This window comes from Podarcis pityusensis (assembly GCF_964106645.2).
Source record: "Podarcis pityusensis genome assembly, chromosome: 13".
Classification (NCBI taxonomy): Eukaryota; Metazoa; Chordata; class Lepidosauria; order Squamata; family Lacertidae; genus Podarcis; species Podarcis pityusensis.
In genome coordinates, this window is record NC_138038.1 from 34,308,744 (window position 1) to 34,373,383 (window position 64,640).

Sequence of the window (64,640 nt, forward strand, 5' to 3'; positions counted from 1 at the left end):
TCATCCCTGACCACTGGTCCTGCTTGCTAGGGATGATGGGAGTTGTGGTTCATCCACAGGAGGAGACGCAAATTTGGTAAACACTGTTCTAGTCCACCTGCTTTCCGCTCTACATGATAGGCAAGGCTTGGGACAGTATAATACTTTTTATTTACTCTTGTGTGCCCTCCTTGCTTCTCTCTTCTTCCAGTCAACATCCAGCTAGCCAGTGAGTGCTCCGCTCTTCCCTCGTTTATGCAATTTATGCAAACCCCTCCACACCCAAATATATGCAAATATGTTTGGATTTGCACAAACCATACTCGGCCCAGGCTTCATTGTCTCTTCATGCAGAATTTTTGAGTCCTCCCCTTTTAAAAAACAAGTATATGCAGCTCACAGCAAACTGCTGTTATCTCACAAGCCAGTTTTTACCAGAGAGTGGCTGCCTCGTGGACCTACAAGACTGTCCAGTTTCTCAGGGCGGCTGTGAAGATGTGAGATCTTATTTGAAGATTTTAACAGTGGGTAGCAGGCTCACCAAGTCCTAGACTAGTTGGGTAGTGAAGAGGGGAGTGTTCTGCTGGTATAAACATCATCAGAGTTGTACCGATGGGTCAGAAGGGAGGACTCGAGAACACATAGGGCGGTGGTCAACTAACTCCTTGTATGAGACCCATTGAAGTTAACGAACCCAAGTTAACCATGTCCATTAGCTTAAATGGGTCTGCTTGGAGTAGGACTTGTGTTGAATCCCACCCCTAGTATCAGCCATGTAGGACCTTATTAGGTCGTTTTGACAGTCATCATAAGCACCGAAGCAAAGGCCAGGAATCGTAAGTAACTCTTTTGGGAATGTTCTTATAGTACTTGGATCTCCAAACATCTCACATGTACTCCTAATTTTATACCAGCAGAGGTTGGGCAAGTATTGACGAGGAATAATTTGGGGGTTACTGCAGTGTCTGACAATTTGTTACCTAGATGAAGTGGGGTGGAGGGTGATATCTGGAAAGGGGGCAGTGCCAAGCAGCCTGGTTTCCTCCTGCACTTTGGGTGCCAAGCAGCCAGGGGAAAAAAGTAGTCAGGCACTCTTGACTTCCAGGAGGGTTTTGTTCGTGTGTGTGTGCAAAAGCCACAATTTTAGAGCTGATTTTCAGAATTTTTGGAGTAAAATTAGAACGCCTGGAGTCAAAGCGTGATTTCCCACTTCATGAACACACTTGAACTTGTATCACACACATACACACCCACCCACCCACCCACTAAGCCAGACTGTTAAGCTCACCATTTCATACTTGGCTGCAAGAGATTGCAAGATGGGTGTGGCTGGTGGGTGCAGGTCTGTGCCTCCTCATAGGCAAGCAGAGATTCGCAAATTTGAGCCGGCCTCAAATTTGATTCCAAGGCGCTGAGTGCAAGAAAGTCAAAAGTGCAAGACGGTCTGAGGACTCTGTCCTGTATCTGAGTGGGGATTTCACCAGATTACAAAAAATGGTGTCACCTGTGGAGGTTGTATACTCATAAAAACCCTCTACAATTCCTTCACTCCTTAGCTCAGGTGTAAACCAGCATATCAGCAAGTACTAACCATGGGAGTGAAAATGAGGCTCCACTCAAATTATGAGGGAAAAGATACAGGCTTAGTGAAATCCACAAGTCCTACCCATTGACTGTCCCAAATTTAAGTCAAATCATGCCCACATGCTCCCCATAGCCGTTTAAGAACAGTAGCTAAGGGAGTGTTCACAAAAAGGAAGGGCCACTGGCCCACTCTGCCTCCAGTTTAATACAAGCACTGGCTCTGCTCCTACCACCATCTGCCAGGCCTTTAACAAGACCTAAGTTCCACCTCTTGGTCATTGTTGACAACCCAGTTATGTAGTAATTCTTTGTAGCTTTGTTTTATTTCAACATTTCTTCAGTCCTGGCTACTTGGAGGTTGACAGCCACTAGCAAAGTCTCTGCCATGGCAGAAGGGAGATTTCCTCCCACAAAGTCCTAACACCAAAGAGCAGAAAAGCAGTATCATCCAGTACCATGTTTGTTCCTTGGGATAAGGTTGCCCTTGTTCTTCGTCTAGCTATTTGATTATGATTCTGTTATTCTATGATCTGAGCAGGAGTGAGGAGCTAGCAGCCTGCAGGCCAGATCTGTCCCACCCCCACAAGCCTTTCCTACTAGAAACTCAATATTGGGGCTGGCCCAGTTGGACAGTTTCCTTTTTTTTAAAGAAGTTGGATTTTATTTTCATTTGTATGAATTAATTTGAAGAAATTAAACATCTCACATTTTTGTTTCTCTCACTGGTCCCCCCACCCTTTTCACAAGTTTCATAACGCACTCCCTTAACTCCCTTAAGCAACAAGAGGACCGGCCATTTTAGATCTGGTCCTAACCAATGTTGATGACCTGGTTAGTGGGGTAGAAGTGGAAGGATCATTAGGCGTGAGTGATCATTAGGCGCGAGTGATCATTAGGCGCGAGTGATCATGCTCTTCTGAAGTTTACTATACAGCGGAAAGGAGCAGCCAAGCATACTAGGACTCAATTTCTTGACTTTAAGAAAGCCGACTTCATAAAACTTAGGGAAGTGCTGGGTGAGATCCCATGGACAGTAATACTAAAAGGAAAGGGAGTTCATGATGGCTGTGAGTTTGTTAAGAGGGAGATAGTAAAAGCACAACGTCAGGCAATACCAATGAGACGGAAACATGGAAGGTGCCTAAAGAAGCCAGGGTGGCTATCTAAAGAACTTTTAACTGAGTTAAGATTAAAAAAGGATGTGTACAAAAAATGGAAAAGGGGGGAAACCACCAAAGAGGAATTCAAACAAATAGCCAGCACGTGTAGACACAAAGTCAGAAAAGCTAAAGCACAGAATGAACTCAGGCTTGCTAGAGAGGTTAAAAGCAACAAAAAAGGCTTGTATGGGTATGTTCGTAGCAAAAGGAAGAACAAAGAAACAGTGGGGTCACTCAGAGGAGAAGATGGTGAAATGCAAACAGGGGACACAGAAAGGGCTGAACTCCTCAATGCCTTCTTTGCCTCAGTCTTCTACGATAAAGAAAACAATGCCCGACCTGAAGAATTTGGAGCAAATGATTCAGCAAAGGAAACACAGCCCAGAATAACTAAGGAGATAGTACAAGAATACTTGGCTAGTTTAGATGTATTCAAGTCTCCAGGGCCAGATGAACTGCATCCAAGAGTATTAAAAGAACTGGCAGATGTGATCTCAGAACCACTGGCAGTCATCTTTGAGAATTCCTGGAGAACAGGCGAAGTCCCGGCAGACTGGAGGAGGGCAAATGTTGTCCCTATTTTCAAAAAGGGGAAAAGAGAGGACCCAAATAATTACCGCCCAGTCAGTCTGACATCAATACCAGGGAAGATTCTGGAGCAGATCATTAAGCAAACAGTCTGTGAGCACCTAGAAAGGAATGCTGTGATCACCAATAGCATGGATTTCTGAAAAATAAGTCATGTCAGACTAATCTGATCTCGTTTTTTGACAGAATTACAAGCCTGGTAGATGAAGGGAACGCAGTGGATGTAGCCTACCTTGATTTCAGCAAGGCATTTGACAAGGTGCCCCATGATATTCTTGTAAAGAAGCTGGTAAAATGCGGTCTTGACTATGCTACCACTCAGTGGATTTGTAACTGGCTGACTGACCGAACCCAAAGGGTGCTCATCAATGGTTCCTCTTCATCCTGGAGAAGAGTGACTAGTGGGGTGCCACAGGGTTCTGTCTTGGGCCCGGTCTTATTCAACATCTTTATCAACGACTTGGATGATGGACTCAAGGGCATCCTGATCAAATTTGCAGATGACACCAAACTGGGAGGGGTGGCTAACACCCCGGAGGACAGGATCACACTTCAAAACGACCTTGACAGATTAGAGAACTGGGCCAAAACAAACAAGATGAATTTTAACAGGGAGAAATGTAAAGTATTGCACTTGGGCAAAAAAAATGAGAGGCACAAATACAAGATGGGTGACACCTGGCTTGAGAGCAGTACATGTGAAAAGGATCTAGGAGTCTTGGTTGACCACAAACTTGACATGAGCCAACAGTGTGACGCGGCAGCTAAAAAAGCCAATGCAATTCTAGGCTGCATCAATAGGAGTATAGCATCTAGATCAAGGGAAGTAATAGTGCCACTGTATTCTGCTCTGGTCAGACCTCACCTGGAGTACTGTGTCCAGTTCTGGGCACCACAGTTCAAGAAGGACACTGACAAACTGGAACGTGTCCAGAGGAGGGCAACCAAAATGGTCAAAGGCCTGGAAACGATGCCTTATGAGGAATGGCTAAGGGAGCTGGGCATGTTTAGCCTGGGGAAGAGGAGGTTAAGGGGTGATATGATAGCCATGTTAAAATATATAAAAGGATGTCACATAGAGGAGGGAGAAAGGTTGTTTTCTGCTGCTCCAGAGAAGCGGACACGGAGCAATGGATCCAAACTACATGAAAGAAGATTCCACCTAAACATTAGGAAGAACTTCCTGACAGTAAGAGCTGTTCAACAGTGGAATTTGCTGCCAAGGAGTGTGGTGGAATCTCCTTCTTTGGAGGTCTTTAAGCAGAGGCTTGACAACCATATGTCAGGAGTGCTCTGATGGTGTTTCCTGCTTGGCAGGGGGTTGGACTCGATGGCCCTTGTGGTCTCTTCCAGCTCTATGATTCTATGAACTGCATGCCTCCGCTAACCCAGAAATATTACCTCGGGTTAAGAACTTTGCTTCAGGATGAGAACACAAATCGTGCGGCGGCAGCAGGAGGCCCCATTAGCTAAAGTGGTGCTTCAGGTTAAGAACAATTTCAGATTAAGAACAGACCTCCAGAACGAATTAAGTTCTTAACCCGAGGTACCACTGTACTACAACCTGTCATTTATAGCCCAATCTGCTTATTGCCTCAGTCCCAAGATGCTTGTTCTTCAGGCAGGAACTCTCAAAGTAGCAGCAGACATAAATGCCATGAGGAGACCCCTCACAGAGCTACAATTCCCACAGTTCCTTGGGAAGTGGGATTGCTTGTTAGCGCTCTTGGTATTGTAGCTCTGGGAGGGGGATAGGGGGGTCCCAACAACTCTCAAGGCCCCACTGCCGTTCCCAGGATTATTTGGGGGAAGCCATGGCTGTTGCACGCCTATTTCAAATGTCTGCAGCTGGACTGGCGAAGTTGGAATTGGTTCAGATTCCTGCATTGCAGGGGGTTGGACTAGATGACTCTGAGTGTCCCTCCCAACTCTACAATTCTGTGATTTCCCGGCACCCCAGTTCAGCCTAAATAGACTCCAGGAGAGCAGTGAGAGCTAAAAGCAGGTTTATTGGGGGGAGGGGGGGACGTGGTCGAGGCTGCCACGTCCAGGCGGCACTTCTGCGGAGGGCGCCGGCTGCTTCTCTGGCCTAGCGGTATTAGAGCAGCGCGTTGACGATGAGCACAACCTGGCTGATGATGTCCATTTCCTCCTCCTGGGTGTCTTGGTTCGGCACCTGCGGGAGGGGCGAAGGCGGGGAGCGTTAAAGAGGACGGAGCGGCGCGAAGGGGCGAAGGAGGGACCCACGTCTGGAGCCCCCGCCCGACGGGGAGGGAGACAGACTCACCCTGGAGTTGACGGGGTCCGCCAGCAGGTTCTGGGCGGGCAGCGCGCTCAGGTTGCTGGGGTCGCCCTCGCCTTCCTCCAGGATGCGGCGGTAGACGGACTTGTAGATTATCCTTAACAGCTGCGTCCTAATGGGGACGCGGCTACTGGAGGAGGGGGAGAAGAAGGTCAGCTTGCGGGAAACGAGAGTAAAGAGGAGAAGGGCCGGGCCATGGCCTCGCCACCGGGAGAGGGTTCCTGCCCGACGGGGCGGGCTTACCTGGGCACAGCCTGGGCCCCGATGTCTGCGGAACGGGACGGGATCTCGGCCCAAACGGGCTGCACGTGGCTCTGGTTGACTCCGCTCAGCGCCATCCTTGCACTTCAACTTCTTTGGTGCCGTCGGAGACCGAGGAGCCCTTTTTATGCCGTGCATCGCTGCATTCATGCACGACTTTCACATAAATAGGTTTATGGGAATAAACAGAGAAGAAGACTCCAAACAATCACTTGGAACATCAAAAGAAAGAATAACACTTACCCAATCTGTAGCCTAGTGCAACTGGTATGGTTAAAAATGTGGGAGACCCAGACAGGATTAATAGGAATATATTTATAGGGTACTGAACTGGGAACCAGTTCCAAACTGGACCATTTCCCCTGGAATCCTAATTGAATCACTCACACATAAGCAAATCAACAACATAAATATTCTTCCTTATTTCAGGATTGGTGGGAAATGGTCCAGTTTGGAACTGGCTCCCAGTTCAGGAGCCTTGAAATGTATTTCTGAACATCCAGCTTGGTTTTCCCATAAATTTAACTTCACCAATTAGACTGGGCTGAACTACAGATTGGGTAAGAGTTACGTTCTTTCTTTTGACCTTGCAAGTTGTTTTGAGTCTGTTCCTATGTTTATTCCCATAAACTTATTATGTCTTGCACGAACACTTCAGTTGTTCATACTTTTCAGAGGGCTGAACTAGATTCTCAGCCCCACCCGCAATATGTTACATTTGGGGAGTTTGGCAATGTGGGTAGGAGTCAGATGCTCTTCATTGTTCAATATTTGGTGCTGGGTCCAGCAAGCGGTGGGACAAGATTCTTTGGGTGGATCTCTAGGAAAAGAAACAGCAGCCCAGCACCAACAGGAATCTTCCAAAGAGAAATTGCTCAATTTTCCATGTGACAGCTCTTAGGATATTTGAAGATGCCTATAATTTATAGGAAGTGGGTGGCGCTGTGGGTTAAACCACAGAGACTAGGGAGACTTCCGGGGGCGGCGCGAACGGCAATGGCGGTCCTCTTCTGAACGGGAGAGGAGGCTCCGCAGGCAACGGGTCGTCCGCTACGGCGAAGCGGAGACCCACTTCGGAAAACCCCAGGCGGCAAGAGCCTGGGGTCCTGAGGCTCGGTGGGCGCCTAGAGCGACCCTCCAAGTGCAGAAGGGACCCCGTAAGGGGCTCCGGAGCACGGAGGGGGGTTGCGGCGCTGTGAGCTGTTTCACAGCCTGAGGAGCGAAGCCGCGCTGCTACTGTCGGTGAGCGCTGATCCCTTTTCCTGCTAAATTACGGATCCGGACGAAAAAGCAACTAATTTGTGAGTAAAAGACTGAATCACTTGAAATTTGAGATTTTAAAAGGGAAACTTGAATTGGCTTGAACTTGGCTGTGAGCGGAGAGACGTGGAAGCAGGAAGTCCGTCTTCCGCAGCCATTGAACTTGAAAAAAAGCAATCAGCTGGAGGAGTGGAGGCTGAAAGAAAGAGACTCTAAGTTTTACAGATCTAAGCATCTATTTGAACTTGCATTTTAAAGTAAAGACTTTAAGTTAAAGATTTGGGATTTCTATTTGCACTTGACTTTCCTCCTCTTATTGGATTACAAATTAAAAGGTGAAACCCAGAGTCAGGAGCTGCCGGAGTACTAAGGGAGCTGTCAGTACTGCAGATTTGGATACTGTATATTGGAACTTGAAACAATCTGAGGGTATTGAGACCTTTTAAATTTGAAACATTCTTTTTGGAGATAAATAAGCACTGTCTGCAACAAGGTGACCATTTATAAACTCTGCTAAACATTTGTATTTGAAGGTTCTTGGACATTAAATTAGACTCTGAAAAACAGATTAAGCTCCCTCTAGAGGATTGGATTATAACAGTGATTTTACATACACTTTTTACTTTCGATTCCTTTGCTGTTTGCTTGCTCTGGACCTTTCCATTCCCATGGGAACAACTCAGTGTGACCTTGACTGACAGATAACGTTGGAATGAGTGGCACAAGAAAAAGAGGGAGAGCTAAACAAACAACTCTAACAACTCTAACCTCAGCTTCACAGACACGCAGATCATCTGTGCCTACTTTGCCCTCAGAAGTGGAGGGTGAGGGCGAAGTAGAGCAGCTACAACTGGAAGATATGGCCTCAGGAGCATCTGCTTCTGTACTAGACAAAATCTTTGAAAAATTGGAAGCTTTGGACAAGAAAGCAGATGCGCAATCAGCAAAGATTGATAAAAACACAGAATGTTTAAATAAATTAACCACACAAGTGGCACAGAATGCACAAGCAATTGGACAGCTAACGGAGGCCTCAGCAGAAAATCGGAAATTGACTGAGGATACCAGACAAAGATTTGAAAATTTAGAGCAAGAGGTAAGACCACTCACTAAACAAGTTGGGGAACACCAGATTTATCTCTCGATGATAGAACTGCGAAACCGTGAGAACAACTTAAGGATTAGATCACTACAAGAGGCAGAAGAAGGAAATCTAACTGAGTTTTTGACCAAAGAATTCTCCAAGTTCTGGAACTTGGAAGAAAAGGATTTTAAAATTGTGTCAGCTTTCAGACTTGGAAGATTCATAAAGAAGGAGAGGCCCAGAGACTGTTTGATAACATTGAGATCAAAGGAGGAAAGGGATAAGATTTTGGGACTACACTTTGTAAAATCACTGGAGGTGTTGGATAGAAGAATTGAAATTTATAAAGATATCCCAAGACTACTGCTTGACCTTAGAACCGCCTATTCTGAACTTGTTAAACTACTAAGGAGCAACGCAATTCCATTCAGGTGGGAATTTCCTCAAGGATTATCTTTTACCTTTAGAGGGAGAAAGGTCAAAGTGAGAACACTGGAAGAGAGAGACAAATTCCTGTCTACATACGGAGAGGACCTTCAAAAAAGAATTGAACTACCTCCTGGGCCTGAGGCAACGCCAATACCAACATCAGCATCTGTGGAACCTGAAGACCCTGAGAAGATACCACCCCTTGAAAAATAACCAGATAGTTCAGGATGTCTCTGCAACTGTTGAGCTGGAATATTAATGGTTGTAACATTCCGGAAAAAAGGAAGAAAATATTTCATATATTAAAAAAAGAACAATTGGACATTATTTGTTTACAAGAAACACATGTGACGAGGCTCCACAGAAAAGTGTTAATAAATAAAAGATTGGGCCAGGAATTTGTATCATCGGACAAAGTTAAGAAGAGAGGCGTAGTGATATATGCAAAAGAGAGCCTGTCACCTAAATTCCTATTTAAAGATGATCATGGAAGAATTTTGGCTATTGAGATACAATATCAAGGAGAGAAACTGCTGATATTAGGAATTTATGCACCTAATGAAGGGAAATCGGAATTTTACAAGAAGTTGCAGGAGACAATGCTGGACTATCTAGACTACAACAACATCATAATGATGGGAGATATGAATGGGGTCGTATCAACTAACATGGACAAGTCACAAAGTCAAAATGTTACAAAAGACGGCAGACTACCTAAAACCTTTTTTGAAATGACTGACAATATGGACTTGATTGACATTTGGAGGACAAAGAACCCACTAGGAAGAGAGGGAACATTCTTTTCTGAAGCCCAACTGACCTGGACAAGAATCGACCAAATATGGATTTCTAGAGGCCTGGCACCTAAGGTCAGAAAAGTGGAAATCTGCCCAAAGACCTGCTCCGACCACAATGCAGTAAAGATGGATATGACACTATTACCAACTGGATCCTTTAGATGGAAGATGAATGACAATTTGTTTAGAGATCAGGAAATTACCAAGAAGGCCCAAAAAGTTTTGAAGGACTATTTTGAGATAAACATGAATAATATGGTGGAAAAAAGAATAATCTGGGACGCAAGTAAAGCTGTAATGAGGGGATTCTTGATACAACAGAATGCAGTGAAGAAAAGAACACAAAATGAGAAAAAAGATAAGATCTTGGATAAAATAAAAGAATTAGAGAAGAAACTAAGAGTGAATCCGAAGTCACAGCCAACTCTGAGAGAAATTAAACTCTATCAAACACAATATTCTAAATTGATAAATCAGGAAATTGAATGGAAGGTTAAATTAATGAAACAAAAAACGTTTGAGTCGGCGAATAAATGTGGAAAACTGCTAGCTTGGCAGTTGAAGAGAAGACAAAGATTAAATACTGTTACAAACTTAGAGGTTGATGGAAAAAACATCCAGAATCCAGTGGACATTAGAAAGTGTTTCCAGAGATATTTCAAAAAATTATACACCCAAGGGCCGCAAGATGATGTTGAGATTAAACAATTTTTGGCAAAAAACGGATTATCTAAATTGTCACAAGAAAATAGGACAATCCTGAATTCTAAAATAACACGACAGGAGATCGAACAAGCTATCCAGAACATGCAACTTGGCAAATCTCCAGGACCAGATGGGCTGACCTCCAAGTACTATAAGACACTGAAAGACTACTTGATACAACCTTTGATGGAGGTCAGCAATGAAATTATGGAGGGGAGGAGGGCACCGGAGTCGTGGAAGGAAGCGTTTATCACATTAATACCAAAGTCGGAAGCTGAAAAGACACAACTTAAGAACTACCGTCCCATCTCTCTCTTAAATGTGGATTACAAAATATTTGCAGACATTTTGGCAAATAGATTTAAAAAAGTTTTAAATGAAGTAATTCATAAGGACCAGGCTGGCTTTCTCCCAGGAAGACATCTGTTTGCTAATACAAGGAACATTATTGACATTTTGGAACTTTTGCAAACAGATATAAATACAAAAGCAGTTTTAATTTTTATAGATGCGGAGAAGGCCTTTGACAATATCTCCTGGAAATTTATGATGGGAAATTTAAAAGAGATGGGAGTGGGACGGGGTTTTGAGAATGGGATTGAGGCGATATATTCAGAACAGAAAGCTAAACTGATAGTTAATAATGTGGTTACGGAAGAGTTTAAAATTGAAAAAGGGACACGACAAGGTTGCCCTATTTCCCCGTTGTTATTCATTTCGGTTCTGGAAGTGCTATTGAACATGATTAGAAGGGACCAGTTGGTGGAAGGAATTCAGGTCGGTCAGAAACAATATAAATTAAAAGCTTTTGCAGATGACCTGGTTTTGACCTTGCAGAAGCCAGAGCCCAGTACGAAAAGAGTATTACAACTGATTAATGATTTTGGTCGGGTGGCTGGATTTAAATTAAATAAACAGAAAACTAAGGTTTTGGGGAAAAACTTGACTAATACAGAGTCAGAACGGTTTCAGAATGAGATGGAACTTAATGTGGTGAAAAAAGTAAAATACCTAGGGGTAAACATAACAGCAAAAAATCTAAGTCTATTTAAGGATAATTATGAAAAATGTTGGACAGAAATTAAGAGAGACTTAGATAGTTGGTCAAAATTGAAACTTTCTTTGTTAGGCCGAATTGCTGCTATCAAGATGAATGTATTGCCAAGGATGTTGTTCTTATTTCAAACACTTCAGGTTTTGGACAAAACGGAGTGCTTTCAGAAGTGGCAGAGAGACATTTCCAAGTTTGTCTGGCAGGGCAAAAAGCCCAGAATTAAGTTTAAGATATTAACCGATGCAAAACAAAGAGGGGGCTTTGCCCTGCCAGACTTAAAGTTGTATTACGAAGCCGCAGCGTTTTGCTGGCTAAAAGACTGGCTACTTCTTGAAGACACTGATGTGTTGGATTTGGAAGGGTTTAACAATACCTTTGGATGGCATGCATATTTATGGTATGACAAGGTTAAAGCAAACAAGGCCTTTAAGAACCATATTGTCAGAAAATCATTGTTTAATGTCTGGTCAAAATATAAAGACTTGCTGGAAAATAAAACACCAAGGTGGCTTTCACCTTTGGAAGCCAAGGCCCGAAAAAGACCCAATATGGAGGCTAAATGGCCAAAATATTGGGAAATACTAGAAAAGGATGGAGACAAATGGAAATTGCAGAGTCTAGAGAAAATGAAAGACAAAGTGCGAGATTGGTTACATTACGCTCAGATCAAAGAAGTTTTTAAAAATGATAAGAAATTAGGGTTCCAGGTGGAGAAATCGAAACTAGAAACAGAATTGTTAGAACCAAAGATTAAGGTACTTTCAAGGATGTATAACTTGCTGTTGAAATGGAATACACAAGACGAAACGGTTAAATCGGCTATGATAAGGTGGGCACAGGACATTGGGCATAATATCATGTTTGAGGACTGGGAGAGGTTGTGGAGTAATGGATTGAAATTTACTGCATGTAACGCCCTGAAAGAAAATGTAATGAAAATGATTTATAGATGGTATATGACCCCAGTCAAACTTGCTAAAATTTACCACCTGTCTGATAATAAGTGTTGGAAATGTAAAGAGTGTGAGGGAACGTTCTTCCACCTCTGGTGGACTTGCCCTAAAGTGAAGGCGTTCTGGGAAATGATTTATAATGAACTGAAAAAGGTATTTAAATATACCTTCACTAAGAAACCAGAGGCTTTCCTTTTGGGTATTGTCGGCCAAGGGGTGGCAAAGAAGGACCAGACATTTTTTATGTATGCAACAACAGCAGCAAGGATACTTCTCGCAAAACACTGGAAAACTCAAGATCTACCCACACTGGAAGAATGGCAGATACAACTGATAGACTACATGGAACTGGCTGAAATGACCGGCAGAATCCGTGACCTGGGAGAAGAGAGGATTGAGGAGGATTGGAAGAAATTTAAGAACTATTTACAAAAACATTGTAATTTGAGTGAATGCTAAATAAGATGCTAGACTAAAACAACTGAGCACCACTAAATTTAGAAGTTTTTTAAGAAATTAAGTAAGACTGTGAAAATTTAGCTCCTTTTGAGAATTATATGATTATGAAATATAGAAGGGATATAAGATTTTAAATAAGATGATAAATTGCTGACAAAATGTTTCAACGATGAAAATGGGAGCGGGAGATGTGAGGAAGTCCAAAGAAAATGTGAAAATATGTTAAGATCGATGTTACATTGTTTATTATGTCTATTTTTATTGTAAAATTTAATAAATTGCTTTAAAAAAAAAAAATAAACCACAGAGACTAGGACTTGCCTATCAGAAGGTCAGCGGTTCGAATCCCCGTGATGGGGTGAGCTCCCGTTGCTCGGTCCCTGCTCCTGCCAACCTAGCACTTTGAAAGCAGAAAGTGCAAGTAGATCAATAGGTACCACTCCGGCAGGAAGGTAAACGGCATTTCCGTGTGCTGCTGAGCTGTTTCGCCAGAAGCGGCTTAGTCCTTCTAGCCACATGACCCGGAAGCTGTACGCCGGCTCCCTCGGCCAATAAAGCGAGAAGTGTGCGCCGCAACCCCAGAGTCGGTCACGGCTGGACCTAATGGTCAGTGGCCCCTTTACCCTTTACCTTTATAATTTATAAGAGGGACGCAGGTGGCACTGTGGGTTAAACCACAGAGTCTAGGACTTGCCAATCAGAAGGTCAGCAGTTCGAATCCCCACGACGGAGTGAGCTCACATTACTCGGTCCCTGCTCCTGTCAACCTGGCAGTTCAAAAGCATGTCAACGTGCAAGTAGATAAATAGGTATCGCTCCAGCGGGAAGGTACAGCCGGAAGCTGTACTCCGGCTCCCTCGGCCAATAAAGCAAGAATGAGCGCCGCAACCCCAGAGTCAGTCATGACTGGGCCTAATGGTCAGGGGTCCCTTTAGCTTTATAATTTATAAGCTAAACTTCCCCAAATCCCTTAACCGTTCCTCATCAGGCTTGGTTTACGCGGGACACTTGTTACATTGAATTGCACTTGCTATTTTACTGCCCTTCACTCATTTTGGAGGGGTCCTTTTGGAGATCCCTTTTTCCTTTCTCACCCCCCCCCAACAATGTACTAACATACTCATCTTTGGCCACCTCACTGCTCTTCCCTGACGCTGGACTGTTGATGAACAAGTTAAAAATGAAGAAACCTCCTCTTTTCCCTCCCCGATCCTTGTGACTCCCAGTTCCCCTCACCCCTCACCATTGGCCATGCTGCCTGAGGCTGATGGGAGTTTGAGTCCAAGGAAGTCAGGGGGGTGGGGCCCACAGGTTCTCCGTCCCTGCCCTAGAGCACCCCAGACATGCAGGCCACTTCGCTGTTTGAATAGCTTTTACGTTCCCCCGAAGGCTTAGCCTGCTTCCCTGCGGTTTCCACTCATTTGGCACTGCAGACAAGATGCACCCATTTCTCCGTGTGGTGATTTAATTTCCAGAGCCCAGATGAGGGAGGGTGAATCCTGAAGAACAGCCATGCTAGTAACTCTGCACAAAGAGCATTTCAGTTTGACATCCCTGAAATGCAAAAAGCGAGAGGCGAACTTGAGGCAGTGATTTATTTGTGTCTTGCGACGAACAGGTGCCAACGATAACAGTGACATTTATGGGGACCAGGAAATAGGAACAGTCCCTAATAAAGAGGGACAGTAAGAGTGCTTGCATTTTGCTTTCACGATACCAGAGGCAGGTTGCCAGCATGGCTCTGTAGGTGGCAGACAGCGTGCTGGCAAAGCGTGGCAATGCCCTTCTCTTTTTCTTATCCCAGCAGGTGCCCTGATGGTAAACGGGAGCCAAGAGGCCTCTGCTTGCTGTTCACACTCTGGGGTTACAGAAGGGGTTAAAGAGCCCTTTGCTGGTGAGGATGAGCCGGTGAGATGAGGCTAATTCTGCTAGCCTTTCAATTCTTTCTTAGCATCGCCCTGTTGAAAATGAAGGACTGTGAGAAGGAAGGGCCACAAGAGGGGATAAGGGGAAACTCACAAAACCTCTTGAGTTACTGCCATCTTCAGAGTGCTGCAAAGCCCACCCAGAAAGCCCACAATTCCCATTCACGTCTTCCAAACGTGGGTCTCCAGCTGTTTTTGGACTACAGTTCCCATCACTCCTGACCTCTGGTCCTGCTTGCTAGGGATGATGGGAGTTGTGGTTCATGTGCAGCAGGAGACGCAAATTTGGTAAACACTGTTCTACTCCACCTGCTGTCCACTCTACATGATAGGCAAGGCTTGGAACAGTATAATACTTTTTTTTATTCTCGTGTGCCCTCCTTGCTTCTCTCTTCTTCCAGCCAACATCCAGCTAGCCAGTGATTGCTCCGCTCTTCCCTCATTTATGCAATTTATTCAAACCCCTCCACACCCAAATATATGCAAATATGTTTTAGATTCCCACAAACCATACTCGGCCCAGGCTTCATTGTCTCTTCATGCAGAAATTATAGGCATCTTCAAATATCCTAAGAGCTGTCACATGGAAAACTGAGCAATTTCTCTTTGGAAGCTTCCTCTTGGTGCTGGGCTGCTGTTTCTTTTCCTAGAGATCCACCCAAAGAATCTTGTCACACCGTTTGCTGGACCCAGCACCAAATATTGAACAATGAAGAGCATCTGACTCCTACCCACATTGCCCAACTCCCCAAATGTAACATATTGCGGGTGGGGCTGAGAATCTAGTTCAGCCTTCTGAAAAGTATGAACAACTGAAGTGTTCGTGCAAGACATAATAAGTTTATGGGAATAAACATAGGAACAGACTCAAAACAACTTGCAATGTCAAAAGAAAGAACGTAACTCTTACCCAATCTGTAGTTCAGCCCAGTCTAATTGGTGATGTTAAATTTATGGGAGAACCAAGCTGGATGTTCAGAAATACATTCCAAGGCTCCCAGTTCTGTACCCTATAAATATATTCCTAATAATCCTGTCTGGGTCTCCCACATATTTAACCTTACCAATTACACTAGGCTTTAGATTGTGCAAGTGTTATTCTTTCTTTTGATGTTCCAAGTTATTGTTTGGAGTCTTCTTCTCTGTTTATTCCCATAAACCTATTTATGTGAAAGTCGTGCATGAATGCAGCGATGCACGGCATAAAAAGGGCTCCTCGGTCTCCGACGGCACCGAAGAGGTTGAGCTGGCAGGATGGCGCTGAGCGGAGGCTGCCGGAGCCACGTGCAGCCCCTTTGGGCCGAGATCCCGTCCCTTCCTGACAACATCAGCGCGGAGGCCTGGTAAGCCCGCCCCGTCGGGCAGGGACCCTTTCCCGATGCCGAGGCCATGGCCCGACGCTTCTCTTCTTTACTCTCGTCTCCTGCCGGCTGTTCGCGGCGACCTTCGCCTACAGCTTCGCCCGCGCCCTGGGCACAGGGAACCCGCTCGCGGACCCCTTCAACTCCGGGGTGAGTCTCTCTCCCTCCCCGTCGGGCGGGGGCTCCAGACGTGGTTCCTTCCTTCCCCCCTCCTTCGCTCCGCTCCGTCCTCTCCGTCTAACGCTCCCCGCCTTCACCCCTCTCGCAGCTGCCGAGCCCAGACATCCAGGTGGTAATGGACGTCAACCTCCGGACTCCTAGATAACAGCGCCAGCGTCTCCATCGACAGCCGCCCCGTCATGCTGACCTCCAAGTACCGCTAGGCCAGAGAAGCAGCCGGCGCCCTCCGCAGAAGTGCCGCCTGGACGTGGCAGCCTCGACCACGTCCCTCCCCCCAATAAACCTGCTTTTAGCTCTCACTGCTCTCCCGGAGTCTATTTAGGCTGAACGGGGTGGGGGGAAATAATGGAGTTGGGAAGGACACTCAGAGTCATCTAGTCCAACCTCCTTGCAATGTCTGGGTCTCCCACATATTTAACCTTACCAATTACACTATGTTTTAGATTGGGTAAGTGTTATTCTTTCTTTTTATGTTGTAAGTTATTGTTTGGAGTCTTCTACTCCTCTGTTTATTCCCATAAATCTATTTATGGGAAAGTCGTGCATGAACGCAGCGTCGACGGCAGGAAGAAGCCGAGGGGGACAAGCCCTCCGGGGGTGGGATGGACGGCATAAAAAGGGCTCCTCGGTCTCCGACGGCACCAAAGAGGTTGAAGTGCAAGGATGGCGCTGAGCGGAGTCAGCCAGAGCCACGTGCAGCCCGTTTGGGCGGAGATCCCGTCCCTTTCTGAGAAGATCCGCTGTACGCGGCGACCCTCCACTACACCGTCGCCCGCCTCCACGGCCAAGTGAACCTGCACGCGGACCCCGTCAACTCCAGGGTGAGTCTCGCTCCCTTCCCGTCACGTAGGTCCCTCCTTCGCCCCTTCCCGCCGCTCCGTCCTCTCCGTCTAACGCTCCCCGCCTTCGCCCCTCCCGCAGCTGCCGAGCCCAGACATCCAGGTGGTAATGGACGTCAACGTCCGGGCTCCTAGATAACAGCGCCAGCGTCTCCATCGTAGCAGCCTCGACCCCCCCCCCCCAATAAACCTGCTTTTAGCTTTCACTGCTCTCCCGGAGTCTATTTAGGCTGAAGGGGGTGGGGGCATGGGGGGGTGCGGGGAAATAATGGAGTTGGGAAGGACACTCAGAGTCATTTAGTCCAACCCCCGGAATCAAATCATCCCTGGCAGACGGCCATCCATCCTCTGCTTAAATCCTTCCAAGGAAGGAGATTCCACCACCTCCCGGGAATGCCCCTTCCAAGGGAGAATCTCTCTATAGCAGGGGAGCTTGCAGGCCTGGAGGGGCCCAGGATGGCAGGAAACACCATTTTGCTTCTTGAGAAAGGCTTCCTTTGAGCCAGCAATACCCAGGCTGGAGGCTCATCAGGAGAGGAGACAAGGATTCTCATTGGTCTATTTTAAAATAAATAAATAAATAAATAAATAACCAAATAAATAAATAATTTTTAATTAATTTTTCATTAATAACATCTCAATTAATAACATCTCAAATCTTGCCACGTCATCTCCAAAATAAAAAAATAAAAACAATCCAATTAAACATTTCATATTGATTAATTTAATGGGGCTTCCCATTTTCTGGCTGGTCCAGAGATAGTTCTATATTTGTGTTCCTGCATTTCCTCTATTATTTCCAAATGTCTTCACACCACACACCACCAACTTCACCACACCGGCTCTACACAGTCGTATCTTGGAAGTCGAATGGAATCCATTCCAGAATCCGTTTGACTTCCAAAACGTTTGGAAACAAAAACGCGGCCTCTGATTGGCTTCAGGAAGCCCCGTCTGATGTTCGGCTTCCAAAAATAGTTTGCAAACTGGAACAGTCACTTCCAGATTTGCAACGTTTGGGAGCCAAAACGCTCAAGGACTAAGCTGTTTGAAAACCAAGGTACGACTGTACATTCAAAACACTATTATAACACTTGAACAGTCATGGCCTCTGCCCAGTAATTCTTTAGTAAGTCACCCAGAGTAGCTGGAACAACCCAGTCAGTTGGAAGAGGTACAAAAATTAATTATTATGGAAACAGAAGGCGGCAATGGCAGCCATCTTGCTACCTCATAGAACCACTGCAATGGAGACAACATGGTGGACAAAAGAGGCTGACTAACTGAATAAGAGCATCCAGTCCAACCCCCACAGTGCAGGAATGCGAACATTATTTTGCTCGTGTTGAACATGGGAGAAAGGGGCTGAAATGGAGAGTGGCTTGCCTAAGACTGCCTAGCAAGTTCATGACAAAAGTAAAACCTTTGTGCTGCATAATTCTGAAGGTGTCAGCTTCCCCTGTAAGGATTTGGATGTCTCTTGTATATCAGAGCAATCTAGTACCCTGCCCACCTGCCCCTGCAGAAGGCTCTCACTTCCCACATCTGCCAGGGAGTCCCATGTCCCCTCAGTGTCAGAAGAACCTGCATCAGAAAAGAAACACAGTGTGGTTTGGCCAAAACTGGCTGAAGAGAACAAGGAACGATATCAGAGGTTGTTCAGTCGCCAGAGGTAAAGTGCTGCGACTCTCATTTCGTCCTTGGAATATCAGTCAGTTAGGAGGAGCTGCATATTTCCTTGCAATGATGCGCCCTTTCAAGCAGCGGGCTCATGGCCTGAGGGAAGGGGCCTTGAACCAAGAGCCTCCTGGTCTGGGCTTGGGACCTGCCAAGCTGCCCAGATTGTTTTTTCTACCTCTTCAGCCAAGAGGGTAGTTGCTTACTGAGCCCAACTAGCGCTGCCTACATAGATGTGGGAGAGGCCACAAGGTCTGGGGGGAGGCCCCACACCCCTGTGGTTTGCACAACAACAGGGAAATTAAGAAAAAACCCCAAAGGGGAAGAACTCTCCCAATTGCCCAAGAACTGAGAACCCTCAATGGACACAGTGTGCAGACTGATTGCCATTGCTGGGTATGTTTTGGGGAGCGAGGTCTCTGCTGCTGGTCTCGTGGAGGCCCAGCCTCCTCAAATACTTTATTGGGGACCCCAAATGGACCTCGGTCCCTAGGAATTGGGTTCTGAGGTGGCCATCACCATGATGATATTACCCAGCACCTGCAGGAGAAGCAGAGGTGGGGAGCATTGGGCTGGGAGGATTGAGCGGGTGCAAAGGAGGAAAGGAGGGACGCCCCCTCCAGAGCCCCCCTACAGGGAGAGAGACAGACTCCCTCGGAAGGTCATCTCCTCCTCCAGCAGGGCACTCAGGTTGCTGAGGCCATCCGCAATGCTGTCTTGGGGGGGCCCTGTGAACACTTGGAATAACGTTCTGAGAGCAAGAGCTGTTTGACGGTGGAACAGATTCCCTCTGAAGGTGGTGGACTCGCCGTCCTTGGAGATTTTAAAGCAGAGGTTGGCTGGCCATCTGTCTGGGATACTTCAGCTGAGATTCCTTCATTGCTGGGGGTTGGGCTCGGTGAGCCTCGGGATCCCTTCCAACTCTATGATTCTGTGATGCAAAAAAAGACATATCTTAACTCCACACATATATATTCCTGGGTCTGAACTGGCAGTGGCCAACCTGGATCGAGACCTTAAGATGGTAGTGGAGAGCTGGATGAAAAAGCCAACCCTGTGTTCTGCAGCTGTGAAAAAGGCCCATTCCATGCTGGGTGGGAGTCACTTGAACATGCATTTAAAAACAAGACTGTGGCTACCAGAATGCCATTCTACAAATCTGTGGTGCAAAAACACTTGGAATACTGTAGATTAGCGGTTCCCAATTGGTAGTCTGCAAAACTCACCTAGAGGGTCAGTATGTGGCTGGCACATACCCGTCAACAGTCTGGGACATCCTGTTTTCTTGGGGGGGTGCCATGCAAAATTGTGATGCCCCAAAGTGCTCACGCCTTCTCCTCCTCCTTCCCTCCCCCAGTATGCCCAGCCTGCATAGAGCACCAGCCCCACATTACCCCCACAGCTGCCCTCCCAAGAGACTCTTCTGCAGGTGCATTCTTGCCTGGCTTCCATGCTCAGCCTTTGGTGGACAAGGGGAGAAATGGCTTGCAAGGTCACACACGCTTCTCTTCTTTTAGCTTCTGGGTTAGCTGAACCGGGGAATTCTGCTGCCACTCACACTTCCACCTTCTCATAGATGTGGCCTACACCCACTCTGCCACTCATAAGCGTGCACCAAAAGTGTACATCTGTGTTTGGATAGCAATACATGGGCAGGTCCCTGCATGATGGCCTATATTACCTATAATAACCACTTGGTTTGGTGTGGATAGGAATGTATGTGTAGATGATCCACCCTGGACACCTATAATGACCACCCACTTTGGTGAACACAGGAAATGAACCGTTGGTTGCAGTCTGTGGCGAAGGTGTCAACTTATCATCCCTGGTTGCTGATCCCCTGGAGTTCCTTCCAGGACAGTCTTGAGGGCTCCCTGCTACCTCCAACTTTGTCTCTCAACACATAGTGACTCTGAATCTGCACCCGCTCCTTAAACTTGCTACCTCTTTCAAGTATAAATCTGGAATGATTAGAGGCGCCCTCTTTGTTGGTGTTGGTGGTGTTTGTGTTCCTTGACATCCACTGGAAGAATCTTGTTCCACCACTTGCTGTGTCCAGCACCAAATATTGAACAAAGAGGGGCATCTGATTAATACCCAAGTGTACGTGCAAGGCTTTCCCATAAATAGGTTTATGACAATAAACAGAGGAAGAGGTTTCAAGCAACAACTTGGAACGTAAAAAGAAAGAATAATACTGACCCAATCTATAGGTCAGCCCAGCATAATTGAGCTGTAATTTCTAGGCTACTGAACTGGGGCTCAGTTCCAAACTGGACCATTTCCCCATGAATCCTAATTAACGAATAAGCAATTAAACAAAATTCTTCTTTCTTATTTCAGGGTTGGTAGGAAATGGTCCAGTTTGGAACCGACCTGCAGTTCAGTAACCTAAAATACATTTCTAATAATCCAGTCTGCTTCCCACATATATTTAACCTCACCAATTAGACTGGGCTGAACTATAGATTGGGTAAGTGTTGTTCTTTCTTTTCATGTTCCAAGTTGTTGCTTGAAATCTGCTCCTTTGTTTATTTCCATAAACCTGTTACGCGTTGCATGAACTCTTCAGTCCTGCGTATTTTTAAGTAAACTGAACTAGATTCTCAGCCCCACCCTCAACATGTTCCCCTTTTGGGTGGCTTGGCATGGGGAGAACGGTCTCTGCTTTCCTGCTGCTTCGCCAGTCCTGATCCCCACAAGAACCCGCCCCCTTCTTTCTTGCCAGCCAAGTTTCCTGGGAGAACCCTTGGGGAGAGGACGCCGAGGGCCAAATGCCCCCATTCAGCTGGATGGACTGATCCTTCCTCTCTCCCGCACCTGCAGTCCTTTAGGCGACTGACCTGGCGGGCAAAGGAGCGACCCATTTAGTTCGATTTGGGTCGTAGCTTCCACCCCTACCCCCGCAGGCGAGGACCTGAGAGAGAACCTCCGCGCACGGCTTTCTGGGAGGCGCCATCCCTTCCCTCCCCTCCCCTCGTGCCCCTCTGCCGTGCGCAGCAATGGGGGAAGAAGACTGACTGGCCGACCTCGCGGGGGGGGGGGTGGTGTCTGGACTACCGAGTCATCATCGCCCAGGGAGCGTCCAGCGAAGATGCTCGACGGTGTCCGCCTGGCAGCAGGCAGCGGGAATTGCGAGGAGGATGCTCACTTGCCAGGGCTCGTGCATCCCTTCCCGGATCCTTGCCGAGGCCGTGGGAGGCAAGGACGCGCCGGCAGAGGCCGAGGGAGACGCCACCCGGGGGGCAGGGCGGGCGGTGATAAAAGGGCTGCCCCCGCTCCGACGGCACCAAGAGCTTGAGCTGGCAGGATGGCGCTGAGCGAGTCAACCAGAGCCACGTGCAGCCCGTTTGGGCTGAGATCCCGTCCCGTTCCGCAGACATCGGCGCCCAGGCTGTGCCCAGGTAAGCCCGGGAGGCATCAGGAAAGGCAGGGAAGCTACTCCCTTGCCAGGGCGCGTACGCCCCGTCCCGAATCCCAGCCAAGGCCGTGGGAGGCTGGGACGCGGGAGAGGCAGCAGTGCCGACGGAAGGAAGAGCCCGAGAGAGACGCCACTCGCGGGGGCGGGGAGGCTGGGGTGGACGGCGATAAAAGGGCTGCCCCTGCTCCGACGGCACCGAAGAGGTTGAGCTGGAAGGATGGCGCTGAGCGGAGTCAACCAGAGCCACGTGCAGCCCGTTTGGGCCGAGATCCCGTCCCGTTCCGCAGACATCGGCGCCCAGGCTGTGCCCAGGTAAGCCCGCCCCGTCGGGCAGGGACCCTCTCCCGATGGCGAGGCCATGGCTCGACCCTTCTCCTCTTTACTCTCGTTTCCCGCAAGCTGACCTTCTTCTCCCCCTCCTCCCGTAGCACCGGCCCCTTAAAGGAGTACCTGAAGAATTCCCTCTACCGGTTAGGCTGCCGCCTCAGCATTGATGACGGCAAGGGCGACCGCAGCAACCCGAGCGCCCTGCCCGCCCAGAACCTGCTGGCGGACCCCGTCAACTCCAGGGTGAGTCTCTCTCCCTCCCCGTCGGGCGGGGGCTCCAGACGTGGGTCCCTCCTTCGCCCCTTCGCGCCGCTCCGTCCTCTCTAACGCTCCCCGCCTTCGCCCCTCCCGCAGCTGCCGAGCCCAGACATCCAGGTGATAATGGACGTCAACGTCCGGGCTCCTAGATAACAGCGCCAGCGTCTCCATCGACAGCCGCCCCGTCATGCTGACCTCCAAGTACCGCTAGGCCAGAGAAGCAGCCGGCGCCCTCCGCAGAAGTGCCGCCTGGACGTGGCAGCCTCGACCTCGTCCCCCCCTGCCCCCAATAAACCTGCTTTTAGCTCTGACTGCTCTCCTGGAGTCTATTTAGGCTGAACGGGGTGGGGGGGGTGGGGGGAAATAATGGAGTTGGGAAGGACACTCAGAGTCATCTAGTCCAACCCCCAGAATCAAATCGTCCCTGGCAGGCGGCCATCCATCCTCTGCTTAAAACCTCCCAAGGAAGGAGAGTCCACCACCTCCCGGGAGTGTCCCTTCCACGGGAGAATATCTCTATAGCAGGGGAGCTTGCAGGCCTGGAGGGGCTCAAGATGGCAGGAAACACCGTTTTGCTTCTTGAGAAGGGCTTCCTTTGAGGACCCAGGCTGGAGGCTCATCAGGAGAGGAGACAAGGATTCTCATTGGCTTCTTTTAAAATAAATAAATAAATAAATAATTTTTTTATTTTTTTTTCACTAATAACATCTCAATTAATAACATATCAAATCTTGCCACGTCATATAAAAAAAACCAACCCAAAAAACAATCTAATTAAACATTTCATATTGATTAATTTAATGGGGCTTCCCATTTTCTGGCTGGTGCAGAGATAGTCTTATATTTTTGTTGCTGCATTTTCTCTATTATTTCCAAATGTCTTAAAACCACACACCACCAACTTCACCACACCGGCTCTACTCAGTCGTATCTTGGAAGTGGAATGGAATCCATTCCAGAATCCGTTTGACTTCCAAAACGTTTGGAAACCAAAGCGCAGCTTCCAATTGGCTTCAGGAAGCCCCGTCTGATGTTCGGCTTCCAAAAATAGTTTGCAAACCGGAACAGTCACTTCCAGATTTGCAACGTTCGGTAACCAAAACGTTTGAGGAATAAGCTGTTTGAAAACCAAGGTACAACTGTACATTCAAAACACTATTATAACACTTGAACAGTCATGGCCTCCGCCCAGTAATTCTTTAGTAAGTCACCCAGAGTAGCTGGAACAACCCAGTCAGTTGGAAGAGGTACAAAAATTAATTATTATGGAAATAGGAGGTGGCAATGGCAGCCATCTTGCTACCTCATAGAACCACTGCAATGGAGACAACATGGTGGACAAAAGAGGCTAACTAACTGAATAAGAGCATCCAGTCCAACCCCCACAATGCAGGAATGCGAACATTATTTTGCTCATGTTGAACATGGGGGAAAGGGGCTGAAATGGAGAGTGGCTTGCCTAAGACTGCCTAGCAAGTTCATGACAAAAGTAAAACCTTTGTGCTGCATAATTCTGAAGGTGTCAGCTTCCCCTGTAAGGATTTGGATGTCTCTTGTATATCAGAGCAATCTAGTACCCTGCCCACCTGCCCCTGCAGAAGGCTCTCACTTCCCACATCTGCCAGGGAGTCCCATGTCCCCTCAGTGTCAGAAGAACCTGCATCAGAAAAGAAACACAGTGTGGTTTGGCCAAAACTGGCTGAAGAGAACAAGGAACGATATCAGAGGTTGTTCAGTCGCCAGAGGTAAAGTGCTGCGACTCTCATTTCGTCCTTGGAATATCAGTCAGTTAGGAGGAGCTGCATATTTCCTTGCAATGATGCGCCCTTTCAAGCAGCGGGCTCATGGCCTGAGGGAAGGGGCCTTGAACCAAGAGCCTCCTGGTCTGGGCTTGGGACCTGCCAAGCTGCCCAGATTGTTTTTTCTACCTCTTCAGCCAAGAGGGTAGTTGCTTACTGAGCCAAACTAGTGCTGCCTACACAGATGTGGGAGGGGCCTCAAGGCCTGGGGGGAGGCCCCACACCCCTGTGGTTTGCACAACAACAGGGAAATTAAGGAAAAAACCCCAAAGGGGAAGAACTCTCCCAATTGCCCAAGAACTGAGAACCCTCAATGGACACAGTGTGCAGACTGATTGCCATTGCTGGGTATGTTTTGGGGAGCGAGGTCTCTGCTGCTGGTCTCGTGGAGGCCCAGCCTCCTCAAATACTTTATTGGGGACCCCAAATGGACCTCGGTCCCTAGGAATTGGGTTCTGAGGTGGCCATCACCATGATGATATTACCCAGCACCTGCAGGAGACCTGTGCCCCGGTAAGCCCGTCCCGTCGGGCAGGGACACACTCACGCGGGCGAAGCCGCTGTTCTGACCCTTCTCCTCTTTACTCTCATCTCCTGCAGGCTGTTAGCCGCGCACCCCACCGCCCACACCTGCTTCTCCCTTCCTACTGTAGCACCTCTCCGGCTACATCAGCCTGCAGGGAAAGAAACTACTTTGGTTTATCCGCAAGGACGCCGGACTCCTCGTGGACAACATCGTCGACACCCTCGAGGACCTGAGCGTCCCCGCCCTTCCAGAACCTGCTCCTGGACCCCGTCAACTTCCAAGTGAGTCTGGGGGGAGGGAGCTGCGGGGGCACGTTCCTCCTTACTTTCCTCCACTCTTACTCTTACCAGGGGTCAGGAGACTTTTTCAGCAGGGGGTTGGTCCACTGTCCCTCAGACCTTGTGGGGGGCCTTAGTTTGCCTACCCATGTCTTAGACTCTCGCTCTCCTGGCTCTTAGCCAGCACATGGCTCAACCTTCACATAGGATGGAGCCCACAAGCAGAAAGTCTGAGATGTAGCTCAGACTTCTTTTCACTGTAACCACAAGATAAAGCCTGCCTTCAGATTACTGCTGTGAACTGAATGTGAGTTTAAAAAATAAATCTTACTTTTAAAGAAGACTGTGTTGTGTCGTTATTATATTAAGAGGGAAGTAAAGGGGAAAGTTACCGAGAACCATTCAGACTGGCCAAGCCAGACTGGATTGCTTAATTAAAGGATTCTAATGAAGCATCAACTTACTTCCAGTCAGATGCAAAGGGAATGTGCTCTGCTGTTTATTCACTAGCATGAGTGAGAAGGGATATCAAAACAATATATCCCCTCCTGCCTTCCTTAACATTCCCACACCTCCTTCCCTCCTTTGCTGCTTCTGCTTTGCTGCCTAACTCTCCTTGCTTCCACCACTCTCTCACAGATGCTGAGCCAAAGCATGCAGACGGCCTCATCGCTGTCCGGTGCTGACCTCTAAGTACCTCTAGACCGCAGAAGCAACCAGTGCCCACTGCAGAGGAGCCGTCTTCATGCTGCCCCCTTGAATCCCCAATGCCCCCCCCCAACAATCCTGCTTTTAGCTCTCTCACTGCTCTCCTGGAGTCTCCTTGGGCTGAGCTGATCCGGGGGTGGCAGGGAATCATGGAATTGTAGAGTGGGAAGGGACCCCCAGAGTCATCTACTCCAACCCCCGGCCATGCAGGAATCTCAACTAAAACTTCTCCGCTTAAAAACCTCCCAGAATAACTGATCTGTAGAAAAGACTCTACCAACTGAAAACAGAAACAATGCACGAACTTTTGTAACCCAAGTAAATCTTTTAATAAAATCTATTTATTTATTTTTTAAGAAAAAGATACCTCCCAGAAAGGCGAGTTTACTATCTCCCAGGAGAGTCCTGTCCATGGTCTACAGCGCTGAAGCGGGGGACCTCGCCTTCATCTTCTTCTTTGGCAGTCGCTCGTAGCTAAGTAAGATTGTCTTCCATGAACACTGTCTTAACAGTGACGTCCTGTTGGTAAACTACCAAGCATCCTTGGAGTCCATCGCTGATGCTTGCTTGTCATCATTATTTTTCTAGCCCAGCACCAGCCATTTTAATTACCCACAATGCCCCACGTAAAATGGCTGCCTCAAGCTGCCTAGGCCACTGCTGTTTTTGCCCTTGCCATAGTCAGGATAGCCCACCAGGACTTATCGATTGGGGGGGGGGGCACCAGACGTCACTTTGCCCAAGTGTTGGCCCTGGAGAAGAACTCAAAATTTTAGACCACTCTAAAAGATGTGTAATGGGGAGGGGGAAGAGATAAATGTACAGGCCCATTGGTCTGGTAGGCCTGACTATCTTCCGTTAAGTTCATTTACAATCACCTCTTCTGTTAGAGGTCATGCCTGTTTTTAAGAGAAACAAATATGGATTCTGATCACACCTCCTATACTCAATGACACCTCTCTGACCTGGGGTAAAATTCAGTCACAAACGCTTTCATGTTGTGAAGGCAGATATAACAACAAATTCTTCAGCCCACCTTCAGAACTGAATGACATACATACCACCAAATCAAACACCGGTTCAGCTGTCATTCCCTTTATATTTCAAGTAGGCTCCTGAAACATGAACGCCTTCTTATCCACTTATTTGTCAATGCATTAATTTTAAAAGAAAATGTATTTTTTTTACATTCCAAAAGGGCTCCAAGGGCTGGGAAGAATTCTGTTTGATATTCAGGGCACTCGGCACAGCTGGCTGCTACTACAGACCTGCAGGACCAGCTCACCCAAGCATGCTTCCTCATTGCTATATACAGTGAGAGGGGGGAAAGTATTTGATCCCCTGCTAAATTTGCCCGTTTGCCCTCTGACGAAGAAATGACCAGTCCGTAATTTTAATGGTAGGTTTATTGCAGCTGTGAGAGACAGAATAACAACAGGAAAACCCCCAGAGACCCCTGAGCATCTGTTGGTTTCTTCCCCCAGGGGGACAAAGGGTGGAAACAGGGGCTCCTTTCTCTTCAGTTACACCAGGAATGAGGAACTGAACCTTTGGTCCTCCGTCACAGCCAGCATGGCCAGCGATGATGGCAGCTACAGACCAGTGATACCCGGAGGGCCAAATCTCCGCCTTACAGCAATATAACTCAGCCCCTGAATCTCAAGAGGGGCCTAGGCTCATCCCCAGGCCTAGGACTTCTCCCTGCTGTGAATTCGCTGGTGCTGCACGAGCGAGCGTTTATTGGCACACCTTCGCCCGCACTCAGCGCAGTGGTGGGGCCTGTCCCCCAAGTGTGTCCTCTGGTGCTTGGTGAGGTGAGAGGAGTCGACAAACTGCTTCCCGCACTGAGGACACCCGTATGGCTTCTCTCCCGAGTGGATCCTCCGGTGCACCGTCAAATGGCCGCGCTGGCCAAAGCACTTCCCGCACTCGGCGCAGCGGTGCCGCTTCTCCCCCGTGTGGGTCCTCTGGTGGACAGCCAGCGCCGACGGCCAACGAAACCCTTTCCCGCACTGGGAACACAGGTACGCGCTGTCCCTGCTGGCGGCGCTCAGGTGTGCTGGGAGCCCCTCAGCTCCCACAAGCCTCTTTCCATACTCTTCATTTCTGGTTGATGCAGGGAGGGGAGAGAATCCGGACACCGCTCCACAGCTACCAGCTGCCAGAGAGAAAAGAAGACTGAAGGCCTGAAGCTGGCAGGAGGAAGGCTCTAAATACAGCCAACCCTGAGTGGGGTGTAAATGCACTAATGAATAAAAAGAAAAGAAATGTTTAATGTAAGGAACAGCTGGTGCCCATTTGGACCAGCAAAGCAGAAAGTAGGGAGCCCAATAGCAAGTAGCGTCTGGACAATGACTGGCCAAGTCAATTAATTCTCATTTTTTTCCTCCCACATTCACACCCTACATCTCAAGCACAGTGATTCCTTTTTAAATGGTCATCCCTTTCCATAAATAATTATGGGAAGGGCAGTTTATTCAGGGTGCAAAGAGTTGTTGGGAAACCATTCTATTCCCTTCGCAATGCTCTCAATTCCCAGAGTAGTTTAATAGTCAATCCCTCTTCGAAGGGAATTGTAGCTCTCTAATTGTAGCTTGGGGATGTTTTCATCCCCAAAAGGTTTTTGATTTGAGTTTCTACTGAAATGAGGCTGCATCTTAATGTTGTATTTTAATCTTGTTTTTAAGTTGTATTTTAATCAATTGTTTTTATATCTGGTGTTAGCCTAAGCCTGGTCTTGGCTGGGGAGGGCGGGGTTTAAATAAAATTTATTATTATAAAGGGGAATAGAGGAGAGAGAATGAGTGTGACTGGCACAAGGTCACCCTGTAAGCTTTATGGCTGCATTTGGATCTGAACCTGGGTCTCCCAGGTCCTAATCCAACACTAACCATACTGGCTTTCTTATAGCAACTCTTTAAAAATCATAGAATTGGAAAGGGTTCCAAGGGTCATCTAGTCCACACACACACACCCCGCTGCAATGCAGGAATCTCAACATTATTTTGCCCGTGTTGAGCATGGGGGAAAGGAGCTGAAATGGAGAGTGGCTTTTGCCTAAGACTGCCTAGCAAGTTCATGACAAAGGTAAAACTTTGTGCTGCATAATTCTCAAGCCGTTAGCCTCCCCTGTAAGGATTTGGATGTCTCCTGTATATAACAGCAGTCTAGTACCCTGCCCACCTGGCCCTGCAGAAGGGTCTCGCTTCCCACATCCGCCAGGGCCCCCTTCGTCGGCCAGTGAGTCCCATGTTGCCTCTGTGTCAGAAGAACCAGCATCAGAAAAGAAACATAGTGTGGTTTGGCCAAAACTGGCTGAAGAGAACAAGGAATGATATCAGCCCTGGCCTGAAGACCAGGAAGTGGAACTCCAATAAGGGACATCACATGAACTGGAACATAGTACTGCTGTTTCCAAGACATGGCAGAAACAGCTGGTATGGATGGCCCCATAAAAAATTCTGTGAACAGGGTTGCTGCACACTAATTTTACAGAACTGGGGAGAGCTCAAGGGGAGAGCTGGAGGCAAATGTAGGGGTAGGGTGACCCAGTTGATCACCTGCAGTTCTGGATTTTGTGGGGGGTGTACACCAATCACATGCTACTTAACACTTAGAACAACACTCTAAGTTAAACGCAACACTCAACAGTTAAAACAACAGTACAAGCTATGCACTTGTGAAGATGGCAACGCCTATGTAAACTTGAATTTCAAAAATGCAGCAACTACTCACCCAGAGAGCTGGCATCTCCTCCACCACCTGTCTGCTTGGCCTTCCTGCAGAAGAGGCTCTGCCTGGTGTCTGACGGAGCCAGCTCTGCCCTTGGGGAACTCACGAGGGTGTCCTCGAATGGCCCTGACACCTGAAATTGCAGGGAAGGTCCCGCTCAATGCAGGAACAGGGCTGGTAGGAATGAGCATTCGACATCCTGGCACAAACTCCCTGGAAAAGCTTGGGGGAGCAAAGGACTTCACTGGGTTTGAGACAGAACTGGAGACTCTCACGAGTCAGCATGATTTGATGTCAGAATGTCAGGAAGCCAGCCAGCAATAAATCATACAAATTATAAACTCAGGGAAGCCAGTCCTAATGAGCACAACAACTCTTCTGAGTAGGTTTTGCTCCTACTCAGAAGATGCCAAAATCTCCTTCTCTCTGGGTCCTTCCCAAGCAACCTGAGACTCCGCTGGCAAGCCCGTCTCTGCTCCTCCCTCTTCATAACCCCTTCTGGTCCTGGGATACCAGAGGGAAGGGAGCTGGTCACAGTAGGAGGGGAGACCCCCTGACTTCTTTATCTGCCTCCCTCCTCTCCTGCTTCTGCTTCTAGACCTCTCTCTGCCACAGATTCTCCCAGCTCACTAAACCCTGTTACCTCTTCAGCTTCTGACACTGCTTCCTCCAAGCCTGTCCCTCTTCTCCCTCTGATCTCCCATCGTAATCCCACCACCAGTCCCCTCGCTCTGAGCCTTCTTTCCTTGGGGGTCTCCAGCTGGCATGGCCAGTAGTCAGGGATGATGGGAGCCAGAGTCCATCAACATCTGGGGGGCAGCGGGTTCCCCACTCCTGATCTCCTAATTCTCTTCCCTGCCTTTTGTGTCCTGTCTGTTTAGATTTTATGTCTTTGGACATGGACATTCTTTGCTTCTAACTTTGGGCAAAGCACTTACATCGTTCTCCATACAGCTAAAGTCTATACAAATTAAATATATTATTCCAAGCCTTCGTGCACCAGATTTTCACAGCTCATAAAGCAGCTTTGACCATCTTTGCCTTTATGAAGACATTTTACATGAGAAGGATTTTATCAGATGGTGATCAGGAGGAGAGAGGTGCTTTGTCTCCCCTCGCATAAGCGCCTAAGGAAAACTTCCCGCATGGTTAGACCAATTTGGGACCCCAGGGATCAAGAAGGAACTGCAGGATCCTCTCACCTGGAGTACCTGCCTCTCAGCCTCCTGCTGCCTTGCCAAAAAATTCTCAGCCAGGTTCACCGCCTGGGCACAGGTTTCTGGGACTTGCTCCCAAACTTGGCTCCGGACCTCCTCTGGCAAGATGGTCAGGAATTGCTCCAGGATCAGCAGCTCCAGGATCTGCTCTTTGCTTCGGCTCTCCGGCCTCAGCCAACGACGACACAGCTCCCAGAGCCGCCGGCAAGCATCCCTCGGCCCCCTTGACTCCTGGTACTGGAACTGCCGGAAGTGCCTCCTCCGCTTCTCCGACGCCACGGGTTCCCTCTTCAAGATGGCTGCCTTCACTTTCCCATAGTCCCTTCTGTCACTAGTGTCCAAACTGAGGTAAGCCTCTTGGGCCTCCCCGCCCAGGGCTGGCAAAAGCCGGGCCACCAACTCTTCCCTCGGCCACCGGCAGGCGTAGGCCACGTGCTCAAAGGAAGCAAAAAGTGCCAGGATGTCATCCCAAGGTTCAGCCTCAGTGGGCCTTGTTCTCCCCCATCCAAAAGAAAGGGGATGTTCTGTCTCTGGGCCTTGGACCTCCCAGCGCTGGATCCTTCCTGCATCTGGCTCCTCCTTGACCAGTGGAGACACCTTCCATTGCAAGAGCTTCCTGGCACGAAGGACACAAGAAGCCTGTCCTGCTTTTTCTAGGGCTTGTCCCATTCTGAGGGCTGCTGGTGCTTGCTCTTCCATTTTAATGCCTTGCAGGCTCAGTGGCGCTTGGGTCACAGCCCCCAGGTCTGCCTCGGCCCCCTCCTCTGTGGCCATCTTCTCTCTCATGGTACCACCTTCACACTCTCTTCAAACCTGCATTCTTGCTCCCCGAAACTCCCTCTCTCACATCCATCAGTGACTACATAAGGCGATTTGAGGCAGCCGTGGAAGAATCGTAACAGCAACACCGTTTAAATAGACATCAGATCAGCCAATTACAAATTATTTTGTACGATAACAAGTGTGAACGAATCAGGCAGCAGCTTCTTTTTCCTTTTAAAAAAATCATTTTTTTAAGGCAAGGACTTACAAACAGCATGTGTGCTGGCAGGCAACCATCTCAGGAAAGACGTTTTCCTTTTCTATCTTACGTAGCAGGGTACGTCTCTTTAAGAAAGCGCCTGTGTGGATGCATTACTGAAAAATGAAGAGCAAAATAGTTTTTTCCTCCAGGGCTGTTGTTTGATGAAGGTGCAGATTCGATCAATTAAAACAGCTACAATGGATCAACTAGCGTTTCTTGAATCAAGTGAGTGCCCTAATTAGGATATGATGATCTGTAGAGTAATGTGACATCTCTGAGCGATGAGAACCAACTGTGCCTGAAATGATGAGATATGGTTAAAAAAAGAAATATTGGTGTAGATCAGGGAGAGGCTAGTGAACCAGGGTTGGCCCTCTCTCAACATTCTCAAACTATGCTTTTAAATGAAACCTGTTTAATCTCAGAGTTCCCGCCCAAGGATCTTTGGCATTGTAGTTCTTGGAAGGAATCAGAGGCTTCTAATAATGTCCTCATCACTCTTTGCATAACCAGTACTTTTCAGAGTTGTTTGGGGGAATCCAGGGCATTTAACCTGGCTTCAAACTGTTTCCAAAAATGGCTCAGGCAAGGGATGGGGTATTTATGAGTCCAGAATTGACTCAGGATTGCACTCAGTTCTGTCCATGGTAGAGATATCCAAGGGGTGTCTGTTTATTATCTAGCTGATAAAAGGTCTGTTCTCCTGCCCATTTGTATGCATGAATTGCACAACTTTTCTGAAAGCAGAGCACATTCCTTTCAGCTGCACAGGTTGGAAACTCAAGCAGCTAAAGGAGATTTTGGTCTGCGGGGGTGGGCGGGTGGGATGGTGGAGGGTAACAATCTTGATTAGAAAGCATGTATGGTTGGGAAATTAATAATCGCAGGGGTAGCTGCTAAGCACCCCTTGATATTTATGCATTTACATCTATTTCCCTTTTCTCTCTCTAGCTAAAGCACCCTATGGGTGCTGCGTTCTCCATCTTCCCGGGACCTCTTTTTAACTCACCCCCAGGACTGCCTCGCCTCCACCACAAGCTCCTGATTCTCCTGCTGAAACACTGCCCCCCTCCCACCTCCATCTCCAGAGAGGCGGAGCAGGAAGGTTCCTCTCCGAAGCCCCTCTCGCGCTCCCCTGCTCTATCATATTAACCCTTGGAAAATCTCATTCGTCGCCACGTTATCAATAGAAAAGAGAAACCGGATCGGCGTCGCAGCAAAGCTGGCTCAAATCATCTAACTTTTCACGCTCTTTCTATACAATAAAACAAAAGAGGGGGGTGGGGGACAGATCTGCCGTTTAAGAATTGAAAGCAGGTTCAAAAATCCAGCCCAGGCTAAGCCAATGCCTTTGTATGCGCGATAACCTGGCTGTTCGGCGCAGTAGCATGGGTTTATGTGCGTGCACGGGAGTGCCCGTTCAGACGTTACGTTAGGGTGTTCATGCCCCGAAGACCACAATTTTCTCCCAAGCACATTAAATCCAGGCCGAATGTCAGAATGAGCCCAGGAATGCCGTGCGGATGCAACCATAATTCCCGTACAGCAGCCCTAAATTATAACAGAATAACGAGGAATGCCAGTGGTGGCTAGTGCCCATCGGGAATGGAAGGGAGGAAGAAGGAAAGGTCAATAGTAGTTGGCTGTAGAGCCGATGGCTGGCAAATCACCACAGTAATTGTAGTGTAGTTCCCACCCTCCTTCTCCTCCTCCTCCTCCTCCCTGCTGAGTAGTTCTGCAGGGACTAAGGAGGAAGAAACTGGCAGGCAGTGCCACCCTCTGGGCAAGAGGGAAGTGAGAGGGTGGCAGGTGGTGGTTGGCTGAGGGCAGGCTGAGGTTAAGGGGGGGGGGAATGCCATTCACCCCAATGGACCAGCCCCTCTGCTGAAATCCCAAAGCTCTTTCCTGAAGGATCTATTACATGGCTGTTCCCTGGGAAGAGGGGCTGACTGTTAATCCACTCTGGAAATTGTAGAGTGGATAGTAGAAGTGGCAGTAGGAGTGTAGTAATAGTACTAGTGTACTAGCAGTGGTAGTGGCAGTAGTAGTACAGTAGTGCTAGTAGTAGCAGTTGCAGTAGTAGTAATGGTGTAGTAGTAGTAGTTGTGTAGTGTAGTAGTAGTAAAGGTAAAGGTACCCCTGACCGTTAGGTCCAGTCACGGATGACTCTGAGGTTGCGGCGCTCATCTCGCTCTATAGGCCAAGGGAGCCAGAATTTTGTCCGCAGACAGCTTCCAGGTCATGTGGCCAGCATGACTAAGCCGTCTCTGGCGAACCAGAGCAGTGCACGGAAACGCTGTTTACCTTCCCGCTGGAGTGGTACCTATTTATCTACTTGCACTTGACGTGCTTTCAAAATGCTAGGTGGGCAGGAGCTGGGACTGAACAACAGGAGCTCACTCTGTCGCGGGGATTCGAACCGGGACCTTCTGATCGGCAAGCCCTAGGCTCTGTGGTTTGGACCACAGCGCCACCCATGTGTCCCTAGTAGTAGTAATAGTAATAATAATAATCTAGACTCCTCATGAAAACTGATTTAACACTGGTTTAGCTATCACAGCTTCCCTAAAATCAACCTGGGAACTGTTGCTCAATGAGAGTACTGAATGCCTGAGAATTGTAGGAATGGGGCAGAAATTTGATTTAGCTTGCCTTTTAATGAAAAGCTACCTAACTGGCACTTCTTGGACCAATACGCAAACCAAAACACAGCTGCCCTTTGAAACTGTGTGATGCAATTCGTCAGCCAAACTGTGCGTGCAAAAATGCTTATGTTGAGGGAAATGCACATAAAATGCATATATTAATTAAAATAACAGAGAAATATGTGTTATCAGGGGGGAATTGCGCTCTGTGTGTGTGCCAAAACCACATACATAAATATGCTAATTAGGAGAAATTCATCCTAAAAATGCTGATAAATTTTGGTGAGTTTGGGTTTTTTTAATTGCTAATTGTAGCAGAAATGTGGGGATTTGAATTTGAGACTGGGAAAATGAGAAACAGAGAAACCAGAAATGACAGGTTCACTCATCCATATATGGGAGCCATGACATTTAAATCAGTATGAATGTGGCTTAAGTGTGTTGAGAGGGCTCCTCCAGAATACACCTTTATTGAGCATTCATCATAATTCATGTGGGGCATTTATACATCATCCCATACTTTTCAGTTCATTTCCGGTCACTTTCCTAATTGCAAAAAAAAATCAAGTTTTCAAGGAAAAAAGAGATTATATGACATATTTGCAAAGTGCTAACTAGCATTAATATCATTTATTTATTTTATTAACTTTCATTTGTTTCCCTTTAAAAAAGCCTTGTTTGAAGTTGGTGCCAGCCTGACAGTTTTGCTTGTTTTGAATGTTCAGGCCCTGTTCATTTTATTTTGTAAGAAACAAAAATCTGCCCTTATTCCCTTATGGGGAACACAAGAGCCCTTATAGAGTCCTTTGTAGGTTCTCCATCAGTTGGAGAAAATAAGAGAGGCCAACCAGAGAATATTGGGAAGCAAAGCAGCTCGTAAGCCTGATCTTTATTGAACTGTTGCAACAGGGTGCTCCCCTCACACACAGGAAAGGAGGAGGACCCAGAACAAAAGTGTGCCTGCCCTTATATAGACATTTTAAGTTGCCCACCCTGGAGTCCAGGACCACCCACAGAAACATCATACATACATCACAGAAGGGGTGTAGCCCAAAACTAACCCCCCCAGATACATCATACCTACATCACAGAAGAGGCGGTCTACAACAGAAATCTGAGTGCGTTGTTTATCTCTTGTCTGGCAGGTTACCTATTAATGGTCACTTGATTGGATTACCTGGGTAGCTTGGCCAGTCTTTTGTAATGATAAATACGGAGGAACTGAGCCAGGTCACAGGCTCACCCTAGTCATACACAGACATACCCTTAAGACAGGATTTGTGAACAAAAAGACAATGGGGAGGCTTTTCCATTTTCCTCCGACCTATCAGAGAAATATTTGAGATATATATATATAGGACCTTAAATTTTTTATTTCAATTTTAATCATTTTTATTGTGCTGTGTTTGAGTGGCTTCAGTCACTGTTACTCTGTGCTAGATAGACTATTTGAGTCCAAGACCTTTAAAAAAGTTAGGTTTCTCCAGCTAGTTGGGGGGCGTGGGGGAGTTTGGGGGGTGGGGGATTGTAAATGGAGAAATTAACAGAGTGCCTTGTGGCACCTGAAAAGATAACCAAATTATTTTTAACAGCATAAGCTTTTATGGGGTCCATTTAATCAAATGGTCTGTAGTCCAGTAATGAAAGCTTATTATGCCATAATACATTTGTTAAGTCTTCAAGATGCCACAAGACATTCCTTTGTAGGGTGAGCTGCAGCAGACCCACAGGCCTGTCCCTCTGGAAATGGTTACAAAGGAAGAAACTGCACGCTTGTGTCTGAACAAAATGAAGCGTGATCTCCATGGGAGGGTGATAAAACTCCACGCTAAACGAATTTCCTGTGAGCAGCTTTGAAAAATCTCAGACGTGAATTATTATTATTATTATTATTATTTCTAATGCGTAGGGGTTTTATTTCGAAATACGTTCTCCTAGATTAGAGAAAAGTGGGGTCATCCCCCCAAAAAACCACTTTGGACACTGGTTCGGCTCCTATAAATCCACGACAAGAAGAAAATGACCATAAACTGGAGGAACATGCATCTGATTTGCGCGTTGATGAGCGGCGGGGGCGAGAGCTGGTCGTCCGAAGCGCGCAAAGGGTTAATACCCTGGCGCCCACGTGGGGAGGGAGGAAGAGGAGGAGGCGCCTTCCTGCTCCGCCTTTTTGGGGGGAGGAGGGGGCACGGAAGAGAGAGAGAGGTTCGGGGTTGCAACACCCCCAAGTAGCCGCATCTGGTGCAAGGGGGCGGGAGAAGGAAGACCGGCTCTCCTCGCCGAAGGGTGAGTTGCAGCGGCCGGCCTCTCCGTTTTGCAAAGCCACGTGCAAAGCGGGGGTGGGGGAGGAGAGGGCGGTGGGTGGGCTGGATTTGGAGGGGGGCGCTTTTCCTGCTCCCCCAAATCCTAGGTAGATGTCACCGATTGGAAGGGGGGGTGGTTGCTGGGAGCGCAGGGGAGAGCGAGCGGGGAGCGCAACATGAGCCATCGCTTTGCCCCTCCCACCCCCAGCCACATCAAAGAGGCAAAATGGCTGCATTCCCCTTGTCTCGGTTTCGGGGTGGCGGGGGGGGGCGAGTCTAGTGGGAGGGCTGGCAAATGCACCAGTGCCTCTCTCTGCCGCGATGGGGTGGAGAGGCAGGGGGAGCTGTGCGTAAGGGCGAAGGGATGGGCTCGGGGGCGGGGGAAAGGCCGGGCAATGAATGGTCAAGGTCCTTCTTTTTTGTTCTTGGGAAGGGTGGTGGTCGCAGGGAGGTGGCCTTTTTCAGCCACATGGGGGGGGGGAGAGACCCTTCTCCTGGGAGAGGGGAAGGGGTTAATCAGGGGAGGGCTAGGCAGAAATGTTTCTGGTAGGAGAAAGAGGACAGGAAGCTAAGATGTGGGTGGCTGGGGGGGGGGGGGAGAGGTGGAAAGTTGAGCCATCTGGGAAGGAAGGAGGTTTACAGTTAGAAAGATGGAGGTGGGGGGCTGTGTCTCTGCATCTGATGGTGGGGAGCGGAGTGCACCCCACTTTGTATAGGGGGTGTGGGTGGCTGATTGCCTTACCCTGGTCTTTGGGAAGAGGTGGGTGCTTCCTGTTTAGTGGAAGCAACCTAACAAAAATGACAAGGAGGCTGAATCACCACTTCAGCTCCCCTTCCCCCTTTTGGTGTTAGCACAGTAATCCTTTTGCCAATTAATTAATTAACAGATCAATCAAGTGCTTCGCCCTAATAGTGAACAAATAATTGAATGTCTGGTCTAAGTCCTTCTGTTAAAGTGAGCAGGGAGGTGGTAGTAGATCAACTATGTTCTCACCATTAGTAAACATGCTCATTTCCCCCAAGCGGCCCTGGCTCCTCCCCTCGCTGCCCCCCCCCCCACTTCTGCTGCCAATCTGTGGCTTCCAGTGGCCCAGACATGCAGAGACTGCTTGGATGACTTGCAGTGCAGTTTGGGAATCTTTTGGGCATAGAGTTAACTCTAAATATTTGTGCTTCAAGTCTGCTATTATAACTCCCAGGTGAAAAGTCTTTGAAGCTAATTTTGATTCTTCCCAGTGGTTCCAATACTTTGACTCATTTCTTAAAGTCTGCTGTGAAGATTTGTCGGTGTGAATTTTGCAGTTGATACCCATTGGAAGGATGAGTGTCTATTTCTGTTTTTAAGATTGAAATCCCTTTATGTAGAAATTTGTACGTCCAAATGTGCATATGAAAGGTGCTCCTTTTGTAACATGTGCTTTGTTTTCCAAAAGATTATTAGTGCTGGTCTTGCTCCTGTTCATGTTTTGAAATTTTTAGGGGGGGGGCGGGCAGATTTGGAAACATCTAGGTCAGACACGTCCAACTTCTAACAGACTGCAATCTACTCCCACTATAAATAAACTGGCAGTGATCTACCCATTGGATTGGCCAGAGTTGTTGAGTTTTTTTGGGGGGGGGGATAGATCGCTCAGTCAACCATGGTCGACCACAGACAACCCTTGGTCGCCCGGTAGATCTCGATCAACCGGTTGAACATGCATGATCTAGGTGAATCTTTTTAAAGAAATATTGAGGGAAGGGAATCTCCAGTGTTGAATATAGAGTTACTTTAATTGAAAGGGTGCATATGCCACCATACCAATTTTGGAGTACAAAAAACCTGTTTTATCAAATTAATAATCACTTGAAGTTGGCCGTGTGAGGTTTGATCAAAATATGTTGATGAACAGTGTTCGAAATTAGCCAGGCACCAGGCAATTTTGCTATTGGCCACTTGCAACACAATCAGAATGAATTTCAGGAACCAAAATGCTTTTTCTGTGCAGCCTGTGCAAGAGCAGCGAACAGTGTTATAGTTAATTGTATCTTGTCCTCACTTACCCCACCCCACTGCCCTGCTCACGGTTGTGAATAATATTCTTATGTTATGAATGGTCCCTGTCACCACTGAGAAAAAGAATTAGGAAAAGGGCAATGTATATGTGGACTGTCCCTGGATAAAACGACTTTTCTTCCTTAAGTTCTCAGAGTTCTTAACCTAACTCAAGGTTTTCATCTGAACTAGCCAGATGTTTAACTGATAATCACAGTCAGACAGTCATTTGAAAAAAATAAGACTTTAGATCCATCTTGCCCCAAAATGGCAAGTAGACATTCTGTTTTGATGGCTGTAGCCTTGGTTTAAGGAGCCATTTGGCGCCTAGCTTATACACCTGAGGATGAACAATACTTTTTCAACACTGGTGGGGGTAGGGGAAAGAAAGATTGCATTTGTTAAAATGAAAAAGTATGGTGAGAGGGTGGGAACATTTCCTAGTACTTGTCCTTTAGCTAATTGTAAATGTGGAAAGTTTCCATTTTTGTTGCTTTTTTGGAAGTTAGAATTTGGTACATAGTCATCTGTAAGCACAATGTATCGATTGCTAGTATAAAGTTCCTACATTTCTGTACAACTTACTGTTGCTGCTTACATTTGCTTAGTTTATTGAGCTGTGAGACTGACCACATGCAGAGGTGCGTCATAGTTAATAGGAGGGAATATTTGTGAATATTCTTAATGCTGAAGGATGATGGAGGCGTTTGTATTTGAGGTAGTTACCAAATGTCAACAGGTGTCACCATCCTAAGGGGAGTAGAAGTGTGTGTGGTGGTGGGGGGGAGTTCATCCGTGGCCTCATTTGCTTGTAACACTTAAGCCAAACCATGGCTAAACATGAATGAATGAGTGTGCAGGTACTTGGAGGAGAAATAGTGGCCATGTCTCTATTCCAGTGGTCCTCCTCCTCCTCCTGCACTATACAGAGCTAAGCCATAGTTTGGCTTACTGTTACAATAAACCCCAGTCCCCCCAGACCAGGCTTTCTCAAACTCGCCCTCCAGATGTTTTTGGCCTGCAACTCCCATGATCCCTAGCTAGCAGGACCAGTGGTCAGGGATGATGGGAATTGTAGTCTCAAAACATCTGGAGGGCTGAGTTTGAGGAAGCCTGCTCCAGACTAACCATGGGCCAGTAAGCCAATAACAGACCTTTGGCTACAGCTTTTTGGAGCAAGACAAACCATGAGCCCTAGGTTTGGATGTAATGCTAAGTCACACCAAATGGGGTCCTGTGTGATCATATGTGACCGACGACTTAAAACAGAACTGCAAATAAATTTTGCATAATTTTGAAAATCGGGGGAAATCACCTGAGGTCAAACCCAGTACTCTGAAATTTTAATGTTTAATGGAGTGCAGACATTCCAGCCACTGTGCTATATTGGCTTAATAAGTGGCCTTGGTAAATTATTATCATTCTTTGTACCACCCTATCAGCACTGAGTATGGCACTGTACAAACAAATGGGAACTTGAGCCTCTGAAAAGGAGAGAGAGAGACAGAGAGAGAGAGAGAGAGAGAGAGAGAAGCAGCAGCAGCAGAGCCATGAAGTCTGCTGCTTTCGTTGGGCAAGTAGCTAAATGGCAAAAGAATGGCACTTCCTGGCCTTGCTATAGCCTCTAGAGTGCTGCACCGTATTTCCAAGCTGGGAAAATACATTGTGTTGTGTTGTAGTAGATGTACTTGCCGTTCTCTTATCCATCTGGCCAGTAGACACAGAACCTGATCTACATGTTCAGAAAAACAGACCCTGCGAAGGCTGTCCCATTGTGGAATGCTGGGGGGGGGGAGGTGTTGCATGTTTGAATGTGCACCGTAATAAGAAATTCCCTAGGAACGGAACAGAGAAGGCTGGGCTATAATAACTCTTCTGTCTAACATTCCAGTATCCAGGGACATGGTGTTTTTGGCCTTGGGGAATCACTCCATAGTCTGATTTCCTACCTGCCTCTTGAAGAGTTGCAGTATGTGGGCTGGGTGAAGATTCTAAATGTGCAGGATGGCTCGGAGTGAGAGAGCCATGAGTGAAGCAGAGAGACAGTGGCTGTGTATCTCTCTTCTGGAATCAAACTGGAAGGAGATTTTACTGATGGCCATCCTAATAATTTCTCCCTGGGCTTTTTGCAGTGGAGTTAGGGGTGACTGTGTAAGGAAGATGTTCCTCAACACCGGCTGTTTTCCCCCTCAACTTCCCCCCTTCCTCTGTCCCCCCCCCTTTTTAATGGACTGCAATGTTTCATTCATGAATCAGTTTCATTAATCAGTTATATGTTTTGAAGCAGCCCGCATTAGTGAAGTGGCAGATTATTATTATTATATGCAAAACTATATAATTATAAATACAAAAACTGGGCAGCTGGTACCTTCTTAGAAGAGGTGTTCCCTCTTCCCTCACACACAGAAGGGAATGTTTAACCTGAGATCCCCCCCCCCTGGCATGTGCATTGCATCACCTAAAAACAAAAGTATTTTGTTTTTCTTCAGAACTCCTGCTCTTATTCATATAACCAATTCAAGAAAATGACTTTCAATTGATTAAATGGCTCAGGTTTCTTAAAACTGGGTGATAGCCTTCCTTTTTTTCTTCCCCCACCCACTTTCAGGGAGACAACGCCCCTGTAAACACTTCCTAGTTTCCCGCCATGTTTGCGTGTGAGACTTGGGGCCTCGGTGGCCAGACCTCCGTCTACAACTGGGAGAAGTCGGTCTACCTTTTGGAAGACAAAATGGAGCCCGAGCAGGGATCGGGAGAGCTGGATCTCCATTTTAAAGTGCTGCTTGAGCAGGGGGTCTATCCGGAAATCACAATCGAGGAGGAGGAGGAAGAAGAGGAGGAGGAGCCGGAAGCGGAGGCGGAAGTCGTGGTGGAAGCAGAAGGAGAGGAAGAGCAGGAGGAGGAAGAGGAAGAAGTAGAGGGAGAAGAAGAGGAGGAGGAGGAAGAAGAAGAAGAGGATGAGGAAGAGGAAGAAGGAGGAGAGGAGGAGGAAGAAGATGAGGATGAGGAGAATCCAACGGGGCCTGTACGAGAGGCTGTGGGAGCAGAGGAAGGAGATGACTCCCTACTTGTGGTGTGCACTGGGACTGTGGAGGAACTTCTGGGCTTGGAAGTGCCACCCGCTGCTGAGCCGGAGGTCCTAGAAGAAGCCCCACAACCTCAGCGCTGGGAGGTCCAGTGGGAGGAGGTGTCTCAGGCCCCACGAGCTCCGCCTCCTGCAACTGTGCAGCCACCACCAACGCAAGATGCTTCCCCAGCGACTGAGGCAGCACCCGTAAACATTGAGTCAGGGGCCTTCTCTACTACAGCATTAGAGCCAGCAGAGAACCCTGCCTCCTCCCCATGGACAGCTCCATACGCAGAGGAGAGCCAGCAAGAAACCCAGCCCAGTACCCCAGGCAACGCAGACCGAGGGAGCATCGGGAAGACGCGGACGTCCACCTCGGGAGTGGGTGGCTTCACCCTAGAGACGGCCCGCCGGCGTTTCCGGCAGTTCTGCTACCAAGAGACGGAGGGGCCACGGAAGGCTTGCGGTCAGCTCTGGGAGCTTTGCAACCATTGGCTGAAGCCGAAGAACCGCACCAAGGAGCAGATTCTGGATGTCTTGATCCTGGAGCAGTTCCTGGCAGTCCTCCCTCCGGGGATTCGGAGCCGCGTGTGGGAATGCAGCCCGGACACTTGCGCACGGGCCGTGGCCCTGGCAGAGGAGTTCCTGTCGAAGCAGCAAGAGGCAGAGAGAGCAGAAGAGGAGGTGAGATGCTTTTCATCCCCCACCCCCTTTCTCATCCCATACGCCACCCCCAAGGACAATCTTGTGGCTTGCGGATGGGACAAGTTTCTTTGTGAGGGCTGACCTGCTGAGATAGGCCCATAACTATGGCGGAGATGGGAAGGAAATGGTGGTGGGGTGCTAGCAACAGATGGGGGGCAGGTGTGATGGGCATATTTTGTCCTTGGGGCATGGGCTGCCTTTACAATGTTGTTATTGCTGTAGCTAATGGTTATTTTGTTTATTTATACAAAAAGATTTATATAGCACTTGATAAGAAAAACCTCAGCAGTTTGCGTAAGATAATATATCTGTTTAAAGATGACATATTTGTTTTACAGCTAAGGCTCTCAAAATCGTGTACAATCAGCCTCGCAAACATTTTAAAAAAGATATAAATAGTATAAAACTACTTAAAACAACAACAACAATTTTATTATTTGTACCCTGCCTATCTGAACAGGTTGCCCCAGCTACTCTGTGTGGCTTCCAGCGAATATAAAAACATAATAAAACATTAAACATTAAAAACTTTCTTATAAAGAGCTGCCTTCAGATGTCTTCTAAAAGTTGTATAGTATTTATTTCCTTGACATCTGACGGGATGGCATTCCGCAGAGCAGATGCCACCACCAAGAAGGCCGTCTGCCTGTTTTCCTTTAACTTCATGTCTCACAGTGAGGGAACCACCAGAAGGCCCTCGGAGCTGGACCTCAGTGTTTGGGCTGAAAGCTCCTATAATAAAACAATCAAACAATGGGAGTATGTATTTTGTGCTAAGTCCCCAAAGCACAGCAAAGTCCCCAAAGCTTTTATTTACTTCTGGAATGCCAGGAGGGAGGGAGGAGTAAAACATTTAGCCTGTGGAAGGGCGTTTTGGAGCAGTCACCAAAAAACCTCTGCCTTGTGGGTAAACTAGTTTAGTTTCTGGATAATTTGGACCCATCGGCAGCATTTTGTCAGCTGAACTTAATACTTTGGATAGGTTCATACAGGATGAGGCCCTGATAATGCCCAGGATCCAGGCCTTCAGATTCTAAGTCTGTAATTCTATATTCACCTTATGAAAGATCACAGGGTAGTGACCTGAAAATGAGCTTTTTCAACCATTGCCCCTGCACTGGGGAATATCCTTCCCTCTGCCATTTGTGAGGCATCACCTGTCGTCTGCTTCAGGTGTCTTGTAAAGAAGATGTGCCTTTTTTGCTCAGGCTTTCTCTGACCCATCGGATTGGATCTTCCTATGACCAAATTCCTGTTCTTATAATACTACAGTTTTACAGCTTTTTATGTTGCATCTTTCTTTTTTGGATACTGTTTTTTTAATGTTTTGTATTTGCATACTGCCTAGAGATTTTTAAATATTAAGCAGTTTAGAAATGCTTATAAATAAATTTAGGGATCCCTATTCAAATTCAGTGAGGTTGAGCAGACACGTTTAGCGGGTGTGGGGAACCTCCAGGCCACTGGCCAATGAGGCCATTTCCTCCCACCTGGGTGATGTCAGCTGATAGACAGGGGGCATGGTTCTATCCTGCTGTTTTCTCCAGCATATTCTCTGCAGGGAATGCACAGGTGAAGCAGACCCCTCCCTTCAACCCATAGGTCAGCTTTGACAGGTGGGGGAGACCACACGCCTATCAGTCGCTTGACGTCCTCATGACGCCCCCTGCCACAGTTGCCCCAATCCTGTTGTATAGGATTGCACAGTAAAATTGCCAAGGCAGTGGCATCTTCCGCATTAGCTGCATCAAAACGTGGAGCCGAGTTTTTGAAATGAGCCAAAACGCTTGGTAATTGAAACAGAGCCATAGCTTGGTTGCTTTAATTTCTGCCCTTTGGTGTAATTAAAATGTGGAGATGGTTTGGGACGTAAGAAACTGTTATGCACCGTGGCCAGAATATTTGTCACTGTAGCCCAGTATTGTCACCTCTGACTTAGCAGAGGCTCTCTGGGGTCTCAGGTGACAGGTCTCTTCTGCATCACCTGCTATGAGGTTTGGTTTTTTTTCAATCAAGATGCCAGGGAGCTCTTCCACTAAGCTTTTCATTGCTATTATTATTATTATTATTATTATTATTATTATGCTTCTTTTTTTAAAAAAATGCTCTGTTTTCATTATTTCACATAACACACGATATGTTCCATATTTTCGGCCTTGGCTGGTGCAATTGTCGAATTTTTAGCCTTCTCAGAACTAGTCGTTACAGAGGAGTCCTGGTTACCTCCAATAACAGCAGCCCTTGTGTCTTGTCTCTCTACTTCTCCTGATACTGCCTAGCAATACAAAATGGCAGGTATGACATCACGTTGTTCCAAGTATTCCCACTCGCCCCTAAGTAGCAGCCAGCAAAGTGGAACCAGAACAGGCCAAATTCAAGCAGTGTTGATGTCACAACACAAGCCTTCTGTGGACATTACATTATATTAGGCATTGCAGAGGATGGAGATATTTTGTAGGGAGAGGGACTGCTGCTTTCTGAGGCACCCAGCAGATGTGTTCCTTAACAGCAGAGTAATCGCAAATAACTGGGATTCCAGGAGTATGGAATCAAGGTCAAAGGGTGTGAATGGCAGCACTATGTTTGTCCTGCTCTTGTTAACATAAAATGCGGCTGTCTTCTGCCTCCCTCCTTAGTGTCCCTCCCCCATTTGGCTATGCAGGGCAGTTTACCTTAAGGAGTGGTGACTTTTGGGGCTACCATCAGGTATTTGGAGAGGCAATTTTTCCAGAGAATTCCCCCCTCCCCATTTTGCAAGTTGATTTGTAAACAGTGAATGGGTGCCAGTTGCAAATAAATATTTGCAAGCATGGCTGTTTAGAAGGGTTTTTTAAATATATATATATAGCTTTGTTTACCAAACACAAGTCAAATAAATATGCTAAATTAGATTGCTCTCTAGGGTATCAGGAAATTTTCTGATGCAAACTGGAAATTCTCCAACACAAATTGCCCTAATTTACAAAGGAAGATATCCCCCCCGTTTTAAATTTTCTGGAAAATGCGTGTTGCTGGGTGACACTAAAGAGAACAAATAGTCAATAGTTTTGTTTATTTTTATAGTTTTCCAGCTTGAGCTTTGTGCGTGAGGCACCAAAATATATTGAATCATCTCTGAAGTCTCACGTCTCTTTATTCCTCCCTCTGGCCATTAAGACTCCTCTTATTTTCAGGACCTGAAAGCAGCCTCTACAAACTCAGCTCTCAATTCAGAGCTGCGCCTCTTATCTCTTATTCCCAGCTTTCCCTCTTCAGTCCTCCTGGTCTCCTACAAACACTGTTATGGCTGCCTACAAACCCCAGAGGACTTTTGCACCTGCCGCTCACAGCAGATTCACCGAAATCCACACAAAGGCTTTTGGGAGTTGTAGTCCTGCAGCCCAGAAACAAAGGGTTTCCTCCTAGTAGCTGGCCATCTGCCATTCTTCACAAGCCAACACTGTGGGCAAGATGTCTCCTCTCCCAGGCTGAAGCATATTGGGGGGAAAGAAAAGAGCTGTTTGCTAAGAGAGCCCCCCCCCCCCTTGCAGTCAGGAATTGTGACTCTGCATCAGAAATGATGGATTTACACCAGTCATTTGTGTGGTTTGATAGAAGATCACAACTGGCATAATTCTGTGTTTGTGTGTGCAGCTTTCCTGCAGGAAATCAAGAAGCAGATGGAGAGCACACAATAGGCAGAGTTTTGCCTTCCAATTCTTAGGATATGAAGCAAAGAAGCCCCAGCCTTTTCCTCCGCCCTTCCAGAGTTCTGGAATCTGCATGGCAATGAAATGCAGAATATGGACTTTAACATAGCATATGTTAGCCCTAGCAAAAATTCCAGGATCTCAATTCTGGCTTGTTCTTTGTGTTCTCTGTGTGTATATTTATCGTGCTAATCTTGTTTTGTGAGCCACCTTGAGGGCGATGTATCGCGTTCAACTCTAGGCTGAGGAATATTGGTTCATGGAGTGGCTGTCCTATTGTCTCTTAAAAACCATCCTAATGAAGCTGCCTTGGCGCATCCTAGAAGAGCACTTATAAAATCTACATTTCCAAAAGAGCGCATAAGGGTGGAATTGCAGCCAAGCTATGCTATCAGCAGAATCACATGTTACAATTTGCTGGGTTGTTAATCTTTAGACTGCTGGTAGGGGAATTCATATCTGAGTGAAATGCCTACTCCTGCTCTTCTCTGTACATTATTATTATTATTATTAAAATTTGTATACCACCTGTCAGGGGTTCAGGGACAGAGGCACAGGGTAGGCAGGAGATGGAGAGCGATGGGGATGAATCCCAGGACAGCGAGGAAGAGGATGACAATGACTCTAGAGATTCCATGAGTCTTTCCAGCGAATCAGAGGATTCCCAGAAGGGGGCGCCGGTGGTCAAGGCCAGGGGAGCCCCAGGGGGGACTTGTCAGGAGCAGGGGGCCAGCGGGGGATCCCAAAGTGGCAGCTGGGCGTCAGGACCAGCCTCCCCGCCAGAGTGCAGCGAAGGGGGTGGAGGTTCCAGTGTATCAGGGGAGGCGGCTCCGGCAGTAGAGAAAGGAGGGAGGTCGGAGCAAGCCACCCTCCCGGAAGGGGAGGGGAGTAGTGAAGGGAGTAGCGTAGCTGTCAAAAGGAAAGTTAGAGGTTGGGGGCGCGCGCCAAGTTCAAATGTAGAGGCGCGCGGAAGTACAGGGAGCCCGGAGGAGGGGCCAGGTCCCAAAGCCCGCAGGAGGGGGCAAGAGCAGTCTGATTCCGCGTTGGAGGAATCCAGGAGGGGCGAAACCCCAGCGGGCAGAAAGACCCTGCGGAAAAGGAAAGAGAGAAAGAGGTGGAGCAGCGCAAGCCTCTTAAACTGGTGCAGGGCGGGGACAGATTCAGAAGGGACTTCAGCGGTCTAAGCCTAGCAGACGTAGGGCTGCGCGCCTCGGATCTGAAGCAAACAATGAACTGCAATAAACACTTTTGTATATAAGAAAAGAAAGGCGTTGGTCTTTTGTGAGCTGAGACTTGAGGCAGCCCTGACAGTAAGTCCCTTCTCTAAAAAACTGCAAAAAATTTTTTTTTTGCAAAGCTCACGAAGTTTGGCAGACATGACTACTGAGGAGCAGATAACGACCCTGCAAAACGCAGTCGCTGAACTCTCCGTTGCAGTACGGGTCTCTCAGAAGACAGTTGCCGAAGCAGAAGCGCGATGCCAGGATCTGCAAGCCCGGTGGGATCAGGCGTGCAAACAGGGGTTCCCGGGGTCCAGATCAGAGGGAATCGCTCTCAGACGAAGGGGGGGCAATTTAGTAGCCCACTTCGATGGGAACCTGAAGCATTATCCCAATTTCAGAGCAGACGTCCTATACGCGCTGCATTTGCTTCGAAAAGACTTCAAAGATGAGGAGGAGAAAGTAGGCTTTATTGTGTCCCATTTGCATGGGGAAGCTAGAACCTGGTTACGCAATTTGTGGCGCGAAGATGGTCTTGCCCGCAGGGACTCTGACGAATTTATCAAAGCCATGGACGCTTGCTTCCAATCTACCGTTGACGTTGATGTGGCGCGCCAGGAGATGCATGGATTGCGGCAGGGCAAGGCTACAGTGCGTCAGTACCATTCTCGCTTTTTTGCATTGCTGAATGTGCTGGGCTGGGAAAAAGACTCCCTGGCAGTGAGAGACTTGTTTTGGGAGGGGCTTCATGGCTCAGTAAAAGATGAGCTGGCTAGGGGAGACAGACCTCAAACCCTAGCAGACGTCGTCCAGAGGGCACTCACGATAGGGGTGCGCCACGAAGAACGCCCTTGGCACAGTGAGGAGGGGCGTCACGTCCGCCCACCAGCTAGAGCGCCTCCTTTTCTTCTTCCCAGGGACCTGGGACGTACAAATCCCTCGCCTATGCTGAAGGGAGGGGAGGAGCCAATGGAGCTGGGTCGTGCAAAGGCTCAGTCAGCTGCCGGAGCCTCAGCGTCCGGAGCAGTCAAGGCGAAGCCTCCTAGAGGGACCAGGAAGTGTTACATCTGTGACAGCCCACAGCACATGGCTAAAGAGTGTCCCCAGAGGCTCCAGAAGCACACTGCAGCCTTAGCAACAGTAACAGGGGAAGAGTTCCAAGGAGAACAGTTTCAGGGAAACGAGAATGCCTGGATGGAAGCAGAGATGCTGGGGCTCCACCAGGCAAGTCAGTGAAGCAGTCCCCAGCGCTTTTGCAGCCTACAGACCCCTTACCACCCAAGCCAGTGGTGCAGCTCACTGCTACTCTCCAGCTACCTAATGGACTCACCCTGGAAGTCCCCATTACGATTGACTCAGGGAGCAACGCAGACTTCGTGGGGATGCAGTTCATCAAGCAGCATCGCATAGCGCTACTACCAGCCACGCTGCCTCTGAACGTCGTCACGGTAGATGGCAGAAAGTTGCTGGGTGGGCAAGTGGTACAACAGACGCCACCCATGCTGCTGAAAATTGGGAATCATCGCGAGGTCATCAGTTTCAATGTCACCCAACTGTCAGACACGCCTATAGTGTTAGGCATGAGTTGGCTGGATAGACACAGCCCATCATTAGCGTGGTACCAGCGGCAGCTCACCTTTGGCTCGTCCTACTGCGCACAACATTGCATCCAGACAGGCCAGGAGGAGGAGGGCCAGGAGGAAGGGCAGCAGTTGCATCTAGGCATGGTGCAGGCAGTGCCCCACAAGTACAAGGGGTTTTTGGAGGTCTTCTGTGAAAAGGAAGCTGACCAATTACCACCCCACCGGCCCTACGACTGTGCAATTGACCTCTTACCAGGGGCGACGCTGCCGACTGCGAAGCTGTATTCCATGTCTGAAGATGAAATGCAGGAACTCCGGGAGTTCATAGATCACAATTTGAAGCGGGGATTCATCCGAGAATCCAAGGCCGTGGGGGGCAGTCCTGTGTTTTTCGTGAAGAAGAAGGACACGCCCCAAAAAAGGCTCATTGTGGACTATAGGGCCATCAACTCGATGACAAAGCCCAAGGCCTTCCCCATGCCCAAGATTGACGACCTGCTCGCGACGGTGAGGAAGGGGAGGATCTTCACCAAGTTGGATCTACGTGGAGCATACAATCTAATACGCATGAGGGAAGGTGACGAGTGGAAGACGGCCATGTTCACGCCGCTGGGCACCTATGAATACAGAGTTATGCCGTTTGGTCTCCAAAATGGCTCCCACTGTTTCCAAGCATTCATGCACCACGTGCTAGCAGGACTCCTCTACAAGAAGTGCGTATGCTTCCTCGACGACATTCTGATCTTCTCAGAATCGCAGGAGACTCACGAGAGAGACGTAAAGGAGGTCCTGCAGAGGCTACGGGAGCACAGGCTCTACGCCAAACTGGAGAAGTGCCAGTTCGACGTGACGGAGGTGGATTTCCTGGGCTACCGGCTGTCCGACAAGGGACTAGCCATGGACAGCGCCAAAGTCCGCGCGGTGTTGGACTGGAATAGTCCGCGCAATCGGAAGGAGGTCCAGAGGTTCGTCGGTTTCGCCAACTTTTACCGCAAGTTCATCAGGGGTTTCGCGAAAGAGACGGCAGCTATCACGGACACCCTCAGTTCCAAGAAGAAAAAGTTCACCTGGACGGACCAGGCGGAGCAGTCCTTCAGGAGACTTAAGAGTCTCTTCGCGTCCGAAGACCAGCTGCTACAAGTGAATCCCGGCAGGCCCATGCGGGTTGAGACTGACGCATCTGACAGAGCAGTGGGGGCCGTCCTCTTGCAGGAAGATCCGCAAGGGAACTGGAGGCCCTGCGCTTTCTATTCCCGGAAGCTCAGCAAGTCGGAACAGAACTACACCATCTGGGACAGGGAGTTGTTGGCCATCCACGCGGCTTTCAAGGCGTGGCGGCACTTCCTTATCGGAGCCAAGCACACCGTGCAGGTCCGCACGGACCACAAGAACCTAGAGTATTGGCGCACGGCGAAGCTCCAGAGCCAGAGGCACATGAGATGGGCGGAGTTCTTTGCGGATTTCGATTTCCGGATAGAGTATATCCTGGGAGACAACAACGTCATAGCGGATGCGCTCTCCAGGAAACCGCAGTATCTCGAGGAAGCGGCACCAGTGGCAGCCAGGCACATTTTCGCACCGCAAGCGTGGGCGTGCGCTTCCGCCGCCGTGGACCTGGACGCGGTACGACGCGCGCTACAGACGGATCCGTTCGCACAATCCAAGATGGAGGAGGTGCGAAGAGGGACAGCAAAGGACGGCGAATTCCAGATACGCGACGGTCTGCTGACCCGCAAAGGTGCTCTCTACGTGCCCGGAGACGATCTCCGCGCGAAGGTTTTACAGCAGTTACACGACGCACCCAGCGCGGGTCACTTCGGCAAAGAAAAGACGGCGGACTTAGTAGCCAGAGACTTTTGGTGGCCCCAGATGCGGGGAGAGGTCGCGGATTACGTCGCCAGGTGTGACATTTGTCAGAGGTCCAAGCCAGTGCACAAGAAGCCAGCGGGATTGCTGGAACCGCTGGAGACGCCACTACAGCCGTGGGAACGGGTGGCGCTGGACTTTGTTACTGATCTGGCCAGTTCGCGGGGCAAGACGGCGGTGCTTGTGGTTGTAGACCTGTTCACCAAGATGGCGCACTTCATTCCTTGCGCGAAGGTGGCAACAGCGGAACAGACCGCCAAGCTGTTCATAGACCACGTGTTCCGGGTGCACGGCTTACCGCGGTCCATCCTGTCCGACCGGGGTCGCCAATTCATTTCCAGTTTCTGGCAGAAGCTCCTGGGCATCCTGAATGTCAAGATCAACTTAGCGTCGGCGAGACACCCGCAAACCAACGGCCAAGCGGAGAGGGTCAACGCCATCATGCAGCAGTACCTGCGATGTTACGCCAATCAAAAGCCTGCAACTTGGGTGGACTACTTACCGATGGCCGAGTTTGCCTACAACAACACGAAGCACGCGTCAACGGGGGTGACACCGTTCTTCGCCAACAATGGGCGACGTCCCAGAACCTTCCCGGCGTTGGAGACAACGACGCAGGGGGAGTCGCAGGGAGCTGAGCATTTAGCAGCAGAATTGCAGGAGGTCCACGAGGAGCTACGACGGCACTTGGAACTAGTTAAACACGCCTACAAAGTGCAGGCAGACAGGCACAGGAGGGCAGGAGAAGACATCCAGGTGGGGGACTGGGTATGGTTAGCAGCCCAGGCGGTGCCGGCCGAGTCGTTAGCTAAGAAGAAGCTAGGACACAAACAGCTAGGGCCATACCAAGTTGAGGGCAGGATCAATCCCGTAGCTTTTCGGTTGACCCTCCCAGAAGGTTCCCGAATGCACCCGGTCTTTCATAGGTCGGTGCTTACACCCTACAAGGCCCCACACAGATTTCAGGAGCCAGGGACGGCACCAGACCCACGTAGCGAATCACCAGGGGGGGGGAGTCACCGAGGACCCCGACACTCAACGAGGTCACGGAAATTCTGGACTCGAGATGGGGGGAGGAGGGAGTGGAATACCTCCTCGCCAGGGAAGGTACCCCGGCCAGCGCCAACAGTTGGGTGCCAGATTATGCTCTGGAGGAACCTCTTCTTAAAGACGAGTTCCATGCACTCTTCCCACACAGGCCCATGCCAGAGGAGTATTTTGACGACTGGCTTTTTATGCCCACACTTTCAGGCAGCACCTTCCGGGGGTTCTCCTCCGCAGAGGAGACCACGCCGGAATCGAGCCCTCCAAGGGGATCGTGCTCGGGGGTGGACACGGACCGCTCTTATTGGTGGGACGATCAACCAGAAGTGGGGTGGCGAAGGGGGCCTTGTCAAGCAGCATCGCCTGAAGTAACAGGGGGAGGGAAGGGTTTGGATGTGTTGGGGGAGGACCCTGGTTTCGAGCACGCATACACTGAACTGGAAGCAGAGGAGATCGACGTCGATGAACTGTATCCAGCGTCTACCCCCGCTACAACGGAGCTCCCGGAACCTGCGCCCGAGCAGCGGGAGGGGGGAAGGGGGGGCTTCGAGGGGGGGATGGATGTCAGGGGTTCAGGGACAGAGGCACAGGGTAGGCAGGAGATGGAGAGCGATGGGGATGAATCCCAGGACAGCGAGGAAGAGGATGACAATGACTCTAGAGATTCCATGAGTCTTTCCAGCGAATCAGAGGATTCCCAGAAGGGGGCGCCGGTGGTCAAGGCCAGGGGAGCCCCAGGGGGGACTTGTCAGGAGCAGGGGGCCAGCGGGGGATCCCAAAGTGGCAGCTGGGCGTCAGGACCAGCCTCCCCGCCAGAGTGCAGCGAAGGGGGTGGAGGTTCCAGTGTATCAGGGGAGGCGGCTCCGGCAGTAGAGAAAGGAGGGAGGTCGGAGCAAGCCACCCTCCCGGAAGGGGAGGGGAGTAGTGAAGGGAGTAGCGTAGCTGTCAAAAGGAAAGTTAGAGGTTGGGGGCGCGCGCCAAGTTCAAATGTAGAGGCGCGCGGAAGTACAGGGAGCCCGGAGGAGGGGCCAGGTCCCAAAGCCCGCAGGAGGGGGCAAGAGCAGTCTGATTCCGTGTTGGAGGAATCCAGGAGGGGCGAAACCCCAGCGGGCAGAAAGACCCTGCGGAAAAGGAAAGAGAGAAAGAGGTGGAGCAGCACAAGCCTCTTAAACTGGTGCAGGGCGGGGACAGATTCAGAAGGGACTTCAGCGGTCTAAGCCTAGCAGACGTAGGGCTGCGCGCCTCGGATCTGAAGCAAACAATGAACTGCAATAAACACTTTTGTATATAAGAAAAGAAAGGCGTTGGTCTTTTGTGAGCTGAGACTTGAGGCAGCCCTGACACCACCCTTCATCTATAGATATCAGGGCAGTTCACAGCATAAAAATACAAGGTAAAAGCACAAATAATCTGGGGTATCCCCCTGCTTGCAGTGTAAAATGGTACAGTCTAGTAAGAACTGTACCATAGAGTTCTGCTTTTCGTGCAGCTCTTAATAAATCAAGGCAGAGCTAAAGACATTATTAAAGCCAAATTGTAGTACATGGGATGGCAGCTGGATTTAGTTGCTTTCCTTCTCCCCCCGCCCCTCCAAAACAATTAATATTACAGTCGTACCTTGGTTTTCGAACAGCTTAGTTCTCGAACCTTTTGGCTCCCAAACGCCGCAAACACGGAAGTGACTGTTCCGGTTTGCAAACTATTTTTGGAAGCCGAATGTCCGATGGGGCTTCCGATTCGCTGCAGGAGCTTCCTGAAGCGAACTGGAAGCCGTGCTTTGGTTTTTGAACATTTTGGGAGTCGAATGGACTTCCGGAACGGATTCCATTTGACTTCTAAGGTACGACTGTACTGATTTATTAACCACTTTCTAAACAACCATCTCAAGGTGATATACACTTATAGATCATTAAAAATGGTGAATTTAAAACCATACAAAATAGACACTTGTGGCAAAGACCCATTTAGCCAGCTGGGAAAGCCCGTCCGAACAAAGATGTCTTCAGGTGTTTCTGGAAAGTGCCGCTAGTGAGCACCTGTCTTACGTGGACAGGAATGCTATTTCACAGAACAGAGGCAGCCATGCTAAAAGCCCTACTTTTTTGTCCGTTCATTTGTTTAGCTAGTTTAACATTAAACAGTCTTTGATCGATCTTTTTGTCGAATGTGTCTCTCTGCTTATTTCAGGATTCAGACCTATTTGAGGAGGTGGTTGTGAATTTCCCCGATGATGACCAAGCCTTGTCAGATGCCGAGCAGGGAGATGCCTGCATGGAGGCCGAGCAGAGGGGTGATGTGGATATCTGTTTGCTGGGTAAGAATCCTCGCTTCCCTGTTCTTAGCTCAGGCTTCCTCAGCCTTGGCCCTCCAGATGTTTTGAGACTACAATTCCCATCATCCCTGACCACTGGTCCTGCTAGCTAGGAATCATGGGAGTTGTGGGCCAAAAACATCTGGAGGGCCGAGGTTGAGGAAGCCTGGCTTAGCTCCTTGACCTACTTCTCTTCGGTACACAAATGCCTTTATCTGTTATGTATGCCAAGGGTGTTGTTGAACTGCAGCTCCCATCATACCTGACTATTCATTATACCCGACTGCTGACCTTGCTGGCTGGGGCTGATGGGAGTTCACAACTTCTTGAAAGCCACAAACTCCTCACCCTTGAGCTAAACATTTATTCTCACCCTACTTTCAAGGTTAGGGTGATGGCTAGCATCACACCCAGATGGTTGAGATTATCCTCCAAACTATAGCTTGGATTATCAGACATAAGTCTCCTCCCTCCTTCCTTTGTGAGTTTAATTTCACTCTCTAGTTTCGTACAAACCACTTTGCTGTGTCACCCAAATCATCCAAACCGGTTTGTGCAAACCATTGGGCTGCTGCCTGCCAGAACTGAAAAATGTAGTTTGAAGTGAGTTTCAGGTTCGTTGTTAGACCTTCCTACTTGATCTAGGTCTTTGGGCCTTAATTGAACTCCAGTAAAGTTTTTTTAATTGCCCACGGACCTTCAAATTCCAAAAACAAATATATGATTCTATACAACACAAAAGATACGAGAAAGAATGCTAACAGTACACTTTTCAGTGCTAAATGTTTAAACAAACGTCAACATTGAAAGCAGTACCCCACAGCAATTCTTGGAAAGCTGCCTATGGATCTCTATAGCTTTTGCACATTTTGCAACTGATTCACTTCTATGAGGCTGTGTATCTACAACCAGAAAGATTGTATTATATAACACTTGAAGACCTTTCTGGGAAGGAAACAGCCTAGGGACAAATAAGTCTGGGTCTTTTTGTTTCTGTAAAAATGACACAGTAGTAACACATGTAGTACACTTTCTACTTGAAAGTGAGAGCCAGTGTGGTGTAGTGGTTAAGAGCGGTAGACTCGTAATCTGGTGAACTGGGTTCGCATCTCCGCTCCTCCACATGCAGCTGCTGGGTGACCTTGGGCTAGTCACACTTCTCTGAAGTCTCTCAGCCCCACTCACCTCACAGAGTGTTTGTTGTGGGGGAGGAAGGGAAAGGAGATTGTTAGCCGCTTTGAGACTCCTTAGGGTAGTGATAAAACGGGATATCAAATCCCGACTCTTCTCTACTTTTCATGGCCATACAGACGAACACAGTTCTCAAGGTCCCTTGCCTCAGGTGCATTAGAGATCCTCTCCAGTTGTCAGTCTGTACTGTAGACCTGTTTCAATGAATTTCTTTTGTAGTTCTGGGGCACTTGTGGGATGGAGTTAAACGTATCCAGATGAAGGCATATCAGTACTCTGTCTAAAACATCCTGTTATACTGTGTGGATGCGTGTGACGGAGGGCATGTCACAGTCGGACCTGACTCGTTTCTTTCCCTGCACAGGTTCTTCTGACACCGAAGCAACGTGGGATTCTTCAGCCGATGAAGGAGGCTCAGGTGGGTCTTGCAGGTGGCAAGCAGCATCTTAGAAGATGCATTTTCTAATGTTGGAGAGAGAAGGGGAAACGTCTCTTCCAAGGTGGTGCTTGCTGTGAAAAACACACAAATCATGTTGAAGCAATTAGCATTATTTATCTATCCTCTTTTTTCCTCTTTTTTGTATGCTGACTTAATCCAGTTACAGGGCAATCTTATTCATGTTTGCTCTGAAGTAAATCCCGCTGTACAGTCGTACCTTGGTTTTCGAACGCCTTGGTACGTGTACGTTTTGGCTCCCGAGCACCGCAAACCCGGAAGTAAATGTTCCAGTTTGCAAACGTTCTTTGGAACCCGAACATCCGACGTTGCTTCCGCGGCATCCGATTGAGTGCAGGAAGCCCCTGCAGCCAATTGGAAGCCGCGCCTTGGTTTTTGAATGTTCCGGAATGGATTACGAACCAAGGTGCGATGGTATTCAGTGGGACTTGCTGCCAGATAATAGTGAACAGAACTGCAGGGCTTAAACCTCTATCTAAAACACATGCATTGATCAACTATCGTTGCTTTAATTGAGTGACAGCTCTAGAATTCATACCTATGAAATTTGTGAATTTTCTCTTGTCTTCCCCGCCCCAACCACCCAAACCAGGTACCAGGACTCCCAGCAGAGCAGACCCCCAGTTTGAATTTGGAGAAAGGCTCAACGGGATGGTGCAACACCTGAACCCAAAGCGGATCCGAGTGAGAGAGAAACGCCATCCCTGCATTGAGTGCGGGAAGCGGTTCCGGTGCCAATCCGAGCTGGCCTTGCACCAGAAAGTTCACACCAGGCCAAAGTCCTACCACTGTGCCGAGTGCGGGAAGCAGTTTGGCCGTTCCTCGCACCTCACCAGGCACCAGAAGACGCACATGGGTGAGGAGTGCCATCTTTGCACGGAGTGCGGCAAGAGGTTCCGGTGGTCGACGGAGCTCGCCATCCACCAGAGGATCCATGCAGGCGAACAGCCACACTACGCCATGGACTCCGAGGCGCTGTTCCAGTGGCCGCCGGAATTCACGATGCACCAGAGCCTTTTCACAGGCGAGAAGACCCCTCCGGCTGCCGACTGCGCCAAGCCGCACACCGTCAAGAAACCCCACCTCTGCCCTGAGTGCGGGAAAGGGTTCCGGTGGCCGTCGGAGCTGGCCACGCACCAGAAAACCCACAACAAAAACAAACACTACCTCTGTGCCGAGTGCGGGAAAGGGTTCCAGTGGCCGTCGGAGCTGGCGGCGCACCAGAGAATGCACACCGGTGACAACTCCCCGCTGGCCGCCGACTGCAGGAACGGCAACGGGCAGTTGCCCCCTCTGGGCGCCTACCTGGGAAGCCACGTGGCCGAGAAGCGCCACGTCTGCGGGGAGTGCGGCAAAGCGTTCCGGTGGCCGTCCGAACTTGCCACGCACCAGAGAATCCACACGGGGGAGAAGCGCTATTTCTGCACCGAGTGTGGCAAAGGGTTCATCTGGCCGTCGGAGCTGGCCGCCCACCAGCGAACCCACACCGAGAAGGAGTCCTACCAGTGCATGGAGTGCGGGAAGATATTCCACGACCTGTACGGGCTCACCAGGCACCAGAAGACCCACCTGGGGAGCAAGGTCTACCCCTGCGCCGAGTGCGGGAAAACGTTCACCCGGCAGTCTCACCTGACCCGCCACCGGATCACGCACACCGGGGAGAGGCCCTACCCGTGCGTCGAGTGCGGGAAAAGGTTCGGCCGGCAGTCTCACTTGACGCGCCACCTGAGAATCCACACCGGGGAGAGACCGTACCAGTGTGGGGAGTGTGGGGTGAGGTTCCGGCGAAGGCACAGCATGATCTACCACCAGAGGATCCACTTGAGAGAGTCCAACGGGGGAGCGGACCTGCCAAACATGCCTGACATGGAGAACCTTGATGACGACCTCCAGAGCCCCATCCATGTAACAATCTGAAATTTGGATGTTAGGGGGTTAGGAGAGGAACCTTTGGATGGGTGAGTGGGACGATGGTCACAGGATCTGGCCGCCCGAGTCCTTTCCACGCAGAGCAGAACGGAGAAAGGTTGCCGCTCGGTGTGGCTGCCCCACCTGGTCAGAGACACAAGTGCCTCAGAGCTCCTTGTGGTGCAGCAGTGGACAGCCAGCCTTGTTGGATCACGTTGCAAAGGATTCTGGGACAGGGACGCCCACACACCCATCTCTGATCATGTGCTACTTTCCTGTCGCCCAAAATTTGGGGCAACTGTTTGGGACATTTGTGCGGCCAGGTTCGGCTCCGCTGCTCTAACTCTAGATTTTGCCTCCATGTAGCATTTACAGGGAGCACTTAAAACCTGTGGGGAGGTGGGGGGGGGGAGTCTCCCTTGCTACCTGCAGCAGCTAGAACACTACTGTCCATTTCCTGAATCATGTGACAGAAGCCTTCCTCCCTGCCTCTCCAGCTAGTTCTGTCCTCCTATCTGACTGCTTTGCCACACACAGCGAGTTGAATCAGTGAGTCCACACCATGAGAGGGTCGTGAAGGGTGACTTTGCATGCTGTGGAGCCAAAGGACGGCTGGGTGTCTGCGTGGTACAAGGCGCCTTTGCTTTCTGAGCGTTCCATGTGCAAAAGGGAGAGAATTTGGGCAAGCTCTGCTTCTCTGGTTGTAGCACTAGGGAAAACAGCACCTTCCCTGATTCCCCCACAGAGCCTGGTTCTGGATGAAATCTGGCAAATTCCCAATAACAGTTTCTCTTTCCTTCCAGCTTCCCCTCCCTTTTGGAAAGATTCCAACTAATAAATCTGATTTTTAAAAGAGCCTGAAGCAGGAGTGATCCTTCCATCAGTGGTACTTTTCCAGGGCTGGCCCAAGACACTTTGCTGCCCGAGGCAAGAGACAAGGTCGCCGCCTCCCATGCCAGTTAGCCTGGAGGTTGCATCTTGCTTCAGCACTGGCAACAGGACAGCATCCTGCATGCCTGAGGGCAGCAGGTTAGCTTGGGCATGCGGCATACAGCGCTGCCTGCTCCCCACCCCTCTTTATCCGCCACCTGAGGCAGTTGTGTCACGCTGCCTAACAGCAGGGCTGGCTGTGTAACTTTTCCCCTCCAGAGCACTTTTTGCTAGGCACTTCTATTTCCTCCTTCCCTTTCCTTCTTGGAAATCAAGGGGGGGCAAGGTTTCCTTCTTAGGGGACGGGGGCTGTTTTACAGCCTTATATAAGTGGCTGTTTTCAAGAGGTTTCAGCAGAAAATCAGTACAACCAGCCTGGATTAAATGCTGGAGAGGAAGACAAAGGCATCTTGATCTATGTTAAATAGGGCTTTTACTCCTCAGTAAGTGCATTTAGGATTGCAGCCTAAGAAAGCAGATCTTTGGAGATGAACAGGGAGGAACTGGGGTGTGCCCAGCCCTGCTGCCTTTTGTGAGCAGGGAGGGACATTTTGAGCTTGAACTTAGCTCTGCCTCACAAATAACCCCACAACGGTTGGAATCTAGGAGAAGACCCGTGTCCCATTATAGGCTTCAGGTTCTCTCTTTGTTGACCCTTAGTGAAGGAAAGAGGAAAGTGTATTCCTGCCCCGACGCACCCCTCCCACCCACCCCCACAAAAAAACTTTTGCTGCATTTCTTCTTTTCCTCTTTTGGATCCACATTTGAGACTCTGAACCTCCTAAAGAAGCAAGAACGAACTCATTTTTGGAAATAACTTAAAAATAAATGGTTTCTACAAACGGCTTCTTGTGTGCAATTTTCTGTCTTGTGGAGGAGGAGGAGGGAGCACCATCAGGTTTTTTTTCGCCTCAGAATCCAGACTTAAGTTAGCACAATATTTCTTATAAAAATCACTAATAGGACTCTGAGCAGCAGGTAGGGAAATATTTCAGCTAGAGGACTGCATGCTGGCGGGGGTGGGCCAGAGTTAAAAGTGTGAAGAGCAATAAATGTGAATTCTATCTTTGAAAGGTAAAGGGACCCTTGACCAGTCGGTCCAGTCATGGCCGACTCTGGGGTTGTGGCGCTCTTCTCGCTTTATTGGCCGAGGGAGCCGGTGTACAGATTGCGGGTCATGTGGCCAGCAGGACTAAGCTGCTCCTGGTGAACCAGAGCAGCGCACGGAAACTCCGTTTACCTTCCCACTGGAGCGGTACCTAATTATCTACTTGCACTTTGATGTGTTTTCAAACTGCTAGGTTGGCAGGAGCAGGGACCAAGCAACCATCTTTGTATGGTCAGCTAGTTTCTGCACTGGCACTCCCCTCTCTATCTTCGAACCAGGGAAGCGAGGAGCATTATCTGAGTTCAAGGAAACCTTCCAGCCAGGGCAAAAACACTTGAGGTTCCTGTTGGGCCTCAACACTAAGTGACAAATTTCAAGTGATTGGCCATATTAGGTGTAACTGTTCCTAACTCCAGGAATTGGAGGCCATCGGCTTATGGCCCAAACAAGTGACCCTCCGGCCTAGCCCATGCTCCTGGCCCTCCACTTGGGTAGTTGTTGGCATGTGTCTGTCTCAAAAGACAATGGAGTGCACCTCTAGGGGTGAAGTCAAACCAAGGTGGTAGCACTGAAGTGACCCCCTGGGGCGCAAGCCTGGGCAGTGTGTGTGGAGGTCCTGGGCTGCCCAGATGACAAGATCCCTCTCTCGGCCTTGCTGATGTGCTCCAAAGGAAAGCAGAGCAATATGTTTGGCACCAGCTTGGCTGCAGGAGTTGCCGGAAGGAGGCGTACAAGCTGCCATCCTACCCTCGGGGGACTCTACTCCAGATTTGTGTAGGGTCAACTCCTTAGCCTTTTCATCTCCCAAGGATATCCTGCAAGGCAGCAGAGGTTTATGGTCTGAGTTGTCCTAGATGGAGCTACCTTCCCAGGTTAACGAGCCCCATCCGCCCCTCAAATGAAGATCAGTAAACCATCTTAATAATAAACTACTTATTATGTGTTATTTATAACATGCTTTCCTACTATAGTGTTCAAAAAGTGTTCTACAACAATTGAAACCACAAATCATAAGCAGCTCACAAAATCCTAAAAACACTAAATCTATCAAAGAAACATGTACGGTCAATAGGAACGTGCTTAAAAAGGATTGTTTTTGCCTGGTGCCTAAAGCTGTACAGCATAATTAAGGTGCCAAGTGAACCTCCCTGGGGAGAGAATTCCATAAATGGGCAGCCACTGCGGAAAAGGCCCATGTCTAATGTTGCCACCCTCCAGACCTTTTGTGTTTCCTCACTAGGGACCAGAACTACAGGACTACTACCTTTTGGTAACGTATTCTGTATTAACAACATTCAGAAGTGACTCCTCCAAGTCTAATATTCTTAACCTAATATTCTTTTATTAGAAATAAAACTGTTTATTGCAGTAGCATTTTCTTGTGGACATAGGTGCTTAGGATCACAGCCACAACAACAACAATTTATTTATATGCCACCCATCTGTCTGGGTTAGCCCAGACACTCTCTGGGCGGCTTCTAACAAATGAAAACAAAATGCAACATCACATATTATTAATATTAATTAATAGTATAATGCAAATATAATAAAAATTAATAATATAGATATTATTTATAACAATAACATGTTTATTTAGCTTTTGAAGCACATGCATGTCTCTGCTGCTCACTGTTGTCAAATTCTGGGCCACAAGGGGGAGCCAATGGCTTCAAAGCCCTTTTCTCCACATAATTTAGACTTCCTTCAAGTCTAGAACAAATATGTTTTAATGTATTTAGTTTCGAAATATCTTCCCAGCCCTTCCTTCCAAATGAAAGGCCAAGCAGCTGTCAAAACAACCATAAAAATGCAGCCAAACGTCAGGTAAAACGACACAAAGCTCACTGCGAGGAACATTCCCCACAATAAAAGCCAAACTGAACTCAGAGATCTACACCCAAATCCTTGGCCTAAAAATGTCTGTTGGGAATAAGGATGTTTTATTTGTCTGTGCATGCGGGCCTAGCATTTGCTGGCTTTGACTTGGGCAGTCTTCTCAGGGGATGGCATTCCACAGCAGCTGTGTCACAACCGAGAAGGCCCCGCTGCTTCCCAACTTCATACATTTTTACTCGCCTGGTCAGAAGAGGAGAATGTAAAACCATAATACCAGCCAATACATTTTTCCTGTCAGTACAAATGAGAACAAACATAGCACAGGTGCCAGAGGTGGAATACTGGGCTGGAGCTGGGCAGTCCCACGCCTACAACTAGGGGTAGGCAAATCTGTCAGTTTGGGTTCCTCTCAGTTTCACATTTTTCAAATCTTAAATTATTCACATTTCCACGCCACTGCAATTTTTTAAAAAGAGTCTTCAATAAAATTCATCAGCATCTTCGTGTGAATTTCTCCTAATATACAGTTTTGCCCAATGTGCACATCTTTGACAGTTTTTCCTAATAAAATGTACTTTTGTATGTTATTTTCATTAGTATACACAATGATGTGTGGAGTTTACTTTCATATATGCATTTTTGAACAAATTGCATTGCTGGAGAACGGCGCTGCAAATTTCGGAGAAGTGCATTTTGAAGGATGGCTGTGTTTCGGATAGCATATTGTTTTGGAAAGTGCAAAAAAAAAAACCCAACACGTTTCAAAAAAGCATGACAAGTATTTTCTATGTAATCAAATGTCCCCTTAGCTGAGGAAGCTGCTAAAGAGATTATTCTAGCAGTCCTTGCAGAAGTGAATGTGAACTTTCTTTAATTCCTTCATCAAGCAAAGATCTATCTGGGGGCCAACTCCCATCTCTTGCGAGGGCTCAATTAGTGCCAGTGCCTTCCATCAGGAGTTTGGGTATAACCTTTGACACGTCCCTCTCTATGGAGGCGCAGGTTGCAGCAAATGCAAAGGTGGCATTTTCCCACCTTTACCGTGCTAATCAGCTGGTTCCTTACCTTTCTCACCCTGATCTAGCCACAGTGATCCATGCAACAGTCACCTCCAGGCTCAATTATTGTAACTCGCTCTATGCGGGACTGTTCTTGAAGCTGACCCAGAAACTCCAGTGGGTACAGAATGTCGCTGTGAGGGTCCTTACAGGGTCCTTGCCACGGGACCACATTCATCCAGTGCTATGCCAGCTGCACTGGCTCCCGGTGGAATACAGGGTCAGGTTTAAGGTCCTGGTTTTAACCTTTAAAGCCCTATACAGCCTAGGACCCTTGTACTTACAGGACTGCCTCTCCTGGTATGCCCCGTGGAGGACCTTACGGTCCACAAATAATAATATCTTGGAGGTCCCAGATCTCAAGGAGGTTAAACTGGCCTCAACCAGGGTAAAGGCCTTTTCAGCTTTGGCCCCAGTCTGGTGGAACACTCTGTCACAGGAGACCAGGGCCCTGCGGGACTTGACATCCTTCCACAGGGCCTGCAAGACAGAGCTGTTCCGTTTGGCCTTTGGTCCAGGCCCAGGCCCTTTTATTGGCTCATGTGGGTCCAACATGGATAGCTGGCCCTGATGAATACTTGAGGTTTCCGACCCCTATGGTTGTAATTCGTGGGCAGTCATTTAATTTTATCCTGATTCTAATATTTAAGCTGTACTTTAATCGTTTGATTGTGTTTTAATGTATTTGGTATTTGATGTTAGCCACCTTTAGCCCGGTCTTGGTCGGGGAGGGCAGGGTATAAATAAAAATTTACTTACTACTTACTTACTAATTCAGAAGGAATTTTGAGGCAAGAGTTCAACAGTCTAAAAGTCCCTGAACTCCAGTGTGTGCTGTTTTTTGGCTGGTGGAATGAAGGCCTCAGGTTAAGGTGAATGACTGAGAAGTCAAGATAGGGCTCAACCACACATAACTGCTGGCTACTGAATCATGGAAGATCAAATCACTTTTCATGCAAAGAGAGGGCGGTTTGTGGCTCCTTCCAGCCCAATCTACTGATGAGCAGAGATGACAGTTCATATATTTTGTCAGCAAAAGTAAAGGACGAGATTCACAGCAAAGTTAATGACAACCTCCCAGTCAGGGAACTGCATTGGTGACAAGGTTAATGTGCAACAAGGACACAGGGGTAGCCAATACACTCATGCTAGGGCCATGTCTGTCTCGTTACCACAGAGAACTAGGCAGTAGCCACAAGCACAGCTGTGGGAGCCCTGTGACACTGTCTGTTAAAGCACACACAAGCACATTCAGGAAAACAGTCGAGGACATCAGATCCACCATTCTTCATCCCAATGGACAGCAGAACTTGCTCAATATCTAATCCACACTATTTTGACTGCCAACCAGAAATTAAGTTAAATAAATATTAAAATTAGTCAATATATTTCTCCCTGAGACACAAGAATCATAGAATTGTAGAGTTGGAAGGAACCAAGAGAGTCAGGTGGTCCAACCCCTGCAATGCAGGAATCTTTTGCCCAATGTGGAGCTGGAACCCACGACCCTGAGATTGAGAGATAAAGGGTTTCAGGTTTTACTCGGATTCTACGTCCCCATTACAGTGGTACCCCAGGTTAAGAACTGAATTCGTTCCGGAGGTCCGTTCTTAACCTGAAACTGTTCTTAACCTGAGGTACCACTTTAGCTAATGGGGCCTTCCGCTGCCGCCGCACGATTTCTGTTCTCATCCTAAAGCAAAGTTCTTAACCCGAGGTACTATTTCTGGGTTAGTCTGTAACCTGAAGCGTCTGTAACCCAAGGTACCACTGTACACGGACTCGGGTGCACCCCCA

The 64,640-nt window shown here is 48.4% G+C and overlaps 3 protein-coding genes across 5 annotated transcripts; 2 read left to right on the forward strand and 1 right to left on the reverse strand.

The window, feature by feature from the left end:
* Positions 1–22,178: 22,178 nt before the first annotated feature.
* On the forward strand, positions 22,179–22,914 carry LOC308460708 (uncharacterized protein). 2 transcript variants are annotated; one of them, XM_080977208.1, is made up of 3 exons: positions 22,179–22,330; positions 22,447–22,588; positions 22,700–22,914. In XM_080977208.1, the coding sequence occupies exons 1-3, from the start codon at positions 22,236–22,238 to the stop codon at positions 22,754–22,756; spliced, it is 294 nt and encodes a 97-aa protein (XP_080833334.1). In that variant the 5' UTR covers positions 22,179–22,235; the 3' UTR covers positions 22,757–22,914. The 2 variants fall into 2 exon arrangements, with proteins under 2 accessions (XP_080833334.1, XP_080833333.1); XM_080977207.1 differs by lacking the exon at positions 22,700–22,914 and having other exon boundaries at positions 22,447–22,674.
* A 4,388-nt stretch (positions 22,915–27,302) lies between these two features.
* LOC308461643 (uncharacterized protein) lies at positions 27,303–33,096 on the reverse strand. 2 transcript variants are annotated; one of them, XM_080978720.1, is made up of 4 exons: positions 32,897–33,096; positions 30,849–32,000; positions 29,650–29,779; positions 27,303–28,072 (listed from the first exon to the last, which is right to left on the reverse strand). In XM_080978720.1, exons 2-4 carry the CDS (start codon positions 31,647–31,649, stop codon positions 27,603–27,605), a joined length of 1,401 nt encoding a protein of 466 aa, XP_080834846.1. In that variant the 5' UTR covers positions 31,650–32,000; positions 32,897–33,096; the 3' UTR covers positions 27,303–27,602. The 2 variants fall into 2 exon arrangements, with proteins under 2 accessions (XP_080834846.1, XP_080834845.1); XM_080978719.1 differs by having other exon boundaries at positions 30,849–32,185.
* Positions 33,097–36,681: 3,585 nt separating this feature from the next.
* LOC308460712 (uncharacterized protein) lies at positions 36,682–59,686 on the forward strand. The gene is made up of 5 exons (XM_080977212.1): positions 36,682–36,818; positions 41,479–42,621; positions 54,232–54,358; positions 55,911–55,964; positions 56,596–59,686. The coding sequence occupies exons 2-5, from the start codon at positions 41,518–41,520 to the stop codon at positions 57,918–57,920; spliced, it is 2,610 nt and encodes an 869-aa protein (XP_080833338.1). The 5' UTR covers positions 36,682–36,818; positions 41,479–41,517; the 3' UTR covers positions 57,921–59,686.
* The last annotated feature ends 4,954 nt before the right edge of the window (positions 59,687–64,640 follow it).

What these genes read in the sequence shown, in the direction of transcription:
- LOC308460712 (XM_080977212.1), top strand. Translation starts at nt 41,518, where the DNA reads ATGTTTGCGTGTGAGACTTGGGGCCTCGGTGGCCAGACCTCCGTCTAC. An exon ending in TGTGGATATCTGTTTGCTGG is followed by an intron (nt 54,359 to 55,910) that starts GTAAGAATCCTC and finishes TTCCCTGCACAG; the next exon opens with GTTCTTCTGACACCGAAGCA. An exon ending in AGCCGATGAAGGAGGCTCAG is followed by an intron (nt 55,965 to 56,595) that starts GTGGGTCTTGCA and finishes CACCCAAACCAG; the next exon opens with GTACCAGGACTCCCAGCAGA.
- LOC308460708 (XM_080977207.1), top strand. Translation starts at nt 22,236, where the DNA reads ATGGCGCTGAGCGGAGTCAACCAGAGCCACGTGCAGCCCGTTTGGGCC. An exon ending in GGCGCCCAGGCTGTGCCCAG is followed by an intron (nt 22,331 to 22,446) that starts GTAAGCCCGCCC and finishes CTCCTCCCGTAG; the next exon opens with CACCGGCCCCTTAAAGGAGT.
- LOC308461643 (XM_080978720.1), bottom strand. Translation starts at nt 31,649, where the DNA reads ATGAGAGAGAAGATGGCCACAGAGGAGGGGGCCGAGGCAGACCTGGGG. An exon ending in CTGAGAGGCAGGTACTCCAG is followed by an intron (nt 29,780 to 30,848) that starts GTGAGAGGATCC and finishes CTGCAATTTCAG; the next exon opens with GTGTCAGGGCCATTCGAGGA. An exon ending in AGGAGATGCCAGCTCTCTGG is followed by an intron (nt 28,073 to 29,649) that starts GTGAGTAGTTGC and finishes TCTCTCTGGCAG; the next exon opens with CTGGTAGCTGTGGAGCGGTG.